Source organism: Asterias rubens, chromosome 9 (genome assembly GCF_902459465.1).
Source record: "Asterias rubens chromosome 9, eAstRub1.3, whole genome shotgun sequence".
Classification (NCBI taxonomy): domain Eukaryota; kingdom Metazoa; phylum Echinodermata; class Asteroidea; order Forcipulatida; family Asteriidae; genus Asterias; species Asterias rubens.
The window spans coordinates 11,196,817-11,268,905 of record NC_047070.1 but is presented as its reverse complement, the minus strand read 5'-3'; the positions used below and the strand labels follow the sequence as shown (position 1 = coordinate 11,268,905).

General features: G+C 39.5%; 2 protein-coding genes and 1 long non-coding RNA gene across 3 annotated transcripts; 2 read left to right on the top strand and 1 right to left on the bottom strand.

Moving 5' to 3' along the window:
- Positions 1 to 12,360: 12,360 nt before the first annotated feature.
- Positions 12,361 to 16,275, top strand: LOC117295173. The gene is made up of 3 exons (XR_004519647.1): positions 12,361 to 12,447; positions 13,480 to 13,804; positions 15,408 to 16,275. It is a non-coding gene; the product is annotated as an uncharacterized LOC117295173 (long non-coding RNA).
- A 24,056-nt stretch (positions 16,276 to 40,331) lies between these two features.
- Positions 40,332 to 44,878, bottom strand: LOC117294853. The gene is made up of 2 exons (XM_033777395.1): positions 44,005 to 44,878; positions 40,332 to 43,531 (listed from the first exon to the last, which is right to left on the bottom strand). The coding sequence occupies exons 1-2, from the start codon at positions 44,393 to 44,395 to the stop codon at positions 41,052 to 41,054; spliced, it is 2,871 nt and encodes a 956-aa protein (XP_033633286.1). The 5' UTR covers positions 44,396 to 44,878; the 3' UTR covers positions 40,332 to 41,051.
- A 63-nt stretch (positions 44,879 to 44,941) lies between these two features.
- On the top strand, positions 44,942 to 50,119 carry LOC117294854. Its single transcript, XM_033777396.1, has 5 exons — positions 44,942 to 45,489; positions 46,259 to 46,581; positions 47,205 to 47,388; positions 48,983 to 49,214; positions 50,036 to 50,119. Exons 1-4 carry the CDS (start codon positions 45,237 to 45,239, stop codon positions 49,153 to 49,155), a joined length of 933 nt encoding a protein of 310 aa, XP_033633287.1. The 5' UTR covers positions 44,942 to 45,236; the 3' UTR covers positions 49,156 to 49,214; positions 50,036 to 50,119.
- The last annotated feature ends 21,970 nt before the right edge of the window (positions 50,120 to 72,089 follow it).

Genomic DNA, 72,089 nt, shown 5'->3' with positions numbered 1-72,089 from the left:
AAGCTTCTCGAACGTTGTATGCAAGGGTGTTGAAGGACATGAAATTAAAGTTCCACAAGCCCAAAAAGGATCAGTGTGGAATTTGCGAGACGTATCACAAAGGGGATGATAAAGAAAAAGAAAGAATCAGTGTGCAATACATGAATCACACCAATGAAAAAAACAAAGTACGAGAAATAAAAGCGGACAAGAAAAAACAAGCAGGCAGTCTTAATCAGCTACATCTAGCTGAATTAGAACTACCACTACAATACAGCATTATTGGGGCAGGTATAAATGGTCATTAGAGGAATTTGGTATCTTACTTCTGGTAAACTCAAATGTCTACATCTATTTGCACCGCTGTGGGCGTTGAGGGCGACTGACTCTTTGTCAGTCGCGATTCTGGTGTCCACCGGATGGACGTTTTGGGCGGAAGGTCCCAAAGTTTTAAAAAGATTTATTCCTCGTGCCCGAATTACCATGGGGAAATCTGGAGTGGACGGCAATGGTGAAACCACTGGGTGGGTGTCGATGGCTTAGGACCAAGGTAGTATCTATAGTATATGCTTTCGGGAAGGAAAGGTAAATTTTCTTATTTTCGACTATTTAGACCCATGTGAGGGAACATGTGTTTCACTTGCCGGGCACAATGGCGGCCAGTCCTTTTGCGCTTGGGTGCATTTGTATGGGACATAATGGCACCCTTTGTAAAATCGTTGAGAGGTTAACAATGGCACGTTTCTTGGTGGTATCAAGGGTCCATGGTGGTCGGTGGATTGCTTGTGGGCCCATGGGTGTCGCATGAGTGGGTACATGAGTGTAAGTGCAAGTGCCAGCGCGCACACAGACATACAAGATTGAATTTATCGGGGTAGAGAGGACCATCGAGGATGGTGGTGTGTTGAGATAACTTTATGCACCATTGAGGGTCGTGCTAGTTAGTTAAAAAATTCCGTGCTTGGCGCCAGGTTTTGTTCTTTGCCGTAGCTTGTTGGGGTTAAACTGCAGAGCTTTTGAGATCCGAAATATTCGGCGCTTCGGATCGGTACCCTAGATAATGGTCCGGAGTTCAGTGCTCCAATGGGGAGAGCCCCCCTTTTATTTGGTTAGCTTTGCATCCATGTTTTAGATAAACCCGGAAAAATTTGTAATTTAAATGGGAGTGCCTATCCTTGGTGAGCCTTGCATAAGGCATGGGTAGTGCCCCATAGTAATGAACATGGTAAGTGGGTGTTTTAAATTGGTAGTGCCCATTTTGTTTAGCTTTACATCGGGGAGTGCCCCAAGTAATGAACCCGAAACAATGGCCATTTTAAAAGGGGGGTGCCCATCTTTGGTTAGCTTTCCTTCGGGGAGTGCACCAAGTATAATTAACCCGGAAAAATCGGGTGTAAATATGGGGAGTGCCCATTTTTGTTTGCTTTATGCATGTATCGGGAAGTGCCCCAAGTATAAACCCAGAAAATGGGTGTTTTAAACGGGGAGTGCCCATCGTTGGTTAGCTTTACATCGGGGAGTGCCCCAAAGTTACGAACCCGAAAGAAAATAAAAAATGGGTAGGGCCCATCTCTGGTTAGCTTTAGATCCGGAAATACCCCGAGTATGAACCCAAAATGTGTGTGTTTTAAATGGGGAGTGACCATCTTTGGTTTAGCTTTCCTTCGGGGAACGCCACAAGTAATGAACCCGAAAAATCGGGTGTTTTAAATGGGGAGTGTAGTGTTCACGTGATCACACTCGGTTATGCAAATGAGTTGACCTCGTGTAAGGTCACACGGAGGCAGAATGGAAAACTGAGGAACAGAGAATAAAGCACATGTTGATGCAAAGAATGAATTCGTATATTATTGCTTTTAATAGTGTTGATTTAATTTGTTAGTCTATTAAGACATTACAGGAGTGCCTATATTTGTTTAGTTTTATGTTCGGAAATGCCCCAAGTATGAACCCGGAAAATGGGTGTTTGAAATGGGGAGTGCCCATCTTCTTCGGGGAGTGCCCCAAGTATTGAACCCTGAAAATTGTGTGTTTTAAATGGGGAGTGCCCATCTTTGGTTAGCTTTCCTTTTGAGAGTGCCCCAAGGATTGAACCCGGAAAATTGGGTGTTTAAGATGGGAAGTGCCCATCCTTGGTTTTCCTTCGGGGAGTGCCCCAAGTATGAACACGGAAAATGGGTGTTTGAAACGGGGAGTGCCCATCTTCTTCGGGGAGTGCCCCAAGTTTTGAACCCGGAAAATCGTGTGTTTTAAATGGGGAGTGTCCATCTTTGATATGTAAATTTTTGGTTTTTACCCATATACACCGATGTGTGTAGCACTGTATACTCAGTACTTTCCCCGAGTCCTGTGAAAAAGAAAAAAAAAAAAAAAAAAAAATCACAGGCATTTTTACTCGGGTGGGATTCGAACCCACGACCCTTGCAATTCTAGAGCAATAAAAACAAAAAATTAATATTCTTTATCCCGATGCAAATTTAACATATTTGATATGCTTTCCTTCTGGGAGTGCCCCAAGGATTGAACCCGACAAATCGGTTATGTAATGGGGAGTGCCCATCTTTGGTTAGTTTTATTTCCGGAAGTGCCCCAAGTATACACCCGAAAAATGGGTGTTTTAAATGGGGAGTTCCCATCTTTGGTTAGCTCCTTCGGGGAGTGCCCCAAGTATTGAACCCGAAAAATCGGGTGTTTTTAATTGGGAGTGTCCATCTTTGTTTAGCTTTCTTTCGGGGAGTGCCCCAGTAATGAACCCAGAAAAATTTGTGTTTTAATTGGGGACGGAATAGCCCATCTTCTTGTTTTGCTTTTCATCGGGGAGAGCCCCAAGTAATAAATCCGGAAAAAAAAAAAAAAAATAAAAAAAAATGGGGAGTGACCATCTTTGGTTTTTCGTCGGGGAGTGATCCCATTAATAATACTATAAAATAACAAAAAAAAAAAAAAAAAAAAAAAAAAAAAAAAAAAAAAAAAACCTTTGGATGGCGAGTGCCTCACTTGGGTAGGCCTTGCGTAATGAGGGATTGCCCTGAGTAATGAGCCCTGAAAATGGCTGTTTCTAAACGGGGAGTGCCCCTCTCTTTTGGTCTTGGCCGGCACTGGGGCGTCCCCCTTGCTTGGGCCTTGGAAGTTAGGGAAAAACGGGGAGTGCCCCCTTAGGTTTAGGCGTATTTTGGTTTAATCGGCCAATGGACGCTGGAAAATCTCTACAGGCAAAATGAGGTCTAGTATTTGGAGAGTGCCTACATCCAGAGATCATGATTTGAAGCTTTTAGACGTACAAAATAAGTTTATATACTTGTGTAGAGCCAGTAGGGGAGATGACCTTAGCTTTTATCCACACCGGGTCTTCGTCAGATGTATAAGCAAACACAAGCAACATAGCAGAAGGAGGGCAAAGAACTATGGGAAGGCTCCGAAAAAGCGGAAATTATACCCATTCAAAGTTGTTATCTACAGACATGGGGTGGCTACGATCCCTTAAGAGTAACGCAGTGAGGACAGAATGATGGTCAATGGAAGGGTGGATTACCGGCCAAAAAGGCTAGCTAGTAGGGGAGTAGGACTTTCGTATCTTATAAAGTTAGAAATAAAAGGAAAGGCAACGGGGAATGCCACACTTCCGGTTTTGGCGGGCAGCAGGGGAAGGCCCTAGGAAATGGACTTGGAGGTGTGCACTCTGAAAGTTTGGTGCCTCTGTTGGTTTGGCCTTTGGCCTTAGTTAGCCTTGGTAAGAGGGCGGTATTTATAGGTACGGCTCAGGGGGAGTACCCCCTCAGTTACCCCTTAGTATGAATGGCGTTGCGTTTATGCATTGAGTATGGTCTGAGAGAGTTCTAAATGGGGAGTGCCTTTATAGCGGTTTTGGCACCATAATATACGAAACTGGCCCGGTTAATGGGGTTCCTATAAGACTAGAGCTCAATAAAAGAAGCTTCTTAAAGGAGGTTTGGCAGATTGTTTGCACTGGTATCACGGTTGTAACGTAGCTTATGTCATGGCTCTACGATCGTAACGTTGCTTATGTTATGGCTCTACGATCGTAACGTAGCTTATGTTATGGCTCTCCTTCGTAAGTACGTCTCCGAGTTCGCTCCTCTATCACCCGAGGACATCAAAGAGAAGCAGTTGTATGTGCCGAGAGACACGGATGTCTGTTTCCGTTGCCGAAAAAGGGGTAAATTTTTATCGAGACTGCAAGGAAATACTCTAAGTTTTCTTGAGCCGGTTTTGCATGGTGGACTTTTAGTCAACGTACATCGGGGGAAGGGAGCCTCGGGATGATATTTGGGTTTTCTATGTGCATGTTCTAAAGTGGGGAATTATTAGATATTCAGGTTTGTTCGAGGAATGCCTCGCCCCCCCCCCCACTTACTAAAAAAAAAAAAAAAAAAAAAAAAAAAAAAAGAAAAAAAAAAAAAAAAGTAAAATTGCACGTAGAACACTGAGTCGCTTGTAGTGTTGTGGTTTAGTGTGTCAAATAAAACAATTTGAGCGGTTGGCAGTTGGCGCTAAGAATGGCATTTCTATGTGAAATGTATTCATTATTTATTGTCTGAGTTTTGTTTCCTTTTTATATATTTTATAGATCGGTCGTTGGCCGTTGGAAATGTTTTACAAGCTGTGCTTTGAACGGTTTCTCTCTTGATTAAACCTAGGAGTATAGGCGGTTCTTGAAGATATTGGGAACCCATGTGTGGGAGCGCTCATCTTGCTACCCCTTTGACCATGTTGCAGCTCAGGCTGCAAGGCGGCGCAGAGGTTCGTGTTTCTGGGTAGATATATCATGAGTTGTTGCAGGGCCCCCCGATGGATCAGAGCCAAGTCCTGCTAAAGTTCTTTCAGGTGTTTGCCGGCCTAATTTTCAAGCCCTGCGGTTTCGAGACCCAGATTTATCTTGTAGCTGGAAGGTCTGCACGATCATCCCCAGGCGTGGAATGACATATTGACTGAGCGCCCTCACGCCGGCCAGCAGATAGGGCGATGGTTGCGTCAGGGCGTAGACCTGTTTGAGTTTTCCCAACCCTTTAGAGGGAAATACCGGGGTAGAACCTTTGACTCGGCTATCCTTCCACCCAGGTACTTTTCTAACGCCCCTGTTTGCAAGGAATTCACCCCTTTCATTAATGAGATAATTTTGAAGCGCCTTGTAGAAGGGTCAGTGGAGCTTTTGGGGCGGTAAAAAGCACGAAACCGCCGAGGTGTGTCAATGCGCTCACCATCGAACCACCCCAAAACAGACTAGTTTTGTCGATGAAGGGACCGAACATCTGGTGTAAGGATACACCTTTCAAATTAGTTCAATTGGGGGATACTGTGGAATCGATTAGTCGAGGTGGAAAGTTCTCGGGAATCGACGACGCTCAGGGATACAAACAAATCCTTCTAAATGAGAGGTCTAGGACCTTCTGTGGCTTCGAGTGGGCGGGATTCTATTTTGTTGACACTACTCTCCCGTTCGGTTTCAAAAACAGTGCCTACATATATTCGTCACTTGGGTTTTGTCTCTCAACCTGGTTAAAAAACAGGGGCATTCACACAGAAGTTTGGATCGTCGAACGGTTCATTGGAGAGTGTGCTGGAGAGGGGAAGTCTTGTTCCTAAAGGCAGAATGTTTGTTTTTGTTTGTTTGCAGGGCTCGATAAGCGACTCGAGTCAAAAGGCTGCTAGAGCGTTGTATGTAGTCTGTTACATGCAGTCACTTGGATACTTCATCAACCTGAAGAAGAGCCAATTGCAGCCGGTTTCATGGATGATGCATTTGGGTCTAGGTTTTTTTTTCTTCAGACTCCCTATCTTTCTGGATCACGGATAAGAAGAAGTGCTCATTCGCCCATGTTAGGGAGGACATGTTGAAAGCAGGTTCGGTGCTTCTGAAAAAGATGCAGCACTTTGTCGGAAAATGCCAAGCTTCATTTTAGTGTTCATTGCTACTTCCCTTTTGTCCAGGAGTGTTGCTCCTTTATGGTCGAGTTGGATGAGGTCACACCTGTTCATTTAACTCAACCGGTGCGCGATGAAGTGCTCTTTTGGCGTTTTGTCGGCACCAGCGAGAGTAAGGTTGGCGTCGGATGCCTCTGATCATAAAAGGGGTGGGTATTTGTCGCTTCCCGGTCAAACGCCATCACCTTCGGCGTTTATTGGTCATCTAATGTGCAATTTATAACAGAAATCTGCTACAAAGAGGCACTGGCTTTGTATTTTGTTTTGCTGTCAGAAATATATACACTCTTGGACAGAAGAGTCGATGTGCAGGTAGATTCACAAAGTCTCTCCTTGAAGCTAATTTCGGCCTAAAGTTGGAGTGGGTCCCAAGTGGGGAGAACCAGGCAGATTTTCCATACAGGGAGCTTTCTAGAGCAGGCGCTCGTCTTACAGCGTCGATGTGGCACTTCCTGCAAAGGGAGCTCGGTGGAAGTTCGGGGTTTTCTGTGGGTCTCACGACACTGCTCTCCAATGTTCCGAAAGGAAGATTCCCAGTTCCAGGCTCGTCAGGGGTAAACGTGTTTGCACAGTCATGCCCTCAGGGTGAGCAGCTGTATGTTTTCCCTCCCTTTGTGCTCATTCCAGCTCTGATCAAGCTTTTCATCGAATGGGGAGTGTGTCGGTGACAATAGTAGTGCCGAAGCACCACCATCCAAGGTCCTGTTGGCCGCGTTTAGTGTATTGTGCGACACGGTCTTTGCGCCTAGAGCGGAACTCGGTCAGACGGGCGTCCTGGTATTTCCGTCAAGGCGAGGATATGGAAAAACTCAGAGGGCCTTCGATTCGAGCTTTGGGCATGCGAGTGTCGTTTTCCTGCGGATGGTCGGATTTCGAGGGAGGTTCGTTTGCCGCTCAACACCCAGTGCTTCTAGTATCTGATTTGATGTTCAAGGGTATGAGGGGATTTGGTTGGCCAGCGTCGCTGGTTGCCAGGTTGAGGGTAAATGGCGGAGCAAGATTGGGAGTCTTGTGCAGCGTTTTGGCAGAGCCCTGTCGAGCAAAGAAGCCGGAGTTGGCGGTTCTAGACGGAGGTGTAAACGACATCAGCAAGGCTGGCGGTGCATGAGTAGAGGAGTTGCTGAGAGTTCTTGCCTCAGCGGGTAAACGTTTGTAAACCAAGTGTCAGGAGATAAAGTTTGTATTTTCTCTCCAATGATTGTATAACTCAGTCAGACCTAGTAGGTCAGGTTCATTTAACGGTTTGTGGGAGAATGAAATCACAGAGACGACTGCAAAGATGACTCAGGTCAGTTTTGGTCTTGCGACCGGAGTGCACGTGGATTTAGATATTTAGCTCAGGTTCCTTTTACCCCAAACAGGTTTTGGTAACCGTACTGTTTTCTTTCCTTTCCTTGTCTCTCAAGCTCGACGTGTCAAGGAGAGTCTTAAAGAGTTGGACGATCGTTTTGACAAGTTTGACATTCAATACGCAGAAAAGGAGTTTGATAAGCAGTTTGTCGACCTTTCTTTGGAGCAATCATAGCTCAGGCTATTTCACTGACGGCGAGGGCTCGATTCAGCGACCCTAGAGGGTGTGGCTAAGTTTTTAGCGGATCGAGACTCAAAGGGTCGAACACAGGTTCATGCCTTGGGTTGCGAAAATTTTGGAAAAAGTGGACCTTTTGGCTGTGGGTGTGAGCGACATCTTTCAGCCGGAACAGTCGATTCATACATTGGTCAGCTCAGGGCCTATTTCAACACAGGTGGAAAGACACTTCCTTGGCGGCAGAATTCACAATGGGGCAACCCTTGTATTTCCTTTCGAGTGCGGAAATATTTAAAGGCAACGAGGCTTGAGCAAGCCCGGGTGACGCCCAGACAAGCAGTCCCCATTTTCTCGGACAGGATCAGGTGGCTCGCAAACGAAATCAGGAAGTGAATAACAAAGCTTCAGGAGACCGACCATGTACACTTCGTGGGGCAGTTCATTTTGTACAAGGACTTGGCTTTCTTCTTGTGTCTATGGTTGGCAGGAGGTAGGTCGGAAGACCTAGGGTGAACGAAGACCAGTGAAATCACTAAGATTTATGGCAGAGATCTTCTTCTCAGCCACACTATTGGCCAAACTGTGCGGCAAGGTGGCTCATCTCTCGTTGTAATCCCCAATTAGATAGTGAAATGGACCCGGCAGGGGCTTTGGAAGGCGTGGTCAGGTTTGCACGGGATACGGACATCTACACCGGATCACAGGTCGTTGACTAACAAGCCGTTCACTGGAAACGGCCCCACGAATCGCCTCAAACTATACTTCTCAGCTTCGTCAGATCCGGGTGACCGCGTCTTAAGACCCTACGGTGGAAGGGTGGGAGTAGCAGCCACTCTGCGGTTGCAGGGAGCCACGGACCAGGAAGTGACGGATCACTGCGGATGGGTGACACAGTGAGCGTACAGACACCACACTTGGATAGATGGATAGAGTAACCAGACGCCGCACCACGGTTCTTTTAATAAGGAAGGCCATTGAGGATGAAGGAAAGGAGCGGCCATCGCCAGCAGACCAGGCTGGGGAGTTCTATCAGCCCTAAACTCCGGCTTCAAGGCTGAGAAGGCTTTTAAATCTCCAGCAGGGCAAGCAGCGACGGTGTGAGAGTTGGATGAGAGATGGGGGGAAAGTGGGGGACAGTGGCGTGCGGATCCTGGGTGCGGGTGAGGAACCTTTTCTACCCAGTCCTCAATCCATGTAGAGACCGGAGCCCAGGACGAACACAGCGGTGCAAATAATTTACTATTTGCACCGCTGTGGGCGTTGAGGGCGACTGACTCTTTGTCAGTCGCGATTCTGGCTGGGCTAAGGTGAGGGCGTCAATAGCGGTGGGACTGTCCGGCGGACCCCTTTTTGTATTTGGGTTTTGGGTTTTGGGGAATTCTTTTTACCCCACCCACCCTACCCCTTTTCGCTCCCGGTTCTGGTTTCTACGTTTAGAACCTTTTCTACCCAGTCCTCAATCCATGTAGAGACCGGAGCCCAGGACGAACACAGCGGTGCAAATAATTTACTAGCCAAAATAGATTACCGGGGATGTGCCCCTTTTGCACTGATGAACATTCTTTCAGTCATGATAAATGTTTAACTGCTTGCTGGATTGGTTACCTCTCTACATGGAGGAAGGAAGAGAAGGAGTTCAAAATGAGCTTAATATCAAAGACGCAGACTTTTCTTGCTGCGATCGTGGAACAGCTGTGGGTAAAGTGCAACATTTCACAAAGGGCATAAGCCAGACACAAGCCGCTTTGCATGGTGGGAAGATGGGGAACAATGACCCTGTGATCAAAGACTGTTTTGTGAATACCCTGGCAGGCGGTTCAAACTCCTTTTTTTCCAAGCTAAACAAAGCCAAGCTAACATAATTTAATGACAGAAACATTTAAAGGAAGTGGACACTATTGGTAATTACTCAAAATAATTATGACCATAAAACCTTTCTTGGTAAAGAATAATGGGGAAAGGTTGATAGTATAAAACATTGTGAGAAACAGCTCCCTCTGAAATGACGTAGTTTTAGAGAAAGAAGTTATTTTCAAGGAATTTGATTTCTTGTAGAAACCTCAGATTTAGAATTTGAGGTCTCGAAATCAAGCATCTGAATGCACACAACTTTGTGTGACAAGGGTGTTTTTTTCTTTCATTGGTTTCCCGCAACTTCAACGACTGATTGAGCTAAAGTTTTCACTGAGGTTTGTTATGTTATGCATGTTAAAATAAACCAAGTGTGAAGAATGGTCTTTGACAATTACCAATAGTGTCCAGTGTCTTTAAAGAAATTAGAGGGTGCTTATCTGTTTACAAGTATAGCTAATAAATTAAACCTTTTTGTCAGTTTGGTGGGAGCCAAATTAGAATTCCCACTATATTCTCAATGACAGGTACAGGTGCCTTCAGTAAGTGGGATTTGGTGTCCAACAAATAGTTATGGCACACTCAGTTGACTACTACTAGCTAGCCAAATTAGCATACCACTCACCTACATAAACGGGCACGATATTTGGCCCTTTCAAGGGTCTATGTACTTTTTGTTGAACAACAAACACAATGTTCACAGATTTATGCTAAACTTACACAGTTAAAAGATAATGATAGTAGAAAGCTTCCCTGAGAATACTACTTGCTGAGGTGCTATAGTTTTGAGAAATTAGTAAAACAAAAGTTTTAACAAAATTTCATTTGGTCCGAAATATGTTTTGTTTTAAGTGACAATTGTGTTTTTGCACCTGTACCTGCTTATAGTCTTAAATGGTTCTGCAAATTAACAAGAATTAGTGTCCTTACATGTATCTTTGATGACACACTCATTCAACTACATCTAGCCAAACTAGCTTGTCATTTATTGATACTTCACTAGTCTAACATCAAAATAATCGAGCAAGCAATTTCTTTTCATGTATGTTTAGCATTCTCATTCAGCCACACCTGACCAAACTAGTAAACCGCTACATTGCAATGAACTACACATCCTTATGCCTAGAGCTGCTGAAATTAGCATGGCAGTCTTAATCAGCTACATCTAGCTGAATTAGAACTAATGTACCACTACAACACAGCATTATTGGGGCAGGTATAAATGGTCGTTAGTGGAATTTGGTATCTTACTTCTGGTAAACTCAAATGGCTACATCTACATGTAGCCAAAATAGATTACCGGGGATGTGCCCCTTTTGCATTGATGAACATTCTTTCAGTCATGATATATTTTTAACTGCTTGCTGGATTGGTTACCTCTATACATGGAGGAAGGAAGAGAAGGAGTTCAAAATGAGCTTAATATCAAAGACACAGACTTTTCTTGCTGCGATCGTGGAACAGCTGTGGGTAAAGTGCAACATTTCACAAAGGGCATAAGCCAGACACAAGCCGCTTTGCATGGTGGGAAGATGGGGAACAATGACCCTGTGATCAAAGACTGTTTTGTGAATACCCTGGCAGGCGGTTCAAACTCCTTTTCTTCATTCTTCCAAGCTCTAAGCAAAGCCAAGCTAACATAATTTAATGACAGAAACAAAGGCAGTGGACACTATTGGTAATTACTCAAAATAATTATGAGCTTAAAACCTTTCTTGGTAAAGAGTAATGGGGAAAGGTTGATAGTATAAAACATTGTGAGAAACGGCTCCCTCTGAAATGACGTAGTTTTAGAGAAAGAAGTAATTTTCCAGGAATTTGATTTTTTATAGAGACCTCAGATTTAGAATTTGAGGTCTCGAAATCAAGCATCTGAAAGCACACAACTTTGTGTGACAAGGGTGTTTTTTCTTTCATTAATTTCCCGCAACTTCAACGACTGATTGAGCTCAAATTTTCACTGAGGTTTGTTGTTAATGCATATGTTAAAATACACCAAGTGAGAAGAATGGTCATTGACAATTACCAATAGTGTCTAGTGTCTTTAAAGGAACTAGAGGGTGCTTTTCCGTTTGCAAGTAACTAATAAATTAAACCTTTTTGTCAGTTGGTAGGGGCCAAATTAGAATTCTCACTATATTCTCAATGACAGGTACAGGTGCCTTCAGTAAGTGGGATTTGGTGTCCAACAAATAAATATGGCACACTCGGTTGGCTACATCTAGCCACATAAGCATACCATTCGATCACCTACATAAACGGGCATGATTTTTGGCCCTTTAAAGGGTCTATGTACTTTTTGTTGGACAACAAACACAATGTTCACAGATGTATGCTAAACCTACACATGTAAAAGATAATGGTAGTAAAAAGCTTCCCTGAAAATACTACTTGCTGAGGTGCTGTAGTTTTTGAGAAATTAGTAAAACAATGTCATGAAAATAATTTTTGTCTCACTGATCATGAGACGAAAATTATTTTGGCATGTAGAAACGTATTTTCAAGACATTGTTTTACTCATTTCTTAAAAAAATACTGTACAGCACCTCAGCATCTATTATCATTACATGTATCTTTAAACGGTGTTAGTAATGTAAATCTGTGGACATTGTGTTTTGTGTTACAAAAAGTACCTAAATCCTTTCAAGAAAGTAGGGCAGAGCAATTCTGAAATTAGAGTAATGGGAAGAATATCATGCCTGCATACATTTAGATACATTTTAGGACACAAATCAACTTTCTTTTAATTAACACTTAGTCAAATGATAACGACAAACAATTGACGAAGATTTATTTTACGGGATTGTTCATAAACTTATCTTCAGGGCTTACATTTTTTGAAGTTCTGGAAGATTTTTACATGAACAGTGAGAGCCAAACCAAGATTTCCACCTGTTTCAATAAATCCAGGCAAATTCCTGCGGGGTCATTCTGTGTCAAATCACCCAATGGGTTAAACCCTTCCCTCTTCAAATTTGATTCCAACTTTTTTGTAGAAGAGGACTGGCATTCATCAACATTCTTACTTGTATTAACTTTCATTGTACAATGTTGGAAGAGTGACTTTGGTGTGAGGAAAACCACCCGCCCGAGGTTCAAGTCTAATAGGGGCAAAAGGATACTTGAACACTGCCCATATCTGTCAGGTACGGTATGAATCACAAAATTGGTTTTTACCCATATACACCAATGTGTGTTATATAAGCACTGTATACTCAGTACTTACCTTAGTTTTGTGGAAACAAAAATCACAGGCAAATTACTCAGGTGGGATTCGAACCCACAACCTTTGCAATTCTAGAGCAGTTTCATGCTAAACTAGACCACCGAGTTTGCCCAGTGGCTGAGGCAGTTTGAATCCTAAATTTTAGCAGCCGGAACTGCAAATGATATTAAAATTGCACCAGGTTACGAGTATTCAGTTTGGTTTTTACTCCGGTAAGTATGGAGTATATAGTGCAAACACCACATCGGTGTTTATGGGTTAAAACCAAAATGAATACTATAAATATCAAGGCTGTGGTATTATTCACTCAGAAAAAGACGACGGTCTAAACCCACCCGTATACACTGTGCGTAGTGTGAAATCACACCAAACGACCCACCCGTATACACTGTCACATTGCTGAAGTAATCCGCACTCGTACCACTAACCGCATGCGGAGGCTGTGTACGGGGGCGTCGTGTGATGTGCCGGATGTGGTTAATTTTACGCTCAGTGTACAATGTATACGGTAGTTGCGTTTTTTCGGAGTGACAATTTGACTGCCTTAGCAAGGCTTAGCAAGGCTAACCCGACATCCTTTTGAGATGTTTCCGATAATCAGTGGTGATCTGGAGTTCGAGAGACTTCCAAGTCAATCCCCTCTTGAATGTTAACCTTTGTTTTTTATATCTAAGGGGGGGGGGGGGTAATAGAAAGAAAACTCTCTAAACCAACATTAAATCCCAAGAGCTAAAAATCAATTTTGTTTATATACATTGTACAATGATCACCCAAATGGTATGATAATGCTATAATTTTGCAATTTATAATGTTGAGGGCTGCATTGATTATTTGATCATACATGTACTCAAGCATTGATTATTTGATTATACTCAAGCATTGATTATTTGATCCTACTCAAGCATTGACTATTTGATCATACTCATAAGATTGTATCTTCTTCTCATTTCAGTTACAAGGATCTGCAGAAAAGCATCAATGTGAGAAGCGTAACATGTGCTAGCCAGTTCCGCATCAAAGCGAAAGACCTGCTAGTTCATTTCAGAACAATATAAGATGTCACCAGTAGGCCTGGGCAACAAGTGAAGTTTACTACTCGTCTAGTGTCAAAAACATTGTAGTCACGACTTTGACACTAGTTGTGACTATTTTAAACTCCTAAGATACATTGCGGCAAGTTGTTTGCCGCAGGCCCAATCAAGTAAAATTTGTGCTAAAAGGATTGAAGTTGTAGGGAATAGGCAAGAGCGACACAATGGGAGACTTTCCAACGCTAGGTGGCAGCAGACTTACCGGGTAAACTTCCATTGTCAAATCACCCAATGGGTTAAACCCTTCCCTCTTCAAATTTGATTCCAACTTTTTTGTGGAAGAGGACTGGCATTCATCAACATTCTTACTTGTATTAACTTTCATTGTACAATGTAGAGTTGGAAGAGTGACTTTGGTGTGAGGAAAACCACCCGGCCGAGGTTCAAGTCTAATAGGGGCAAAAGGATACTTGAATACTGCCCATATCTGTCAGGTACGGTATGAATCACAAAATTGGTTTTTACCCATATACACCAATGTGTGTTATATAAGCACTGTATACTCAGTACTTACCTGAGTTTTGTGAAAACAAAAATCACAGGCAAATTACTCAGGTGGGATTCGAACCCACAACCTTTGCAATTCTAGAGCAGTTTCATGCTAAACTAGACCACCGAGTTTGCCCAGTAGCTGAGGCAGTTTGAATCCTAAATTTTAGCAGCCGGAACTGCAAATGATATTAAAATTGCACCAGGTTACGAGTATTCAGTTTGGTTTTTACTCCGGTAAGTATTGAGTATATAGTGCAAACACCACATCGGTGTTTATGGGTTAAAACGAAAATGAATACTATAAATATCAAGGCTGTGGTATTATTCACTCAGAAAAAGACGACGGTCTAAACCCACCCGTATACACTGTGCGTAGTGTGTAATCACACCGCACGACCCACCCGTATACACTGTCACATTGCTGAAGTAATCCGCACTCGTACCACTAACCGCATGCGGAGGCTGTGTACGGGGGCGTCGTGTGATGTGCCGGATGTGGTTAATTTTACGCTCAGTGTACAATGTATACGGTAGTTGCGTTTTTTCGGAGTGACAATTTGACTGCCTTAGCAAGGCTTAGCAAGGCTAACCCGACATCCTTTTGAGATGTTTCCGATAATCAGTGGTGATCTGGAGTTCGAGAGACTTCCAAGTCAATCCCCTCTTGAATGTTAACCTTTGTTTTTTATATCTAAGGGGGGGGGGGTAATAGAAAGAAAACTCTCTAAACCAACATTAAATCCCAAGAGCTAAAAATCAATTTTGTTTATATACATTGTACAATGATCACCCAAATGGTATGATAATGCTATAATTTTGCAATTTATAATGTTGAGGGCTGCATTGATTATTTGATCATACATGTACTCAAGCATTGATTATTTGATTATACTCAAGCATTGATTATTTGATCCTACTCAAGCATTGACTATTTGATCATACTCATAAGATTGTATCTTCTTCTCATTTCAGTTACAAGGATCTGCAGAAAAGCATCAATGTGAGAAGCGTAACATGTGCTAGCCAGTTCCGCATCAAAGCGAAAGACCTGCTAGTTCATTTCAGAACAATATAAGATGTCACCAGTAGGCCTGGGCAACAAGTGAAGTTTACTACTCGTCTAGTGTCAAAAACATTGTAGTCACGACTTTGACACTAGTTGTGACTATTTTAAACTCCTAAGATACATTGCGGCAAGTTGTTTGCCGCAGGCCCAATCAAGTAAAATTTGTGCTAAAAGGATTGAAGTTGTAGGGAATAGGCAAGAGCGACACAATGGGAGACTTTCCAACGCTAGGTGGCAGCAGACTTACCGGGTAAACTTCCATTGTTTACGTAGTTATGAGCTTGCACATAATTCTGCGAACATGGCTTTACCCGGTAAGTCTGCTGCCACCTATCGTCCTAGAAAGTTTCCTAGTCATGACTGTTTTTTAGTAGTCATGGTAGCACGTCGAGTAATGTGAGTAGTTGAAAAATGGTATTTGTAACTCGACAAGGCAATCAATAGTCTCCACTTCGACACTTGTCTGTCACACTAGTCGCTCAGGCTTAGTCATCAGTAGAGGAAATATCACTGGTGATTAAGCAGAAGAAACTTCACCAGTGTCGATAAAGATATACATTTGTAAAGCTCAATTCTAACTCTGTAAAGTAACATAAAGCAAACTGACCTGTCCTTATTTGCAATTTTTTGCTAGCAACTATTCTACAGCTGAAAAATACAATTAGAAAAAAATTGACAATTCCGAAATACTAACCTAACAGTTGACGAAATAATCATGTTTCTTGACTTTAAAGTGGAGATCATCATAATTGCAATGAACTTAAAAGTTGTTAAGTAACCTAACATTTTCCCAGCCTAATGGGAGAACACAAACAATTATTTATTAGCACCGTCTTTGTAATCTTAAAAAAAGTTATTTAAACAATCAATTGCTGTAAATTGATACTTCTTTTGTTTAAAAATAAAGTTTTCATTGTAGTGCAGTATAGCTTGTATGCAGTTTTTACTTGATAGTCAGAGTAATGTTATTTTTATTCTAAAAGAATACTATAGTTTTCAAATAACAGAACATACCTTTCGAAATTTCCCTGCTTTCCAGTTTCAATGCAAGGCATGTTGTTGACATATATTACAACAAAATAAAGCTATGTTTTCAGAACATTTTTGGTCCGTTTCGTTGTTGATGAAAACAACCATCTTTTGTTGGCTTTCACTAAAATAAGTCATTTTACAATCAAGTGAAGCTAAAAAGTGGGCTGCTCTAAGTTATTGAGGTATTTTTACAATATTAAACCATAAGAAAGCAAATATGCGTTTGTTACAATACAAATGGTATGATTATGTGTTTTGTGGTGGTGTTATTTTTTGTTTTGTTTTACAATCATTAAATAAATGCCTCACACACAAAAAGCAGACGACGCACGTTTGTTCTCGTGCATTATTATTTCCCCCATGATCCACCACGAGGGCCACATGAAGCCTAATCCCGTGAAGCCGAAGTGTTCAAAACAATTTCGTCGCCATATTGTTTATTGTGAAGCCTGAGCCTCACTGAGCCGGAGCCTGAAAATCCCAAGCCTGAAGCCTCAAGCCTGAGCCTTCGATTCGAAAACGCTCTATGTCTGTGTGCACAACGTGTGTACGCTGAGTTGTTGCTGGACATTGATGGTGATTCTTGTCATCACATCCATAATGCTTGTAAAAGGGTGTGTAAACCTTTTGACTACCATGTTGAAGGACTTGTTCGTGATATGTTTAACGATTTCAAGTGGTCAAGTGACCTGCGTGAATTCTTGAGTAAGATCTGCACATGTCTAAGAATTAAGTTCACATCGCCAGAATGCTATGTTGCTACACGGTGGTTGTCAGTTCTGGATGTTACCATTGACACACTGCGTCTTTTGGATGCCTACACCATATTCTATCATGCATTTCTCAATAGAGCTGATAGGGATTTGTACCTACACCTGTGTATGGAGATCTACCGTAGGAAAAACGTAAGCCAGGAGTCAAGAAAATCTATCTTGGACATCAAGCAGAAACTTCAGAAGAAGAATATGACACCAGAGGGGAAGCAGCGCAAAGCTAGAATCGTACAGAAACTTTTCATCAGCAGAAAGTACACAATGCTTGTACTCAATTTCTATGCTAGTGTTCTTCCACTGTTGAAGAACTATGTGCTACTCTTTCAGCAAAATGTACCATTGATACATAAGCTGAATGATGAGCAGATGAAGCTTATCAAGCAGTTCTTGGTATGTTTCATGAAACCAGAAGTGATCAACCGTGCAAACACCAGCAAGAAGATGACAGAGTTGCCAGTCAAAGATGTGAAAAGCATGCTTCCGATTCAGGAAATGTTTGTTGGTGATCAGGCAAAGAACATGCTGAAGAAGTTAAATAAAGACCCAGTGAAAATTCCAGGAACAAATGAAGTCTGCATATTCTGACACTGCAGATTGTATGTTAAAGAAGCTGCCTATCAATAACAAGTTACTGAGGTACCTTTCTTCACTTGATCCTCTGACTATTGGCCACAGTGTTACCATGAGGTACATGGAGGCACTGCCAGAATTTGCCAGCAATGTACTTACACCAGATGAACAAGAGGCCTATGACCTTGAAGTAAGACAGCTTCACATTGATACAAATTTGCCAGACGTGGAAAGTGAAACCAGACTGGATTCATGGTGGACTGCAGAGCACAAGCTTGGCAAGTACGATAGACGTATTTCGAATAAGTGCCTTCTGCGCACATCCGCGTCGAAACCGAGGCTCACTGTGCTACATTCTCAACAGGGCTGCACAAACTACTCGTCGTATGTCAACAACAACGGAGGTAAGTCGGTCCCTGCATGGAAGATGTACGTTTCATACCTTGTTTTTGTGGCTGAAGTTGCATGGAATAAATCAGATGTTGAATTGTTATGAATTCGTTATCGTGTCACTTATAATGAAAGGATAATTTGACCATTTTCTGTCGTGGTTTTTACGCACCGTTTGTGTTTGTGTTTCTGATCCTTGACGCGACGTGGAACCTGACGAATACGTACAGTTACTGCTTGTTGAAGTTTAAAAACTCGACCACTTAATGTGGAGCACCTTGTCTTTGACACTTTCCTCCGCTTTTCGAGGTTAGTGTTGCCACATTTCGTCGTTGACAAATTCCAATTTTATTCAGTGAATTACTGGTACCTTTACCTTCAAAACCCTTGCCTTTTATCTCTGCTAACGATTTCCGTGCCATGAAACATTCCCCGAAATTAAAAAACATTGATGTCCGGAAATTGGGCACAAAATGGGAGTACCGAAAACTTGGGCATGTCGGGTAGCCTTGCTCTAAGACTAAGAGCCCCTACCCCAATGAAGCCCAAGAGGAAGAGCATAAGTATTAACCATGGATGAATGGAGGAATGAAATAAAGTTATTTTATTTCTCTTTGTATTAACCACAATTTCACAGTAAAAATAAAATTCTCATACAATCAATGATTTCAACATTGAATTAATGACAAAGTCCAAAGAGAAATAGCTAGGTCTGACTTAAGTTGGCATGATTTGTAAATTTTATTTCAAAGTGAATTTGATCCATTTAGATTGTTCTTCCACAAATATGACATACCTTTTGTGATTGTAAATATGGATAATAAGGGTTTATCATAAATCAATTATAAAATGTTCACTTGGACTATGTTGGAATTTTTAATGCTCTATTCAAGTGTCATTATTAGGGAACACTTCAAACATTCCCTTTTTTGTTTTGTTTTTGGTTAGACTGACAAGTTTCACACTTTTGTTGTGTGTTTAAGTGTAAACAATGTTGTTGATAGACTAGCTACTTCAAAATATCAAAGTAGGCCATTTTATATCCAGGTTTTCATTATATTTCCGGTTGGTTACAAACGTGACCGACATATTTTTGACAGTTGTTGAGTTTGTTTGTTGTTTTAGAAAATTTATATCAGAACATACCTTGGCATTATTGTATAAATTATAGAACAAATTTTGAAAATTGTAGACATATTTATTTTATCCTTCATCAGGCAGTGTCCACTGGTCTCACAGAAGAGGACATCCCAGGAGCAAAACGGGATGTATCTGTACCTGCCCTGCAAAAACTTAAATGTCATGAGTTATAGTTTTGGCTTCAACGCCGTGGAGATTCCTGCAAAGGCGTGAAAACCAAGGCACAGCTGATACAGAGGTATGTATGCAGAAAAAATACACCACATTTGATGCTGATTAAAACTAGTGAATGCCATGTGTTTGTGGGAAAATGAGGTTTGGGGTATACATGTAATATTAGTCACTGGCCAAGGTTAGAGTAACTGCCTAGATGGGATACAAGGGAGAAAGACTTTGGGCTGTCATGAGGGGGTAATCTGTTATTAAGAGGGGTTGAGGGAAAGGGCTCTTACAGCTACCCCCCCCCCCCCCCCCCCAATGATATGCTTGCAGCTAGCAGCATGTATTTCTTTGAGAAAGTATTGGGAAAAATATCAGATGACAAGTGCAATCTTGTTTACATGAATTAAAGTCTGTATTTGATATGTTTTTTTTCATCTTTTCTCATTTGCTATTTTAGAATTCAACAGACTGTTTCAAATGGCAAGCATTCTACAGTCATTGATCCCACCCCAGATAAGCATTGGGAGAGTCTCAAGGCACAAAGGGTACCAAGTGGGCCTATACCTTGTTCATTGTTAAGATGTAAACTAACTAAAATGACTCTCTTTTAATGTCATCGGTCTCATCACAGTCACTGTCGCCATACTAGTACAATGTCAATGGCGACTGTGTCACTGTGATGATTGAGACCGATAATAAAGCCATTGGACATTTTCGGTAAAACAAAAATTAAAGTTCACAGATTAACTTACAGGGTTATCAATTCTGGGCCTTGGACAATACTGTTTACCGAAAGTGTCCAACTAACCATACAATGGTTTTTTAAAACTACATATATAAAGAGAGCTTTAAAAAATAACAAATAACAGCTCAACGAACAAGGTCAGGTGGGGAAAAGTTTCCGTATGGCGCCACCACTTTTTCATTCGATATGAAATAATATAGTATCTAATTTACCTCAATGAGATATCCTTTTTTGTAAAAATTAGTGAAAAAGTGGTGGCGCCATACGGAATGTTATCCATTCAGACAGTACTGTGTGATGGTGCACTACATTATTTCTACCTCCATGATAAACACACACTCCCATACAATTATACATGTACTACATCATGTACGCGGGACGGGACGGGGACGTGTTTAAGAAGAGCACACACACCTGACTAAATTCCTTATATTATAAACAAAAAACCAAGAGCACATTCCTAATTCAGATTTAACCAACGACAGCAACCAATTTTAAAACAGATACGACACAAACAAATACCAAAACATCTCACTAAAACAAGTAAATTCTAAATTCTTTCACATAAAAACATTTCCCAAAACATTACCCACCGTTCATCAGAATGTCAAATCTGACTCCCAAAAGATGCTGAACGTTAACTCATAAAGTTCTTGCAAACCTTGCACGGGGACCAGACTGTCCCCCCTCGCGTCTTCCTCGCTGTGGGCCGAGCAAAATGGGAGTGCTGCCGTATTTTTTTCCCAGGACAGATGGGGCCACTTAGAAATGTACGTTTACTGTATTACTATACACGTTTCTGAACATGTACACGCAAACGTTGAGTGTACTATGTACATGTTAGTGTGTATATGTACATGTACATGCGTGTACACATGTACATGAATGTAATGTAGATGTAGGCTAGTGTACACACGTTCATGTATGTAAGGTACATGTACATTGCAGCCCACTGCAGAATTTGGGGAAACCCATCCTCAAATAAAAATTCATAGTAATAAAGCAGTAAAACAACAATAAAAAATAAACCAACATTATTAAAACAGAAAGAACACCCCCAACGAACCAACAAAATAAAATATATAAACAATATAATAACATTCTTAAACAAGTAAACTCCAAAAAATAAATTAAACATTGATGAGGAAACTTTATTTAATTTTTTTTCACGCGACCATCATAGTCAATGACCCAGGTTATCACCATATCTCAAGAACTATACAGCAGATTTTCAAAATATTTTCAGTTATAAACTCCTTAGGCATAAAATATTAACTTTAAAAACCGTGACCTCAAGTTGACCCCTACTTCCTGGTCAACCGGAAGTAGGACCATATCTCAAGAACTGTACAACAGATTATCAATTTTGGTTCAGTTATAGACTCCTTGGGCATTCAAGGTTAGTTTGAAACAACTTTGACCCAATGTTGACCTTTACTTCCGGGTCAACCGGAAGTGAACCCATATCTAAAAAAGTACAAAGCTAATGTTCAAACTTCAGTTGTAGACTCTTATGCAATAAATATTAGCTTTGGAACCGGAAGTGGGACTATATATCAAGATCTACACAACCGATTTTATAGACTCCTTGGCATTGCAGATTAATCTTTGGTAGCTGTGGGCCCATGTTGACCTTTACATACGGGTCAACCGGGAAGTAAAACCTTATAAGAGCTACACAACTTTTTTGAAACCTTTTTTTTTTCAGTTATATATTCCTTGGGCAATGAAGCACATAATCCAAGCAAAACAACAAGGAACAGCTTCGTGTTTGTTCACAAACACTTAATGTCTAGTTATTATTATTATTATTCTTTGTTTCTCCCTAAATCCCATAGTGTTTGTACATGTTTTTGCGGCAGCCTAATCTCCTAAACCATAATACGAAAGAGTGAGTTTATTATACCAAATTGAAGCTTAGAACATAAGCTTAATTTTTATCGTAAAAAATGTAAAAATTGTTAATTAATAAGCCTTAATTAAGCTTGTGAATATTTAATTAGCAAACCAAGTTAACACCATATCTCAAAAATTAGACCGCCGATCCTGAAACTTTTTTCAGCTATACACTAGTCAGGTCCTGTTAATGTGATTTCCGACATAAAATTCTGGACGACGTCACCATGACGTCATGTAATGCACGTTTTGTCTCTGTGCACAAACACAATGTCTCTTGAAGTGTAAACAAACCCAGCTTTCCAAAACATAATTTATTTGATTAAAATTAAATTACATGTTGTACACTTCCCAAAATTGTTTTAGATTAAGATATATTTTATTGATGGTCATTTTAAAAGCATCAGAACTTATAGAAACAGTGTAATTATTTTAAAAAACCTGTATTTCCGGGGAAGTTTTTTAAAAGATCATGGGTACGGCGTAAAACTTGATTTGAATAGTCAAAATTGTAAAACAGTTAACTTGACCAAGTCCTTATACCATTTTCGACCGGTGTTATTGCGTTTTTTTGTTCAATATACATAGATTTCTTACGGTAACCGACTAGCACAAGTCTAAACTTGTTCCCAAAATTTGACAAGCCTGGGCATGGTGCGTCGTGGACCGGGTTCATTTCAGCCGACGAGCGTGGACGACGAAAACAGACCGCCCGGGATTTGGAATTATTTACGGGTAAAGTCACCTTGTTCGCGCCGGGGACCATTTGCCTAAACTAATTCCAGTATTTCGCGTTACGTTCGGAAATTAGACCATGACAAACAAAAACTCTTTGACAGGAATACAAAAGCAGAGATTTTATTATGCTGACGTTTCTCTGGTGGTTGAGTGGCTCAGTTTTATAGAGCTGCTTATAATAAACAGGCAAAACATTTTGCTTTACAAAATTGCAGAAATTGAGCAGAACACCTGGATTCACAACTTGAACATGAGGCATGGTTAAGCTGCTTTTTGTGTTTAAAAAGCTATTATGTAGTTTGGTCCTTGGTCAATGGCTTTTAAAGGAAAGAATCGCAGCGCTTACGTAATCAGGGAAATGTGCTTACGCAAAGCGTATTTTACAGCTTAGCCGGGAATGTGTTCTTCACGTCACAATTCGCATCAACAAATTTGCTACAGTTGACTAATTGTGCTCAACTCCTGCGCAACTTTCACTGCAAAAACAGTGACTTAAAAATTTGATTTGCATTCGCAGGCAAAACCGTGCTTTACTTGTGACAAAAGTAGGCAGGGGAGACTAGTGTGCTTTAGTGTTAAAGTCGCGACTACGAATTATTATTTGAGTCGCGACTACTGTTTTTCTTTACTACAAAATTTGTCCCGACTACCTGTTTGGTGAACCAGTTGTGTTGCTTACTACTATTCGCAACATAATTAATATTGCCCTTGCGGCATAGCGGCACAAATCTAGAGAATCTGTACTTTATCTCGACAAGTGTCATAGTTAGGTTTGAAGTGCGACTAGTCGAGTAACAAATTTCACTAGTCACACCCATTCGCAACATAATTAAAAATTTGTCCCGACTACCTGTTTGGTGAACCAGTTGTGTTGCTTATATTCGCAACATAATTTATATTGCCCTTGCGGCATAGCGGCACAAATCTTGAGAATCCGTACTTTATCTCGACAAGTGTCGTAGTTAGGTTTGAAGTGCGACTAGTCGAGTAGTAAATTTCACTAGTCACACCCATTCGCAACATAATTAATATTGCCCTTGCGGCACATAGCGGTACAAATCTTGAGAAACCGTATTTTATCTCGACAAGTGTCGTAGGCAGGTTTGAGGTGCGACTAGTCGAGTAGTAAAATTCACTAGTCACCCATTCGCAACATAATTAATATTGCCTTTGCGGCACATAGCGGCACAAATCTTGAGAATCTGTATTTTATCTCCACAAGTGTCGTAGTTAGGTTTGAGGTTCGACTAGTCGAGTCATGATGGGAACTTGCTTAATGAAAAAGATTCAGTGCTCTGCAGAAGCATTGAATTATGCGCTTACGTCAAGCAAAATAGACTGCTTATAGCAGGGATTTCTTTTGTTTGTGTGCTTCCAAGTTCGCACATTATTTTCCAAGCTTGCACATCACAGTAAAGCGGAAAATGGTGATCGTAAGCGCAGACTTTGGTGGTCATGAGAACCACGTAATTTTGCCCTGTAAGTAGGTTTGGTAAGGCCTACACTTCAAACATGTAAAGTCGAAAAAGATTGTTAGTACATGAGGGGAAATCTTGTGAAACTGGTCCAATTTGACTCTGCTTCACTGCGTAAGCAAAGAATTGACACATCAGAAGCGCGGATATTATCGCTTACTTAAAGCATATTTCACAGCTTAGCAGGGATATTTTTGCTTGTGCGCGGGGAAACTTATCATATGTAATATTTGCTTTGAACTAATTGTACAGATATTTCAGCGCCTGCACAGTAAGCGGAGAATGGTGGTTGTATAATAAATGGGCAGAGTTTGGTTGAAGCAGACAGAGCCATAAAACTGGGCCGTGTTCTATAGGGGAAATTATAGCTTGACATTTTGTGACAGTTTTGGTCTCTGCGACGTACACATACAAATACAGAGTCAGATACAGACATTACGGTGCAGAAATCGTGCAATTGAAATGTCTCATAAGAGCGCAGGAAAATAAAGGAGTATCCTACAAATTAATTATGTGTTTTTAAACACGTAAAATAATATCAAATGGAAGCTTTAGGATGTTTAGCTTAATTCCTATCATAAAACATATTAAAATTATTTATTAATTAACCACCAGTGACCCTCATATGCATATTAATTAGGAAATCTTTGCAGCATCATATCTCAAGAACTTCACGGCCGACGTTTCAACTGTTTGTTTTTAAAGACTCCTTGGGGGTTGGAGATTAATTTTAAAAAACTGTGACCTTAAGTTGACCTCTACTTCCGCGTCAACCGGAAGTGTCACCATATCTCAAGAACTATACAGCAGATTTTCAAAATATTTTCAGTTATAAACTCCTTAGGCATAAAATATTAACTTTAAAAAACCGTGACCTCAAGTTGACCCCTACTTCCTGGTCAACCGGAAGTGGGACCATATCTCAAGAACTATACAACAGATTATCAATTTTGGTTCAGTTATAGACTCCTTGGGCATTCAAGATTAGTTTGAAACAACTTTGACCCAATGTTGACCTTTACTTCCGGGTCAACCGGAAGTGAACCCATATCTAAAAAAGTACAAAGCTAATGTTCAAACTTCAGTTGTAGACTCTTAGGCAATAAATATTAGCTTTAGAAAACTGTGACCCCAAGTTGACCTCTACTTCTGGGTCAACCGGAAGTGGGACTATATATCAAGATCTACACAACCGATTTTGTAGACTCCTTGGCATTGCAGATTAATCTTTGGTAGCTGTGGGCCCATGTTGACCTTTACTTACGGGTCAACCGGGAAGTAAAACCTTATAACAAGAGCTACACAACTTTTTTGAAACCTTTTTTTCAGTTATATATTCCTTGGGCAATGAAGCACATAATCCAAGCAAAACAACAAGGAACAGCTTCGTGTTTGTTCACAAACACTTAATGTCTAGTTTTGTGGTGTTTTAGTCATTTGTGTTTGACGGTGGTGTCAAGTATTTGGTAATTTTTAAACTGTTGTTGTGCCTCCATTTTTTTGGAAAAAAAAGCTATGTGTGTATGTTTTTTTTTAAATATTAATTAGAACATAGCAGAGTAAGAACATTTAAATAAGAGAGGATAATTTGTGTAGCTTATATAATAAGAAGAGTTTGTAAATAAGCGTATTATAAATGTTATTTGTAGTAGATAGTAGAAGTAATTCAAAACGGACGGTGCTTCAACAAAATTGAAAATAGCTTGGTGGCAATCTTAAATAAACAGTTCAAGGGTGTAGCAGGTTTCGCCAGTTTCACCAGTAAGCATTCATGTTAATGGTACAAGTGCTCCAAAGAACAACGCCATGACATGGTCAATGACAAATCCTGAACATGGTGCAAGAACAATTTTAGGTATAATCAACGGTTAAAAGAAAAGATTTTTGATCCTACCAAGTTCCGGAGGCTATGCGACTGACTACATGTAAACATATCTATGGTGGCCCCGAAGGGACATCGCACATCGCATACATTGTACGTGTGCGCACACGTATGCAATGTAATTGCTTAATACTAAAATTTGTTATAAAAAGAACTGTAAAATCACCCAAGTTGTTACACCACAGAGAAAAATATGTATATAGTTAAAAACTTCCATCTTGTGTTGTATTTGAAGTGGATTGTACCTAGGTCTGAGGAGTTGTGACCGATGACCGATGAGCATCTGATACAGCTAGGGGTCTCCCTCATCGGCCAGAGATATCAGTTAAAAACTAGATGCAAGAAGATTGTGGGTAATAAATTTTGGCCTTAACTACACTTTTTGTCTACACTTAAAATCTTAAAAAGTACAATGCCAATGAAGTCTGTCATTTATTCTTTGTTTTTGAAAGTTCTAAACAATTTTTTTATTTTGTGTTCCCAAGACTTGACTAACATTGTTATAGCCTTTTGGCTAGACCTCTTCCAGCTCATATTAATATACTCTTAAGGGGCACATGGAAAAAAATACCCAATAACATCGGACTGAACACATTTTGTATTGATCTTAAGTGTTATTTGTCTATGTTGTATTTTTAAACTGCAGGTAATAATACTGCGACACCTAAAGGGATATTAAAGCTGATACAGCATATTGGAGATAATAAAAAGAAAAGACGAGCGTATACAACGCATCAAACACTTGGGCGACCTACATGTAGGAATGCAGTGTGTTGAGACGGATACATTATTTTCCAGGGCATAGTCAATATGACGTCATCTTGAAAGAAAAAGCGGGCATAGCTATTTACATGACTCCTGTTTTAACCAATCAGATTAGAGGATTCTATACATGAGGTATATAATACAAAATTTATCTGTCATCTGTTTATGTTTATCTTTCATAGACGTTCTGTGTGTATTTGTTTAAATATTTTTTAACCAATTTCCTTTAAACATTTAATATTTGTATTTCTTAAACTTTAACTTTTGATGGTACAATTATGTCATTTTAAACACAAGAGCCAAGGCAATTTATATTCTATACTTATATATTGTTATATGTGAGCTCGTTATTACGGAAGTGACTGTATTGTTCTTTTTTTTGCCCCCACCCCTTTTTTGACAGGATGACACAAACAGTCAGTTTATGACAACATTGCTGTTCTTGGGAAGAGCAAGAAAAGACTGTAACAAGTTAGCTAGGGAGGTGTTGTCCAAATTTTAGAGAGAAGAAGTTAAAGGGCAAAGCTTGAAGAAAAGGGCATTGAAGACGGGACTTCCAGAAGTAAAGCCTAACGCCTTCTGGCTCATAGCCTGCCAGAAATGGCCTTTGCACCTATTCAAAAAGCTGTATCCAGTGGAACTATTTATGACCTTGCCGAGTTTAAGCAAGGAGGAGAAAACTTATTGAAGCTGGCTGCTATCCAGAGAACTGTTATAAGCCTGACAAATTCAGAATCATGGGAAGAAGTGGAGCAACGCTTCCCAAACCACACATTGAGAAGGGTGCTCTTTTGGTTCATTAAGCTCAAACTATCAAACAAATTCCCAGTGAGCTCAAGAAATTCTGCGAGACGATGATAAAGATAGAGGGATAGGGAGAGGCCACCGAGGAGTCCTTGTTTAAACAGGTTGTACACAATGGATGCCACAACTCCCGGGGTTATCATATTAAGGGGAAGGTGGAAGGAGTAGACTTCACGATGCTGCTAGAACTGGATAAGCACAGTGTGGGTTCGAATCCCCAGCCGTGACACTTGTGTCCTTAAGCAACCACACATAACCATTGCTTCGTCCTTCAGATGGGACGTAAAGCCATTGGTCCCATGTGTTGTGTAAACGCATGTAAAAGAACCCAGTGCACTTATCGAAAAAGAGAAGGGGTTCGCCCCGGTGTTCCTGGCTAGCTTGGCAGCATATTGCGCCATAGCACCTTGTTTAACCATTACATGTTTAATTCACAGGTTATGAAGGGAGCCAAGTGGCAACCCTTATACAGTAGAATTGTGCAGACAGTGTTTGAATACTTGTAAATATGGCTCAACAGGGGTGCTAACAGGTTGACAAGTCTATATTTGTACAAGGTTATCTTAAAGATAATAATTTCAACATATTAGCATGGTGCGATTGAGGGACTGACCAAACCATAGAACTTGCACCCGGTTGTCACAAATGTTTCGCTTTTATAATCTGTTGTAAATTATTGACTTGCTTACCTGTTGGCTTCTCAGAAACTTCATGGCCTTTTTGATTTATAAATATTCTTTTATTAAATGGTTGCAGGTAAATCACAGATCACTCCTGTGGCAACAGTTATGGCAAGGCAGTGTTGTAGCAAGAAATGTGTGAGTCGATTCGCTATTGCAGCAGGAACTACAGCACGTTCATCATTTGACGCCCGTTCAGGACAGGCACAGAGACAGTGGCTTCTCAGTTACTTACTGGATCATCACCAGCAGAGAGATGGGTACACCAATACATATACCTTATTGGTACTGAGCGGGTTTGCTGTACAGCATGGAGAGACTAAGTTTTGTGCAGTGTTCTTTAGGTATTGGAGGAAAGATTTACGATACATCGCCATCCCAAAGGTAAAAAAAAATCATGTCCCAAGAAAGCTGTGCTACACACCCACTGCATAAAATGGTTGAGTCCCACAAGTTACACAAAATACCATCACACGAGCTCTCTTAGTCTTACATTGTGACATGGCGATCACAGAAATCCATGGACAAGACGCCGCTTATCAATGGTTAATAGTTGTTTGGGGGGAAAAGGTGACTAGCTGAGCCCACTTGTTTTACTAATTTCTCAAAAACTAGAGCACTTACAATTTGTGGACATTGTGCTTTTTGTCCCACAACAATTCCCAGAACCTTTTACATCACTGTATTTATACAGCTGTTTCGTAAAAAGTTTGGTTATTCAAAGTAATTTTTTGGCACTTTCAGGAAAATCAATTTCCTAAGTGCGACAAGTGCACCTTGCTTCGCTCATCCATTGAGAAGACATTGGACAAGACGAAGAGGCAGGCATTGTACGAGAGAAGGGACCGCCACCTTAAACTACAAAAGTAAGACAATAAACAAAAGGGATTTGTGTACGTGTATGTTTCATATTTTGAACTTTATTGTTGAAAGATAAGCACTTTGCGATATCATTGAAAATCACATTACTTCAAAGAAAATCAATCCTTAAAATAAATGTTTTATCTTACTAAGTAATTTTGTTATTACTATTCATTTTTTTCTCGTAATTACCAAACTTACACTGTCCCGTTAAAGGCGCTTGGACACCTTTGGTAATTGTCAATAACAAGTCTTCTTCCTTGGTTCTCTAACCATGACATCTTGAACTTAATTTGGTTGAAGTTGCAAGAGAATAATGGAAGGAAAAAAACACCTTGTCGTACGAAGTAGTGTGCTTTCAGATCCATGAATTCGAGACCTTTTACTGAGTAGTTACTTCTTTGCTGTTTAGCTATCATGTAATTGATACCTAAACTGTTTTGGGATCTGGTTTTCTAATCAGATTGTACAGAACCATTAAACAAACAGTTGAAATTTTATTTTATTTTATTTTCCCGCATTGAGAGACAAAAATATTATAAACACATTCAAAAATCAAAACAGCACCACAGCGATACATGTCCATAATAATTGATGGAATGGACCAAAAGTCCACAAGTCTACCAAAGTTTTTGGTTATTCCCAAATCACTTTCGCCGATGTATGGAAGTTGCAAACACACGTATCGGGCGTCATCGTGCATTGACGAGGTCACCACGTGTTCCTTGATTTTAAAGAGGTTCCCCACGATAGTAACCTTACCATCAACATGCTGCTCCCAACCCTCTACCTACAATTGGACAATTGCGGGAGAGAGAACAAGAACAAGTTTGTTTTGGCCCTGTGTGTCCCCGCGCTGAGCTTGGCATATTTAAGAAGGTTGGTGATTTCTGTAACTATACACTCTGTTTTTCTTTAACTTTGATTTAATCCATACTTATTTGTTAAATATGTACTACTCTGATCTAAAACCTGTTAGTACTGCAGCAAGGCTAACCCTTGTTGCATTTTTGTGATTGGCAGGAACTTTGGTAAAAGTAAAAAATGTACATTATACATTTATGGCACGACAGCTTAAATTGCCACCATCCTTGATTGAATTAAGTCTGGTAAACGTACAACCACTTGGTTTATCACAATGATTCCACCATGTCAGCATCCATCCTTTTCAAAAAATAAAAAATCTGTTTGGCCGTGCGGGTTGTGTGTACGCGTGTTTGGAAATTGATTACGTGCTGTTACTAAAAGCTATGAATTTCGATCCACATAACAAAATTGGCATACATGAGCTTGCGCGTCCGACACATAGAAGCCAGCCGATCTTTAACAGCTCCAGCTCCATAAACCATTTAAACTCTCCCATGTGTCGCTCTCTCCACCAATAGGGACAGTGAAACTGTCTAGGGTGATTATAAACAATTGTTTAATTTTTTTTTTTGGTGTTTCATGTTAGCTTGCAAAGGCCTTTCAAATGTTTGTTTTCTGCTGCAGGGAAAAAAATCATGCTTACAAAGAACTGGAGCAGTACTGGAGAGTCTTGGCTTCAATGCTCTTATGCAGAGGACGTTCAAACGTACCTGCTCCTCAAACACCCACCACAACATTCTAAACCAATTCATCCCGACTTTGAGCCCCTCCAAATACACAAACTGCAGCGAGACCTCATCAAAGCAAGGCACTACTTTAGTGAGGATGAGACGACTGAGTGGCACGAACTTCTCTCTGGCTTTGGGAGAGAACGTCAGTCAAGTAAGACAATAATTTGAGCATTCAAGTGCAATGATAATGACATCTCTATTCTCTAGTGACAAAAGAAACGTTCATGTATAATAGTTTTTCATAATGAAGGCCTAATTCAAAACTATTGGTTTTTGTTTCCATTTTTCAAGTTTAACTGAATCTACAATTGATGGGTATATACAGTTGTACATCGATCAATTTCAATTGAGTCACTAAACATGTAGGTAACCTTTTTGGTAACCATGGTAACAAATCTCTGAAGTTCCTCACTGGCTATACATATGAAACTTTATCTGGTACACTTTTTTAGTACATGTACATGTACAGTATATTGATATTGGCCTGTTTAAATTTTAACTGATTCAAACCAAACATGTTAATCTGAAACTTTACAGGAAACCTTGCACCCCTACCCCATCCTCCCATCGCAGCAATTCTTGGTGCAAAGATTGCTGCTGCAGGAACACCATCGGCCGATACAGTGGCTCTATCGGCTCTATCGGAGGACAACTTCTCACCTGATGATTGTCTCCAGCCACATTAGGTATGTTTCCTTCCCAGAGTTTCTTCTTTGTTGCTTTACAACAAATTTCAGATAAAGAGGTTTATCAGATAAGAGAGACAGTTTGAAAAATGTGAACCTTCCAGCAAGTAGAACGAATACAAATGTTAATTTCTACATGGTCTTCACTTTGAAGTTGTGGGACAAATATTTTTTACTATTGCTCAACAGATTTTTTATGTGCGAAAAAAACATTGTCGGAATTAATCAATCCAAATGAAAACTTGATAGATTGGTTGGATAACTGGTGTGCTCGAGCGGTTAAGCGCACCGAATTCAAACTCTGGTGTTTGTGATCAGCAGAGTGTGGGTTCGAAGCAAGACACTTAACCATTGCTTCGTCCTTCGGATGGGACGTAAAGCTGCTGGTCCCATGTGTTGTGTAACGCATGTAAAACAACCCAGTGCAATTTATATCAAAAAGAGAAGGGGTTCGCCCGGTACTCCTGGCTGTGGCTGCTGTATGCGTCGTAGCACCTTGTAAACCCTTAATAGGTGTGAAAAAACATTGTCGGAACAGAGGGGTGTCGGAAGAAATAGGGGTGTCGGAAGAAATAGGGGTGTCGGAACATAGGGGTGTCGGAATATAGGTTCAGTTGACCCTGCGAGAAAAGGTGTTTTGAAAAGTAACATTGAAGTAACAATGAAGTTCGATTAACAATATCAAACATACAAATTTTATTGATTTGTAATGTTCGTCTTGGGGAGAAGGTAGCATCCAGGAAACCATCGGAGCTGGTTGTGGGGAAGATGGTTGCTACTCATCTGGAAGAGTACTCAAATGAATGGCCCCAAGTAGGGGAGGTAACCTCTATAGATGGGGACAGTGTTGAACTGAGATGGTTCACTGGCACATACACCAGCAAGTGGACTCAAATTAAAGTAAGGGCACCTGGTTAGAAGAGTTCTGATTCATTCAAAGCCACCTTAAGTAGATCAAACACAATTGGAGAACTCTTTGACCTTACCAGGTGCAAAAAACTACCCAGTGAAGTGCTTCTTAGTAGGTGTCTCAAATCAAAATATGAGGAAATATATGAATAGAATTGACTACTTTTTGACTCCCATAAATGGTCGACCATGTTTTAGTTCGCAAAGTAAAAGGAAAACCACGCAATTTTGAGGCAAATTTGTGTGTATCATTGTATTCTACTTTTAATTTACAACATCTCTCAAACCATATGCATTTTATGACAAACGGCTACAAATGCTTTTTATAGACCAACTCTTCCGATCCATCGGAGGCAACATGTTCCTTTTAAGGCAGTGGACACTATTGGTAATTACTCAAAATAATTATTAGCATGATGGTTGTTGATGGTATAAAACATTATGAGAAATGGCTCCCTCTGAAGTGGAGTAGTTTTCGAGAACGAAGTAATTTTCCACGAATTTGATGTCTCAAAATCAAGCTTCAGAAAGCACACAACTTCGTGTGACAAGGGTATTTCTTCTTCCATTATTACCTCGCAACTTCAATGACCGATTGAGCTCAAATTTTCACAGGTTTGTTATTTTATGCATTTGTTGAGATACACCACGTGAGAAGACTGGTCTTAGACAATTAGAGTCCACTGTCTTTATTATTTCCACTAAGTTTATAGACTGATTTGTACTTGACACCCAAGGCATCAAATGTTGTGGGCTTTGTACTCTGGATGTTATAGCTTTGTAAAAAGCGGTCAGTCGTATACACAAAAAGGACATGGTAAAAAATACACTTGTCTCAATTCAAAAGTTTCCTCAAACTAAAAAACTTGACCATTGTTGACAATGAAGTAACATGAAACCAAATTAAATTGGAAATTTTAGCTTTTTGTGATGGTGGTCAAAAGTGTTATGTCCATAACGCTCCAAATGTAACGTCCGTAAGACCATTTTTGTAGTCTGTAGACCAATTGTGTTACAAATTCTGCCAAATCTGCTTCTTTCCCTTTTACAAATTATCCAACTGACTACTTGGTACCAAAATTTCATTGATGGAAACCCTAACCTCACAGACTTTTGTACAAATGTTAAGGGTCCTCAAATGTAATGTCCATAACAGGAGCAACAACATATCCTTAATGGTTAATATTTACTAAAATTCACAGTGTATGCTCTCCATACAGAACACTATATTGTGGTAAAAAAAAAATTAAATAAACATTTGGCTGTAGTATTAACTGATTAACTGTAGTCATTAAGTAGTAAAATCTGTATAAAATGTAATGTCCGTAACGTAGAATTGTCTATAATTAATACCAGGGTTTTGCACAACACAAGGTTGTCTGATAGAGGGTGTTAAGCATTTGTCATGAGACAAAAGATGTTTTAGCATTTGATGTGTCTTAGCAGGATTGAACAACACTTATTCCTTGAATTTAATAATATGTTGCTACTGGATCAACAATCATATCCGACTGCTGGAAGGCATATAATAATTGTTGATCATGGTTCCACTTTGGAAAACACAACACAGGTACCACAGGCTGCTCCGACCTCTCATAACACATCCAGTAATGCTACCCATTGAACGGCACATACATGTACAATACCAACATTTTGCACCTTAAACATGAGGTAGTCTGATATAGGTTGAAATTGAATTGTCCTGCAAGCCATGTTTTAGGTTAAGGAGTTCTAAGCCAATTTCATTTGTTCCCATAATTTATTTTTAGCGATAATTGTTTTTTGAACCTGTATCTGCTTAAAATATTACAAATTAGTTCTGCAAACTAATGAAAATTGGTGTCCTTATCTTTAATGACACACTCATTTAGCTATATCTAGCAAAACTAGCGTACCATTTATAGATACTTCACTAGTCTAACATCTAAATGTTCCAGCAAGCAATTTCTTTGCATGTATGTTTGGCATTCTCATTCAGCCACACCTGGCCAAACTAGTACACCACTACATTGCAGCAGGGAACCGGTGGTGTCCACCAATTGTGATGGTATGTTTACATATCCTGCCACAATACGGGCACATCTAAGTTGATGGCTGTGGCTTTGTTGTGGCTTAAGGCATTGCTATGGGCAACCAACACTTCAACCCTTGTTTAAATGATGATTAAGCTAAAGCCATAGCCACTGATTCAGACCTTGGGTAGAACTGGGAAGATTGATCTTAACTGCAAATCAATCGTAGTTGCATAGTACAATACAAATCACAATTGGTGATACTGACAATTTGTCTTGCGATGAATTGAATTGCTTTGTGAAATCAGCCCCAGGCCTGCCATTTCAGGATGTTACGTATTACAACTACACATCCTTATGACTAGAGTGGCTGAAATAAGCATGGCAGTCTCAATCAGCTACATCTAGCTGAACTAGAACTACCACTACAACACAGCAATATTGGGGCAGGTACAATGTATACTGGGTCTTAAGTGGAGTGTTGTACCTTTCTTCTGGTTAACTCGATTGGCTACATCTAGCCAAAATAGCTTACCAGGAAAGTGTCCCTTTTGCATTGTTGAACAATCTCATTCATTCCTGATATTTTTAATTCCTTGCTGGAATGGTTCACTCAATGCAAAGCCAAGGTTACATGATTTAATAACAGATATATTTGAAGGACCTAGGGTGCTAATGTACATGCATCTAACATATTAAACCATTTTGACAGTGTTTTAAATAGTAGTTAATATATTCATTTCACACTCGTAAAAGAAATGAGATTCAGGCCAGTTTAAGTTTAACAGCAGATGAAATCTTTTAATTGAGGACACAAAGAATGTAGATGAGATAATCGGTTGGGTGCGTTAGAAACTTTGTGATGCAGTTCCAAGAAAGCGGAAAGTAAATTTGTTCGAAAATACATGTATGAAGATGAATTCAAATCTCTCTTAAAGCCTACCCTCATATCATCAGGAGTGAAAATTGACCTGAGTGCGCTAAACGAATCTCTCCAGTTTGTGTGCCATAAGCTTCCTAATGAGCAATGGTGGAGGCTATACAGGGATGCAAAACAACTGACTTTGGCATTACTAACATCAACAACTGTCAAGGTCTTAAAGGGAATATATTTCCCAGTCTACTGGACTTCTGGCCTATCACACTCTTCTACTTTGGGGATGACATACCCAATGTAGAAGCAAATATTGACCCCAAAAAGGACGGTTACTGGAATAAATGGGTGGAGAGGATGTTTGGGCATGGACATCAAATATTTTCTATCTTCCACTCAAAATTTCCACTGTCAAATTGTACCACTTACAAGTGCAGGGTTCAACATGTTATCCATCACAAATCAGGAAAATGGTGCTTAAGATCCAAGGACTGGTGTATGCTCTACACTGCAATTGCCATTTGGAAGGATGCAATTCTTCTTGATGTGCCGCTTCCCAACTATGTTGTTTGCATATATCACACAATTCAAGAATAATGGAACACTTACTGTGACTGAAAATCAGCGATATTCACTCACAAGTACAAGCTCTTTGCATGCAATACAATGACAAATGAAACCCCGTTTTCCTGTCTCTTATTCTCACCCATGTATTGAGTCAATGACCTTATGGATCTAAAAAAAAAAAAACTGTCAGGGAACTGATGTGTTTAAGCACTGTCAAATTGAAGTTAGAGTCATTTCATAAACCAAATGATGCAATACATATTTTTACAGTCTAGTTCCAGGTTTGTACATATTTTTAATGACTCAAAACCCTGGTTGTATCAAAAAGTGCTGTATCATCATCGCTTTATTTAAATTTCTTTATTGATAATTTTGACCTTTTCGTTTTACTATTTTTAATTGTGTTGAATTTCATTTCAGAATAACATCATTAGTACCTGGTAGCGAAGGAATCAGATTACGCACAGTGAGACTACCAAACATTAGTCAACAACATCCATGCTCATGGATTCCACAGAGATAAGGATGGGGATTTTCGCATTCTGTCGAAAACAACGAGCTCAAACAACTTGCCCTGAACAAATCATCTTCCCAGCTTATGCTGTGTCCAGCATCGTTTGAATACTTTGCATACATAGACAATGGAGTGTTGCTTCCCGAGTTGCTTGAGAATGTTCTCCCTGATACACCATGATAACCTGATAAATGATCTGAAGGAACTTTTAGGCTTGCCATCCAGTGTTGTCACCACAAGGTGTATACAGGAGCTCATTCTGTTAGAGCTTGCCAACTTTTCTTTGAATGATAAAAAGCACATAAAACCTGGAAAAGATCCAGAATTTCAAGTTTTCGTTGATAAAATGTTGAAGCAAGTAGAAGAACAATTTGAAGAGAGGATGGAAATCGATAATGCGCAAGAACAACTAGCTAAACCGGCTGAACAACCATTGGCAAAATTTACATTCATGTTTGTGGGTCGACTCAGGAAAACCCATGAACAAAACGAACAGATAGTCACCACTCATTGGGCTGTTTCTTTCAGGAAAAAAACATGTGAAATTTCAGTACAGCCCAATTTACACATGTCAAAACTTGGTTTGAGGTACTCTCAGAGAGCGTAACATGTGTTACCAAAAAACTCTTTATGAAATATAAGTACTTAATAACCTGGTTTCAATTGCTGCGACTTAAAAACTTTTCTCCTACTAGTAAGGGCTCATGTAAAAATAGTAAAAAACTTTCTTAACCACCACTTCGCAATACCGCATTAGTACTGTGTGTTGTAATGGCCCATTACTGATCTGTACTGGCATGATACGACACCTGGAACCCCGACCTCGACAGGAACACGACAAGGACAGCGTCACCTGAAACCTTGCCCGCCACACTGACAAGGACAGCGACACCTGAAACCTCTACTGCCACACTGACAAGGACAATGACACCTGAAGCCTGGCCTCCACATGGATAACAACATCGACACCTGACACCTCTACCAGGCACTGACTGACTGATTAGGACAACGACACCTGAAACCTCGACCCCCACACTGATAAGGACATCGACGCGTGAAACCTCTACCACCACACCTGGAATCTTGGCCACCACCAGTGACAAGGACAACGACACCTGAAGCATCGACCGCCACACTGACAAGGACAACGACACCTGAAACCTCGGCCTCGACACTAACAACGTGACTTCACCCTCGACACATTTTGCAGTATCTCATCGTATGGATGCCCGGCGCAAAAGCACACTCCTAATGCACACCCATATAGATTTAAAGAAGGCTTTGCATCAAGCTCATGCAAAAATTCGTTTGCTGAGGTTAAAGCAAAAAGATTCAAGTGATTCCTCTCCACCACTTGCAACTGATGCAAGCACCAATTTTAATTTGTCACTGGAGCACACCATCCCAGAGATAGCAAGGAGATTGAAACTTCAGTCAAGATTAGTGACTGAATACTATAAGCAAAATCCTTTGGCAGTTGTTGATTTTAATTACGAAAAATTGCTTGAAATAATAGACCCTGTCATATTCAACTTTATATCTTTCATTACCATGAGTGACAAAGAGCAGAGGCATGCACATTTTTCTTATTTCCAAACATATGCACTTCCCTCTGCTGTAAGTGATCAAGCAAAACTTCAGCGGTACAGGCGTTTGAATGTTACTTTGATCTTGCACTTCATTTTGAATGAGTGCAATAATTACCCTTTTCACATTGTGACTGCAAACTGCATACGTCGCTTATCAAATTCAAGTAAACTTATGCAGATGTTTAACAAGGCTGCACTTTGTGTCTCCAGAGATACATTGGAAAGATTTCTTGAAGAGATTAAGGAAAGTAGATCTGCAAATAATAAACTTTCTACTTTGCATAAATCTTCCTTTACTATCCTCTCAGTAGATAATGTAGATGTACTTGCATCATATGCAGCAGTTACTTCTAAAGGTTTTGCTAGAAGCTGGCATGGAACATCCATTATGGCTCAGCAAACAAAGCCTTCAGAATTATTGTCTGATGTGGAACTATTATCAGGTAATAAGACATCTGACTTCTCAAGCATTAATATCTTTGGTGATGGAGCTTGTTTCTATCGGTGTCTTGCAGTTTTTTGGAAATTCAAATTTACTGAAATGTCCAAGAAACTCGGTTGGACTTCCAATTGTAGGTTTGTTACGTGAGCGAGAGGATCACATTTCTTTATTAATTAGGCAAGGAGTGTGTACTGTTTTAGAAAACCATGTAGGTATTTTTGAACTATTACCAGATGCGGAGAGACGGCACCTTTTAGAAGTAGATTCAAATAAGTCGTATCCAGATTTCATTTCTCGAATTAAGGATGACATAAATGCTGGTACTTACGCAGGTCACCTTGAGATTTGTGCTGCGTCTTATGCTACCCAGACTGCAATTAGAGTATACCAAAAAATCGGCACAGAGTTGAAAGAAGTTGCAAGGTACCCTGTTGATAAATCTGTTTTGCATAACGATTATCATATATGTATCTTGTACACACCTAGTTCAGTTACACTGTGTGGTCATTTCAATCTTCTGTTCAAAGATTGTTGCAGACCTGTCGGTATTGGATCACTTGTCACTGATGAGGCAATTGCATCTGGTAATATTTTTGCTGATTGGCAACTGCCAAAGCATACAAACATTGGCTTTCAGTTGAGTCTTCTTCATTATTTCAACAGTAGCACTGACATTCTTTCAGAATTGTTTGATGATATCAGCGATACCAGTGACATGAACGAAGAGACTCAATTACATAGCACTCAGGTAAATTTTGATGGTGCAGCAGTTACATAACAAGCCAAAGCAAGTAGTAAAAACTTCCAAACCAAGTGCTCGATAGAGAATCAATGAAGAATTCTCACAAATGATTGTTCCTCAACCATCTGATCTTGATTCTCCTTTTTATAAAACCTACATTTTTCAACAGTTATCCTTTGATGCATTTTCCCCTTCAAGCAATGAAGTGGACGAAACGCACAAGCAGGGTACTCTGTTACGTCTCCAAACTTGTAGCAGCTTCAAAATGACACATAGATTTTTAATGCAGGTTTATGAGTCAATGTATGCTTGCCAGCTTAAATTTTTCCTTGATTACACTGAAAACATTCAGCGCGCGTGTTCTCGTCATGATGACAAGAATCGTCCTTGTCATTGGTAAGTTACGAGTCTTCTGTGTCACACTGACGAGATAAGACAAGACTCACTACGTGCGCGCGGTGTCGAGGGTAGTTGGCACACGCTTGCGCATGCGTAGTAATATACAATTTCCCGCGCTCCAGTGCAGATGCAGAAACTTTCAAGTGCACAGTTCATTGGCCGCTTTACAATATTTGGTTGACACCTTTTATATGAATTTGTGTACAGTTTCATCAAAAGGATAAACGTTAATTTTTATGTTTGATGATCATAGCCCACTTTAGTCTTTTGTTTGAAGCATTAATTTAATTATTATAGGTAAACTCTTCGATCAGCAGACGAACCTTTCACTATCCATCGTTACATAATGCCTGTACATGTAAATGTACATGTACATGTATGTTGTGCTGCCGTGTGTGTACTGTCTTGCGTGTAATGTATGTACATGTATGTATATGTATTGTACACAGGGAGTTTAATGTCATGGTTGTGTGGTGGGTGAACTGTATGCGTTTGCGTGCAAACAGGAATGTGTAAATTTAGAACGAAAGAAGTGAAGCTTCGCATATCTTACCGTACATGTTATTGTTAGTATACACGGTGTCCCTTACAGAAAAATTAGCTTGCAGCAAGCTTGCAGCAAGCTTGTAACTAGCTTGATGCAGGCTTAATAAGCTTGCTGCAAGCTTAAGTAAGCTTGCACTATTGCCTGCAATCTTGTTACTATCTTACTGCAAGCTTGCAAGCTTGCAGCAAGCTTGCCATTATCATGGGAAGCTTGCTTGCAAGCTTGCAGCAAGCTTGCCATTATCATGGGAAGCTTGCCAAGATCTTTTGCAAGCTTGCGAAGGTATTGACAAGCTTGCCAAGCTATTTGCAAAGTTGTCGCAAGTTTGCCAAAATTTTTGCAAGCTTGCCAAGGTATTGGCAAGCAATTTGCAAGGTTTTCGCAAGCTTGCCAAGCTAAAAGCATGTCGCCGCAAGCATGCAAAGCTATTGGCAAGGTTGCCGCAAGCTTGCCAAGCAGTCGCTACCAAGCATCATGCAAGCTATTATCAATTGGTTGGCAAGCTTGTCAAAATATATATGATATGTCAGTATGTGTAGAACTTGTCCCCCATCAGTATGAGAGCATGCATCTACATGTATGCATGTTCAATTTGTCAAACAATTATAGGCAGTGTGACAAATGGACTAATAACAAAACATCTCCTGGTGAAAATTTTTCAGAATAAGTTATTTTTTATTTCAGTTTTTACATGACATAAAGAACACAGTCCAAAACTTGTACTGACTGCAGGAAGTTTAAAAACATTTCTGTTTTACAATACAGATTGATCTATTAAGCCCCGCCCACTCAATCAACAGCATCTACATGAATGTGGGTAATGTACGTCACATGCAGCTTGATGAACACAGCAATTAAAGCGGCGCCTTGTAAAATGATTTTAATGAGCCAGACTTCTGGGGCCTGCATTTGCATTCGGTTAATTTATTAAGAGGTAGAGCTTAATTGACCAGTCTTCTGTATAATTTGTCATTCAAACATTCCAATACATGTATATGCTGGTGGTGGTAGTGAAAATTCCACAAAAGTATTACACTTTTCAACAATATACTCCACTTGCACACTTTGCAGAAGTAGACAAAGTTAATCACCTTCAATAGTATTAGGACATTTCGATAGGTATAATGTATCATTATTTTCAAAGTCCATAAAAACACACAAGCTACAAATGGCTTCAACTGGTACTGCTACAAGTATTGTCCCATTCCTTTCACATGGGACGATGTGCTCTACAGCAGCAGAAGTAATATCATCCGTAGACATTTTGTAAGATAATACTTTGAACATTTCGATAAAAGCAATATACATAGTACATGTACATGAGCAGATATTGTCACATGTGCAATCTGAAGGAAATTTAACATATTTTATCACTTGGCCATAATGCTCTTCACCATTGTGCGTAAAACACACTGTAAAGGAATTCCTACAGCGTGGTAGAGTGAACTGTTTTGAACATATGACTGTGCTATGTTTTAAAATTCGAGATAATACAAAACCTTTATGTAGAATTCTGAAATTGAAAGAACCCAACAATAGTCTTAATGAATCCTTCTCTTTTCGGTTCAAACAGTGCTGTTTAAATGTTCCGAGTGTGTGAAAACCATCACATATTCTTTCACCTGTATTCCAATGTGATGCCTTGTTTTTCATGGACTTATAAAATTTTTCAACAGGTGTCCCAACCACGAGTTGTTGTGCTAAAAACGGCAATTTCAACAATGTACAGATGTTATTTGCTATTTGTACATCAACTTTTTGAGTACCATGAAAAAGTGGCAGTAACTCACCATTCAGTGATTCAAAGGTAAAACATGAATAAACCCACAAAGGTCCTAGGTCCCGAACGACATCACATAAATGTAATAATTGATGTATATTTGATGTCATCTGTTTAGGTGAGTAAAGAGTCCCATGCATCATACAAAAATGTCTAAGCACTTGTTCACAGTGATTGATAGTATCCAATGAGATTGAATCTCCATTCAATAAGTAAATAGCTTCAACTAACAGTAAATAATGTTGGAAATAGATATCTGCCAATAAACCATGCAACACTGGCAATGAATAATACAATAACCAGGACCTACATTCCGATGCTTTCCAATATTTACTGTGCTCTTTTATACTTCTTGGCACTCTTGAAATAAAATTTGGTGGTTTAATTTTGCTTAGTCGAGAATCAACTGTATCAACAAGATTGGAAATAGAATATGGTTCAGTTGATTGACTTCGATCAAGCCACAAAAATAAAAATCTTCTAACTATTCCTAATAAAACCTGATGCATCCAGTCTATTGCAGTCCCACGTATTATGTCAGGCATTTGATTTAAAAACCATGAGGGTCCTTTAATGCCTACAACTTTTTTTTTACTTTGAAAAGCTTCTTTTGCTGCATTCACCGTCTGTTTATGTGTTCTTTTGGGGCCATCAAAATCATTAACATCAACAGGAAATACTCTAGCATGCCCCCTACCCACATTTATAACCTCCCCCGGTTGTGTACATCTGGGACAACCATGTAAACCATTAAACTGGGTCATATTTAGAACTATACACTTTGCAGGCATATCACATGTACCACATAAGAGAATACCATGAACGTTAATTTGTTCATTGTCGTAAGTATCTACAACAATTCCATCATAAATTTGCTTCAGAGAAGAATGAAATGGTTTCAGGAAAGTGCCCATGCATGGTTTTGACTCACCATACCAAATACCTGCTATCAACATATTTTCTTTCAGCATTCGTTTTTTGGGCGGTAATTCATTAATTGCAAAATATAGAGGCCATATACCAAAACGAGAAGATTTAAAAAGCGGAATGCCATCAGTGTACCACATAAATGATATATTATGTTTATCATCAAGGAAACTACCTGGAGATGAGAATCCTTTGTAAATATTACCATCATAAATATCCTCTATATTACCATGAACTTTCTTCTTTCTGTTAAATCTGTGCTTAATCCCTTCACAAAAACCTTGTTGTTTAAAAAGAGCTTCAAGCTGTGTTAACAGTGGAATTTCAATAAAATGACATATTGATTTTGTATCATTAGAAAGTATAGTGCTGCAGTTCGGACATTTATCTGAGAACTTTTCAATAACAAAATAACAATTACCACAAAACTTGTGAAATTTAAGTTGCATAGACAAGTTTGAAAAATACTTGTGAAAGAGATGGAGTGAGGTTTTACATAAGTTTGGCTGCTGACAGTGGACAGATACAAGGGTTAATATATCAACTAGGCAGCTGCCAGTCAAACTGTGTCTTAGAACAAGGGCAAGTATGAGCAGCATGCTTTCTGCCACTGTGATCGGTGCACCTGGATACAATAAACAATCATCATCTGAACCTGTACTTTCATCCCCAGTAGTCTGAGTAGAGGCACCATGTTCTGAAGAATTATCAACCAAATTGTCAGTGTCATTGTTCCATTCATCAGGTCCAATACTATTGATAGCATCATACCATTCATCTTGTTCATCAGCCGTATCGTCAGACTCATACCGTGTGTCCTGATCTTCTCCACTTTGTTTTGGTGCATACTGCCAACCTGTAATCCAGAAAATCAGAGGAGGAAAAAGGGGAGGAAATTAATTTTAGAGCCTATATAGTAATATTATTTATCATTCCCCCCCCCCCCCCCCCCCGAATAAAATATTTAAACTTAAATTTATTTGCACAAAAAGTAAATAGGCCTAGGCCGACCAATTATTTTGTTGGAGGAAAAGACAATTTGTTTGCTTAGGGCCAATTACAACAGAGGTTGCACTATTTTATTTGCCGGGTCAAAAGAGTCAGACATGGGATGCGTCATTCAGTTGGCTGCTGCTGCACTTGCAGAGTGCAGGCTCAAGTCTATACTTTTTAAAGTTTTAGTTTTTATAAAAATATAGGTACAGCAATTTCATAATTTATATTTAGGCCCATTTTAGGCTACTAGTACAACAGTACTACTACTAGTACTAAAATAAAAACTTCAAATATTATCATAATTTAATAGGCTTATTTAATAATAAATCTTACCACTGTCATTGTCAGTCTCAGACTCCGTAGTCATGTCCCTGCTGGTGCTGGCCGAGGAGGGAGGATGTGGTTCCAGATGTCCTGCTGGTCGTGGTACTGCTGGTGGGGCACTGTCATTTCTTGATTGATGATCTGGCCCTAACGTGAGCCCTATTGCTCCAACATTTTGAGGATGTAACGTTGTAGATCCACTGCCACTCGACGAGTTATCCATGTTGTTTTCTGACCATGGAGGTAGGCTTGTTAGCTCCCTGCCGCATCGGGAGTTCATACGCCATTTTGTTACTCTTGGCGTTGACCTGTCATCTCCAGACATGTTCCCTTTCAAAAGAGAAAACGCATAAGGTCCTCTCCTTTTCCTTGACGTATTATCCTGAGAATTGTCGCTCATTTTGATAGTACTAATTTAGGCCAATTACTTTCGGCCTAGAGAATTAGAATTGGCAGTGTAATTCTGGATTAGGACTTATTTTGTACATGTACGACGTATTAAGTCACCACCACACAACAACCAGCAGTAAATGGCCGACATGCATGCGCACATAGTACGTGTACAGTACATGTACACACACCGACCGCATCGTGTTATCGTCACACGTGTCCGGACCAACTCGTCATGGGCAAGCTGACTACGATCGACGAGTCGACACATGTGTACGAGTTGGCTCGCTCGTGTACGAGTTTATCATTAGCACGCATTGAGCACGAAGGCATCACATGATCGGATCACGATCATCGCATGATGAATGGGCCTGGGATTTCGCGGGGCGGATGTCACGTGTCACACGTTGAGAGGTAGTGAAACTGTTCTGGGAGCGACCACTTCTTGGAGGGTGTATTAAAAGTGTGATCTTTAAAAAAAAATATTAACGGGATGCATTCCTTCATTGTTTATCACTTTACATATTGCATCAATAAATATATTACAAATAAACAAGTAACACACAGTTTGGCTTTTGGTATACAAAAAACGTCAATGCATTTTTTATCGGTATCGTTTTATTTCCCCTATCTATATTAATGGTCATGCGGCTAACACGTCATCGTCGTCACACCGGTCGGTCGGCCGTGGGCGGGGGAAAAGGGCGCGTTGTTCAATTGGCAAATTTGCAGTTTACTACTCCTTTCGTATTGTAAATTGTAACCCAGTTCTATTGACCTTTGTAATCTGTTTCTTTCATAAAATTGAAACCTATGTCTATAGACCTTTGTAAGCAGGTCAATAGGTTAAAATGGCACACGCTAGTCGCTCTAGCATTGTTGTGAAAGAGTTGTTTGGGCTGGAGCCTCGGTCTAATCCCTTCGAAGCAAAAGCACCATCGTCAAAATCCAAAACGTGGTGTTTGGTTTACTGGATCAACGATAAGCAAGTTAGCATAGAAAACATCGTCAGCGTTCGCACAGACCTAAGAAAGGAGGGTACCGTCTCTGAAATACGGTTTAAAGACGGCAAGAAATATCCCGGGAAACTCATCAAAATCAGTGGTAAGTCATGAGTGGATATTCAGTCATGTCAGTCGGTTGTTTGGTTTATATAGGGGGGGGGGGGGGCTCATCAAATAATAAACCAAAAGTCACAACATGGAGGTACAACAAGCATGACAGGGTACAATGAAATTTTAAATGATTTTGGGTTGAACAAAGACAAATTTCAGGCCTCAAATTTCGTCACTAGAGGGGCAAGGCCATTTTGTCTTGGGTAAAAAGGGCATTTGTATGTTTCAAATCAAAGGGCACTTCCATGGCATTAGAATAACAGATTTGAATGGCAACATTTGTGTTAGAAATTTTACGGATGGGACAAAATTAGGGGGAAAAAACGCCTGTTTTTTTTTCGTTCAATGTCGAAACATGTCACCGTGTATAGGTCCGTGGCCAAATGACGGAGGAACGGAGTATGTTTGGCCACGTTTACGGGTCTATAGCATGACTAGCGCCCCAGTCGGACGCAGTCGCTCCTCACGATGCCTTCCTTTTTTCGTGACACCCAGCCACAAAAAATGCCTCAAAATGACAAAAAGACCAAACATAATCTCAAAAATCACCTACTGTATTCTTGATATGTCAAACTCTAAGACGCATTATCATTATTGGGTTTGGTTTCTTCAACAACTTAAGAACATAAACTATCAACTGTTACGATTGACTATGGGAACCAGACTGATTTACTCGAGCATATTCCTCCTTTGTTATAGATTTTGTTGTAATAATAGTCATCCCTACATCCATACGTTTGTTGAATTAAACTTCACAGAGAGTAAGAAAGAGCTCCAGGATGAGCAAGCGAGACTGCTGCTCTCGATGGAAGAGTTTGCTGGGCCTGGGGATAGGCATGACACCACAGATGTTCAATCAACCAGCAGCACCAAACGCAGCCGCAAACAATCTTTGATGCCAGATTTCGTCACTAGTCAAGACAGTCAAGAGCAACAACCAAAGTCAAAGACCAGCAAGATTGCTAAACCAAAGTCAGCAGTGGGTGTAAAGACTAGCATCAGCAAAGGCGAGAAGCTCAAGGCCACTGCAGACAAATTAAACGTGCAGCAAGCTTTGTGTAGAGAAATGTTCACTGTAAAGGTAGGCATCAACATTTAACTGAGCATTTGTTTCTGGACAATAAACAAAAATCCAACAATTTGCTTTGTTGTCAAGATGGTTAAGTACAAAGTAGGCCCTATACAACACCCCACACAAAGATTCTATGTTCATACTGGTCAAATATATGTTGTGTATTAAATTATTAAATTACTGAAGCAGTTGGCAACACACAAAAAACATTTACGATGTTCTCTAGTGTAAAGATTTGGTGAATTTACATTTAGAGATAACAACTCCCTCTGATAAAATGGACCCGTCCAGGCAGCTAACAGCCGCCAGCGTGCAGCGGGTAGCAACTGTGTATTCAAATCTTTACCATACTGTACATAGGAAATGTACGTGTATTATGCTCGGCGTTTGCACAATAGGTATTGTACGTAAAGCTTCGACCGGTCCAAGTCACGAGAGCCGAATGAGATTATTTTCAACGTAGGTGGCGCGTTGGTGGCGGGACCCCTTCCGCCCCCCTCTCTCCCCCCCCCCCCCCCACCCCCCGGACCATCCTTGATCCCAGGCAATTGTTTGTCTCTGTTGAAGTACAACATATCGATATCAAGAAAACCTATATTCATACTGTTGATGTTTTTTCTCTCTGTATGAAGCCACCAGATGCTGAAGTTAAACATGGTCATCAGAGCATGGAGGACAGAGTCATTTCAAAACTGAAAGAGCAGCTGGCAGAAAGGGACAACCAAATCAGACAGCTGCATGATGAGGTGAAGAAGAAAAATGAAGAAATCATGCAGCTGAGTCAAAAGTCTGCAACAGGCCTTCCCTTCAGTGTTGGTAAGATAGACATTTCCTTGAAATAAAACTGAAAGTCTGCTTTATAGGCCTGTGATTAAAGATGCTATGTCAAATTTTTGGCCGATTTGACCCAAAAATTTTGATTTAAAATTCAATATGTAATTTGATGGGGGTCGGGAAAGTTACAAGCTTGAGCCATTGCTCGTAAAAGTCCGCCAATTATTAGTAGCAGTGAAATAAAGTGCTCAAAATTAGTTTTTGTCGGGATCCCGACAATATATCACGTGACCAATTCTTATGTGTTTTAAAAGAAACGTTTTAAATTTTTGTCATGGTTCCTGACCATTAAAAGTAAAAGTTAAACTTTTTTGTTAGAGCGGGTGATACATCTTGAAATACCATTCACTCAAAAAAAACTATTTTTTAATGTTTGGGGCAAAAATCTGACATAGCATCTTTAAGGATTTAAACCTTAACCCCCTCACCATTGTTAAATTAGAACATCCGGTAGGTTCACTTTGTACCAAAAATAATAACCAAATCCACAGCCCGTCAGGATTTTTTAAAGGTTTGACTTAATAAACTTGCTCATCTCCTCAAGGGAGGAAAAACATAAGGAGAAAATACATCACCAAATATGTAATGTGCCAAAATTAAGGCAATGTCGTTTCCATTTAGTTACATTTTTACAGTGGTAATTCTATGGTTGTAAAATGAGTAATATCGTTAGTGGTTTTTTTTATTAGCTATCACCCCCAAAAAGATTAAACTCATGCAAGAGTTTACATCAGTGCTACAGTCCTGCCATTCCACAAGCCAGCTGCCAAAACCAAACCCACCTCCACCTGCCAAAGTCACCATCCTGCCAAAACCAAATCCACCTCCACCTGCCAAAGTCACCTATGAAGCCATCCTGCCAAACCCACCTCCACCTGCCAAAGTCACCATCCTGCCAAAACCAAATCCACCTCCACCTGCCAAAGTCACCTATGAAGCCATCCTGCCAAACCCACCTCCACCTGCCAAAGTTACCTATGAAGCCATCCTGCCAAACCCACCTCCACCTGCCAAAGTCACCTATGAAGCCATCCTGCCAAAACCAATCCGCCAAGACATCCCTAATGAAGAGTCTTCCATGACCCCAACATCAGATGAGGTAATTGACTATAGCGGACTCTTGTTAGTAGTACAAGCTCGAAAATTACAAGGTCCCGATTAAAACATGTTTTTTTCCCTGGTCCCAAACCAGCCTGTGCTGTATTACTATGTGCAAACATCCCTTGTGTACAATCTCTATCCCAAATAGCCTATGAAGATCACAATTCTACACACTTGCTTACAGTGCCTTTATTGAAAAGGAAATTTTGCAAAAAGTTTTCCTCACTAGAATTGTTTTAATGTTAAGAGATTGAGAAACAGTGTCTTGTTTAGGATTGACAAAGTGTCTATCCACATTTTCCTTGCGAAAGTAAATACAATAATGATAAGATGGTTTTGGGGCCAAAGAGGCACCCATACAAGTCTGGCCAAAATTTTGCTTTACCCATCCACTGTGAACAGGTGGCTTCTGGACAAGACACTGTCAATAAACACATCCTTGCTAACATAGAGACTTTATTATTTTATTTCACAGATCTTAATCCCACTGTATTCTGGAGGATTACCACTATTGAAGGAGCAGGACAAAAGGGTTGCTTTCTCAAAAGGCACCTCCAAGGAGTCATTGCTATCTGCTTTGCTACTAGCTGTCTTTGGAGAGAGTTGCCTTGCCCGAGGCAATGCCTGTGGCTCCAGGCAGGCGGTTAATCGCAAGAGTGAATCTGCTAACGTGCCCCTGGATGCACAGAAATTACAAGAAATTAAAGGTAATTTTTGTTTCTTTTTTTATTTGTTGGAGTTCACAGAGAATGAAATGAAATTATTCCAAGATATGCCTGCAACTTTATTTTTTAAGTCATACTTTACAGGTATGATAAAAAAAAATTGTTTAAAGAATGTGTTCTTTCAATCTGATAGTTTTCAGATTACACAGAAACATTTCTTCAAGGTTTTGAGAAAAAAAACACAGAACAAACTGTTTATATTTTATCAGTTGCTTTGTGCCAATTCATATTCATGCATTGCTTCAACGTTGCATATTAAAATCAGTATATTTATTTTGAGGTCTTCAGTTACATTCTTATTGAAGATGACAGATTTCATATCACCTTAAAAACAAAGCTTTCAGATGTTTGTTATCATTACCAATCCTGTATCATATCTGTAACTATTTCCTGGAAGGTTCCATTCAACATTTGAATGTATTTGAGAACGGTTTATGTTTTGAAGAATACAAGCACAGTTTTTTAATTAAGTGAATGCATCATTTCTTTACAAGAGTAATGGTGAAGCCAAACTTGAAATTTTCAGCTTACTATGAAAGTTATTTACAATAAAATAAAGAACTGCATTTACCTTTTTGTATCCAAAGTAATGACGAAAAATTTACATCAGCGTTATGATATAAGACATCTGTTCTTAATGGAGAATGTCTTGGATTTGAGTACCTTTTGAATGTTGTCTTCTGCAGCCCCATAGAGCACCGAGTACACTTTAACCGTTATGGGGCCATGATGATAGCTGTACCATAACCTTTTATATTTACACATTGACTAAACACAAACTTCTCTTGCCAATTGTTTTCTAGAGTGTGTACTTCGCAAGTTCAAGTTACCTAATGGACAACCGTGCATGACGTCCAAGGAATTCAATGATAAGATTAATCAGAAATGTGCAACAACCCGAAGATCCCTTCACAGGAAAAACTCCTCACTTTAGGCCCCCATCTGTTTTTCTGTTTTGTGCTTTACCAGTAGTATAGAGACCCTTCCAACTGTCAATTCTGCTTTTGTGACCTCATGCGTGAGGTCTTGAAATTAATTCATATATTTTAGTGGAAAATTACTTCTTTCTCGAAAACTATCTTACTTCAGAGGGAGCCGTTTCTCACAATGATTTTTATTATCAACCTCTCCCCATTACTCATTACCAAGTAAGGTTTTATGCTAATAATTATTTTGAGTATTTACCAATAGTGTCCACTGCCTTTAAGTAAGTTTTTATGCTAACAGTGATTACCAATAGTGTACAGTGCCTTTAAAAATGCAACAGCTGATTTTGGTTGTCACAACTGCATTTCACCATCCCAATTCCTTCATGCAAGTCTTGCAGAGGTAAATAATTGTTTTATTAATTTATTTGACTTTACTTCATTATTTTCTGAAAAGGCAAACACCTCTGTCTCAGGATTTATATACGTCAAGGGTTTATAAATATCGTAAACACTGTACATGCGCATAAGAGGCTCCTGCATTGTGTGCACCATAAAATATCTCATATTTGTTATTTTTATTTACATGTACAGGGAAAGAAACAACCAAAAATAATAAAACTACTCATTTGTTGCTGTTAACAAGCTAGTGCAGTGTGAATTATTTGACTATAACATTCTCCTTAATTTTGGCCTGAACTATACTTAAGTAAATACAAGTTAACTACTAAATTTATCGATGGTGAAATGTTTGCAATCTTTCAACTTTTCCAATTTCTTTGAGTTCAATTGAATTTACAAGCGTCTGTATATGCAATGCCTTTGCATGATTTAAAAGTTGCCGGCTAAAAAAAAACGTCTGCAGCGCATGCTTTCTTCAATCATGGCGTAGCTTGTATTCTAAATATTTAAATTTATGGCAAGCTTGCTGCAAACTGGTCACTAGTCGCAAGCTTGCTGCAAACTGGTCACTAGTCGCAAGCTTGCAGCAAGCTGGTAACTAGCTTATATTGTTCCAAATGTTGGAATTAGAGCAAGCTTGTCGGCGAGCTTACCGCAAGCTTGCAGCAAGCTCGTAACTGGCTTGTACGATGTAAACCATCTCAAATTTTGGCAAGCTTGTAACAAGCTTGCCGCAAGCTTGTTGCAAGCTTGCCCTAATTTAAATATTTGGAACAATACAAGCTAGTTACTAGCTTGCTGGCAAGCTTGTGGTAAGCTTGCTGCAAGCTTGCCGGTAAGCTTATTACAAGCTTGCCAGCAAGCTTGTGCAAATTTGTGTAAGGGTATCATGGAAGAGGATTACAACAACAGAGTTTTTGTCTGTGTTCACTGTGAATATGAAACACCTCATTTCAAAAGAGTCTTAAACCATTATCGGTTCGTACATGAAATTGGCAATGGCAGATTTAAGATAAATTGTGATATAAATGGGTGTCATAAGAATCTTTCTACAGTCTGATGCTTCATCAAACATATAAAAATTGTTCACAAGGATTTTTACCGCATGCATTTCTTAAATGCAATTGAACTTGGGCTAGATCTGAATGATATAGAAGCACCTGAGGAGGCTGAGCAGCAGGTGGGTTTGCAGGGTCCAGAACTTGTGAACATCGAAGCTGCAGTAGAAAACGTACCAATTGGAATAATAGATGTAAAGAAGAAGGCAGCTCTGTTTTTTCTGAATTTAAGAGAAATACACAAAGTACCAGGAACTGTTTGTAGTTTTGTTGCGTCCGAGCTTGTAAATATTTTGCAGATGTTTAAAGCAAAGGAATTGTCTGAGTTGAAATCAGCTCTACTTGAAGATGCTGTAAACCAGGATGAGATTGCAACTGCCATGACTGTTATTCGGTCAACAGAATTGGAAGACATATTTCACAGCTTGGAAGATAACAGACAATTGAGTCGTTACATTCAGTCTGAGTTTCCTTACAATGAACCAGTAGAATTTGTTCTTGGAGTAGACGCTCAAGGCAAATGTGCGTCTACACAGTACATACCCATATTGAAAACACTTGAGTTGCTTTTGCAACATGAGGATGTATTAGCAGAGGTAATGCAGGGACACAAGTCTGAGGATGGTAAATTGAGAGACTTTTGTGATGGTGCTGTATACAGTGGAAATGTATTATTTTCTTCTGAATGCCCAAGTTTACAGGTCCAATTATATTATGATGATTTCAATATTGTAAATCCACTTGGAAACAAGGTTAAGAATTACAAACTTGCAGCATTTTATTTTGTGCTTGGAAACTTGTCACCACAATACAGATCAAAGTTGTATGTCATACAGCTTGCTCTTCTGTGCAAATCAAAACACTTGAAAAAGTATGGTTTAAAGAAAGTCCTGGAACCTTTACTTGGAGATCTTTCACTTTTAGAAAGAGAAGGTGTTAGTGTGAACAGGAATGGTCATCAGTATCAGTTTAGAGGCTCAGTGTCATTTGTTTCAGCAGACAATCTTGGTGCTCATTCAGTAGGAGGATTCAACGAAAGTTTCAGTGGCTTAAGGGTCAGTCGTTTCTGTATGGTCACAAGAACAGACCCTAATGATTGTCTGACGACCAGCAGCTGTGAAATGAGAACAATGGAAAGTTACAATGCACAAGTTACAATGGTTGCTGAAGATGAAGGATTGAAGACAACATATGGCGTGAAAAATGATTCTCCTCTTAATAAGCTAGAGTATTTTCATGTTACCAGAGGCCTTCCTTCAGACATTGCCCATGATCTGTTTGAAGGGCTTGTGCCTGAAGTGCTTAAGAATCTGGTTTTGCACTGTGTGTCTGAAGGTTACTTCACTCTCCAGTTTTTGAACACCAGGATTGACAGCTTTCCTTATGGTAAATTTGACAGGTCAAATAAGCCAACTAGGATGGCATCAACAGTGGCTGACTTTCGGGTGAAGCAAACAGCAATGCAGTGTTGGTGCTTATTGAGGCTGTTCCCACTTTTGGTTGGTGACACAATTCCTGAGGCCGACAATAAGTGGGATGTTTTGTTGGCCCTCCTGTTCATGGTGGAAGCATCATGTGCACCAGTTTGTTCACAAAGTGATGTGAGCTTTCTTTCAGATCTTATAGAGGATTTCATGTACATGTACAAAAGGGAATTTCCTGATGTAAATATGAAACCCAAAGGCCACTACACATTGCATTATCCTTGGCAAATTCTGCAATTTGGCCCACTTATCCACTGTTGGACACTCAGGTTTGAAGGCAAACACAACTACTTCAAAGAAATAACTCATGGATTGAAAAACAGAAAGAACATCTGTAAAAGTATGGCCTTCAGACACCAGTTCATGCAAACAATATTTTTAGCATCAGATAAATACTTGGAAGCACAGCATATCGACACACTTTGTGGAAAACTCAGTCTAGTCAGGCTGTTGTTGAAGGAAGTTCAAGAACTATTGCGACCACATTTAGGTGGTCAAGAGCGAGTTTTTGAGAGTAACTGCATTAAGGTCAATGGGGTCAAATACTGCTGTGGCTCATGTGTGATTTTGAAATACAGTCACAGTTTTCCCGTGTTTCTCATGATTGAGGACTGCTTTCTCATTGGCAACATTCCATACCTTTTGTGTACATACCTTTAACCTTACACTTTAGTATCCATTACCATGCATATGTAGTGACACCACTACATAGGTATATCTTGATTAAACCTACGGATGATATTGACTACCATCCACTTGATGTGTATGACTTTCCCACCAACAGTGATAACAAATTAGTAATTCTTAGACACAAGATATCTGTATAAATGCATCCACCAAAGTCAATACCTGTATTAACTGGAAAAAGTAGCTGTGGTATATGATCATCATTACATAGTATTGATAGTATTGTAAAAACTTATGTTTTCAGAAAACGCGTCTTAAATTCCATGTCACACATACGAGTTCGAAGCAGATCATTGAGTTCTGCAACTGAAAAGGGAAATATGGATGAGGTAATTGAGGCCATACATAACAAATCCAACATACCAAGGGATAGGAAGCCAATGCTACTTCAGTACTTTGATAAAGACTTTGCTGATTGGGTTAATGTTGATCCAACATCAATTCTGGAAAGCATGATGAGATTACAAGTTTTGACTGAAGCTGATGATTCTGACAAAGATGACTCGCCTGCTGCACTGTCTTCACCTTCCAGCAGCATTGAAACAGACAAAGATGATGAAGGGTGAGTTGTCTTTTGATGCTTAAAAACAATGCTAGTTATACCATGAGTTATAATGTGAAATTTTATTGAACATGAGAACTGATGATCACTTGACATCACACTGTGGACCAAGTTTCAGCAGACAATTGTATATTAATGGGCGCAACTTAGCAACAGTGCCGTAACTAAGGGGGGCACAGGGGGGGGCATGCCCCCTCTCAACTGATGCCCGTCCAACCTTGAACATTTTATGAGGGAGGGGTGGTTTTTAAATGCCCAAATTGCTAAATTTATGGCATTGTGCTTAAGTCAGAATTTAAAAGTGATTTTGACAACCTTACAATTTATTCACTTGAATTTTCCAACACTTGGTAATCCACCCCTAGCAAATGGAATAACAAAAACCGTCTGTGGATTAATATTTGAAAGGACAAATCGGGAAAGCACTTAACACATGATATATTTCTGTACTCCTCAAAACAAATAATCAAGTAAATGAAGTTGAATTGCCTAATTTAAAATTTGTGTTTTCTTTTAAAAGATCTACTTTATGCACGGCAACAACAACCAGGGATTTCCGTGTTTGGCCAATCAAGTTTAAATTCCCAGTATATGCTCTGCGGGCTGGAGTACTGCAGAAGCTGCAAAGTGGTGAACAGCTCAACAGAGGAGACAGGTCACAGATGCCATCTACCAAGAAGTCACGAAGTATACATAGTAAGTTCAGAGTTTGTTTTGCTAGCAAGTTAAGCTTCTCTCAAGAACATACGCAGCCCTTGAAGACGGAAGAATCTTTGTTCCATAGTCATACTGATCCAACCTCACTCAGTACCCTGATCTACAGTTTACTGTTGTTCAAAAATACCTAAAAATTATTAGCTTTATGCCTATATATCTCATTCTCTCATCAAAACTGCAAGAGATGTTGTAAAACTGCTGTTGTTGAAATATTCCAAGCTTAGGGGTACAAACTGTAACCACTCTATAGTGGATGTGTTATTTTTCAAACTAGAAAGCTCAAACTTTGGTTTTGCTTAATGAAATTTAAAAACAAAAAGCTAATCTGTACATGACTCTCCTGCCCACACCCAGAAAAGAGATATGGGGGGAATTTCTCAAATGTTTTGTGTCAGAGGTTCCAAATTGTTTGTTTTTGCAACTATTCTACACACAAAAGGGAATGTGGCAGGTGTAAGCAGAGGGGAGTTGGAGGGAAAGAGAACACAGCAATTGATTGGTGAATAATCTATCCATAGTGTAATAACTTATTGACATTGTGTTTTCCTGTTACCCAGTTATCCGAAAGAATGGCAGTACACAGAAGTAGTCTCAGCATTCCTGGAGAAGTTTCCCAAAGTTGTGTCAAATGGCAATTTGTCAATGGTAAGAAATTGCAGGGTTTTGAAAGGGGATATTCAGGGGTCAGATGGCTCAACCCTATCAGGTCCGGGCTATTTTTGGTCGTACAGGGACCGGGGTCAGCACATAGTGCCCCCTCGGTATTTTCCAAAGTTTATGATCGATTTTCATGAAACTTGCCACAAATGTTTATTTTACCTTGAGATAAGTAAGACTTATTTAAATGTTGCTTGTTCACAGAATCTGTGGCGTCAAAGAATTCAATATCGATTTCAAAATGACAGAAGACGAAGGGATACAAATTGTGTGCCAGGAAAGCGCCGACTTTCAGATCCAACTACAGGCGGACCACCTCCAAAGATGAGCGGCAAGCTGATGTGGGGTCTTAAAAACTATCTCAGTCAACGACCAGAGGGTGAAGACGATATATCAATTAAAAGGCATCAAGCTGCAATGAGGGATGAACTGTCCAAGAGGAAACCTGACCAAAACCGACTTGATCGTTTCATGGATCTGACATTTGCTGATCACAGAGAGTTTATTGTGAAACAGAGTCCTTTGGTGGCAGATATCAAAGAAGTTTTCCCGGTACTTCTAGCAAGTGGAAACGAGGTATGTTTCTTTGAAAACACATTGAAATTGCGATTCATATTATCACTTGTACAATGCATACTGTATTGACTAATTACAAAATCGATTAACTCAAACCCATTTTTGTATTCCTGGAAAAATGCATGCAACCTATTATTTGCTAGTGGATAGATGGCTGCTGCTTGATTCATTTTTGTATGTCAGGCAAGCTCTCTTTTTGTATGTGTGTATGGTGGCCGATCGAGGGACAAATTTGAAAGTGTTTGTCAAGGCCAAACAATGATGCTCTTTCGGTTGGTGCTTCATAGCTATCTGAAACATGTACAATAATATGACAGCCAACTTTCAATCTTTATTGCTTATATGTGCAACTGGTATTCATGTTTATCTGGTATAGGGCCTACAGGTCTTGAAAGAGTTCAAACGCATAGCAACAGAAGACCTGGGGAGGAAGCTGGAAACTGGTTTGGAAAAGTACCATGAACAGCTCTATACTCTGGCCAAGAAGCAAGATCATGTTGCCATGAAGAAGCTGGTGGAATTGGCATCACTAGCGGAAACAGCGGAAGAAAACCGTCAGGGTAAATAATTATTTTATGTTTTTGTGCAGCATGGGTCTTCTATCAAATTGAACCACAAGGCCTTATGGAATCACTGTGCTTTCATGATCACCCCCATTGCCTTGCTGTCGGTTCCAGTGAGTGCTATCAATAAATCTGGATTGACATGTTTTTTGTTCAAAATTAGTTCAGTTTCTTTAAAACAAGGCAGTCCCACTTTCAAATTTGCATTCCTTGCACAAAGAATATAATGTTAAATTTGTTTCCTTTTAAGACTTTTCTTGGGCAGCCACAATAATGTGAATAAATTGCAATATTAATAACCATAAAAATAGTTTACCAGGGAACTGTTCTTTCAAAAGATTGGTACCCCTTTTTGATCTAATGTATAATAAAAACATGTCTAATATTGAAAAATGTACCTCGGTTTAGTATGTTTCAGCTATAGTCAAAGAAGTTCAGAAATATTGAACTATAACAATAGTATCACTCTATTGCAGGCAAAGCATATTGCGCTTCAATCGCTGTGGTACTGATACTACTCAAGGAGAAGCTAGATCAGCTACTGACTGAACAGGTAAGATGATTTAAAAGTTCTCAGCCATGGTGCCATTGTGCCTTTTATATTTCAGGCATGTCACTTTTCCGGATTTCAGGATTTTCTCCTTAAATCCTTGATCATTCAAATGTTCTTGAAAGAAATAAAACAGTCATCAAAAGTAAAAACAAAAATAGTCCATATTGTGTCCATCCCGTAGTTTTGTATTTCTGGTAATGCACAGAGTCTGTAAACCTCCTGAATTGTATCATTTGGGAGGTTCCAGGTCTAGAATGAGGGGAAACCCATGCCAACAGGATTTGTTTACGTCCATCAAATCTCATCCACAATTATTTCATTCTTTTATCTCCCGTATTTATATTCCTTTTTTTCCTTCCATTTTCAGGGTAACTCACAAATGAACCTCTTCATTCACCAACGTGAAGAGGATGACATCGTATACACAGTCATGCTGGAAGAGGAGTCTATATTGGAAACCAAGCACTTGCTCTCTGCTTTTGAAGTTTATTTTGCCTGTTTTTATGTTTTCAATTTATCTTATCCCAAATCCTTGAAGAAAACTATGCAGTTCTTCCAGAGACCTGTCCTGAACATACAAGACAAGGAAAAGGTTCATCCAAGTGTTTGTGCACTGCTTGACAAACTAACCAAGTGAAACAATTTAGCCTGTATGTGATCCCTGGTAATCACTTATCAGTAATGCTCTTACCGAGTTTTAAGCATTATGTGTTCTTGTCTTTTGAATAAGTAAAAGTTGTATTAACTTGAAAAAAAGGGTTGGTCTTGAGATTTGTATGGATCAAATTGATGCGATGAACCACTAAAGGTACGTGTTCACTTAAAAAAAAAAAAATACTCTAACAATACATTAACAACACACATTTTTCAGTGGATTGTGAATATTTAAAAAAGAAATTACACAGGAAACCTTTTTCAAAAAGTACTATGATACTCATTAACAATAATCAAAATCTATGTTGTTGTTTTTTATAGCTTATTTAGTCAAGACTGCTGATGATTAAGATGTGAGTCCATCCACTCCACACAGAGGCTCCTTTCACATGTCTTACAGCCCTCACCCAGATGATTCGCTGATGGACAACATAGCTCTTGACTCCAGGGGCTCACAGCAAGTGAAGGCTACCACCAGTGATCTTGAAGATGACACCCTGCGGAAACCACATGCCTTTCCCAGTACCTCCCAGCACCCAAGAACTATTGATCCAGGCACAAGCGTTGTCTCCAAAGGTATTTTGAGTTTGTGTTTTTTCTCTACCTAATTTTTGAAGGCTTTAACTTAAGATTGTCTTGGCTGTCCAAATTTAGCTGTCCACTTGGCTGTCCTCTGAATAGTGCTTTATTCTTTATTTATCTCAATAGAAATGGACCCTATGCTTCAGATGTTGAGCTGACTACAGACCACTTCGAAGTTCCCATCAGAGAGGCAGTTTTCCCCCAGACTTCAACAGTCAAAAATGGACTCGTGCTTGAACTGTACAAGTATTTAGTTGTAAAACAAGGTTACCAAAATGTATCCCTAGTACATGTTCTAATGAAACTAACATCACAGGAGAATGTAAATGAGAGCGTACTGAGTTTGGCTGTAAAAAGGCTAGTGAAAAAAGAAGTCCAGATTAAAAGAAACATAAAGAAAGTTAAAGACCAAATTTTGACAGAGTTACACGAAAGTGAATTTAAGTTAGTGAGACAAAGAGCTGGAAAAAAAAATCCAGACACTCCTAGGAAGAGGAAACTGAGGTTACAACTACACTCAGAGAAGAGGAAACATCGGAAATCCAAGAAAAGATTGTCTGATGCAGAAGGAAGTATGGCTGAAATGAGCCAACAGATCACACAACAAGAAGGATTAGAGGAGGAATTGCATAGAGAGAAGGCAACAAGATTAGCAGTGGAGGATGCCAAGTTGATAGTAGAGGAGGAAAAGGTAGCATTAGAAGATGACAAGCTACAAATGGAGATTGAGCTGGTAGCCTTACAGGAAAAGTATGAAGAAGCAACGATAGAGTTGAATGAGGTCAATAGGAAGTTTAACCCACTCCAAGATAACTTGGACGTATACAAAAGGCAGTATGATGAACAATCAAAAAAATTGCAGACATTGACAAAACAATTCGAGAAGGCAGAAACAAAAATTAGCACTTACAGTGTGAGGAATGTGAACAAGCGGTTGAAAACCCGTCAAAAAAACATAAGAGCAGCTGAAGAGAAAAATGAACAACTTGAGAAAGCAAAGTCTAGGATGACAGAGGCAATTGAAGAAGTAAAAAATGAATTAGATGATGCTTTGTCCAAATTGAGAAACACTGAAAGAGAAAAGAAGAGGTTGGAAGAAAGGCTAGCAAGTAAGGTGGTTTTCAATACAAAAGTAAAAAAGAAGGCGTGGAAAATAAAGCAGAAAATGATGCAAAAAGACAGCGCTGAGTTATACACGGCAGAGGATGTCGGCAAATTGAATAACAGACTACAGATGATGACACAGAGGGTAGACGAACTGGAGGAATTGTTGGCACTGATGAACGATGATGACATCGTAAGTTTTAAGGATGGAAAGTACACAGACGAAATTAGAGAAACCATTATGGCACTTTTGTCATTTAATGTGGCGACTAGTAAAGTGAATGAAGTTATTCGTGTTGTACTAAAAACACTTGGAAAAAAAAACATCGGGAGACTACCATGCGTAGGCACCATTTCAGAAATTCGTTTAGAGGCGAGCCACTTAGCCGATTTGGAAGTGGCACTGGCAATGCGGGAAAATCGCCTTGAGGATGCCCTTGGTAATTGTATACATGGAGACGGCACCACGAAATATCACAAGAAGTACCAGAACTGGCAAGTGTCCCTCCAAGATGGATCATCACGTTCAATGGGGCTGACACAAATGGCTGCAGGAGACACGGGGGCAGTGGTGCAAGCTTACCAGGATAGGATCCGTGAGCTTGCAGATGCTGTCTCTTGTGTTGAGAAGTCAGATGCAACAAACACATACAAAGAATTACTTTGCACGGTAAAAAGTGCCATGACGGACCAAGGACCCACCATGCCCCAGTATGGCGACCGTCTGCAAATTATCAGGGAAGAGCTGCTTCCAAAGGTCGCACCCAACTGGGAAAACCTACCAGATGATGTAAAGTTAAGCATGGGACAATTCGGGCAATTTTATTGCAAGATGCATCCCCTGATTAATTTTGCTGCGGAAGCAAACCGGGTCCTCAAGTCACTTGAGGACATTTCTACAAGTGGGAAGAATGCTCATACTCTTCTCACATCAGAAGCAGGGGCAACACGGCTCGTAAGAACTGCAAGTAAGGCGTTTCACCATCGAGGCTCAGGATCAGTGTGGAGTAGAAGATGCCTTTACAACTCACTTGCAGTTTGTATTTGGAACCACAAATCACCTGGTAAACTACGTTGGGAATAGAGCCAACATCTTGTTCGAGGGTGCTGCTGCGGCGTTTTATCATCTAGACCATATGGTTCACTTTGTGACTCATCTCCCAGAGCCCAATCAGCTTCTACTCGCTGTCACGGAAGATGCTCAAGAGAAGATTCACCGAGCTGAATTGAGGGCATTGGGCATCTTACATAAATGTGTTACGGAGCCGCTATGGGAGACAACTAAGAAGACAAAGAGTGTACTTGCACTAAATGGCCCTCTCCATCACCTCCAATTGAAGCTCATCGAGTGGAAAGAAGATGCTTCTCCCTTAATGATGGGTGAGATGGGAGTAGACGGAGCTGTATGCCATGCCGATGATATTTCTGAAGCTCTTTTTAGGGACTGTCAGGATGGAGAGCTAAACTGTATGACTCAACAAGCATTGGAATTGCTGTGTTGTGCGCTCCTCCTCATTTTGGAGCGCCAATGCAAAGACCAGCTCCCGGGGGGAAGGTACTGGGACCCTGCTCCAGAAGTGCTGCAGCGTTATTCAAATGTCCCCACAACCAATGTAGTTGGAGAGAGGGATTTTGCTTGGCTTGATTTACTTGTGAGACAGAAGCCATCAGCCAGAATCACAACATTGGAAACGATCATCATGTGGGCCAACAATGGTACAAGGTTGTGGCTAGATGGACTGGACCCCACGACAAAAGCTCTCTATATGGAGCAGGCCAGGGCCCATGCTCCAGAAATCCTCCAGCGGTACAAATCTAAAATGCGCACCATCAAAATACAGCTATGGGAAAAACTTCAAAATAAACACAAAGAAAAGGCAGCAAAAGAGGCCAAACAAATGGCAGCTCAGGTCAAGTTGACCAATGAAATTGCAGTACAGGGTGGTGTGTGGTGCACTGAGGACTCGATCAATAACAAATGTGACCATCTGTTTGAGGTATCCACAGACGAAGAAGCTCGCCGGGCCATCTACACACAGCTATCCTTCCATCAAAAGGTACTAAAATCCAAAGTTGACAGAAAAGAGTACTTCCAATTTTCTACATCTACCGAAGGCAAAACCACCAAGTTCACAAAAGAACAAATGAAACGACATCTCATCAGAGTTGTACAGGCCAACAACTTGTCGTCAGAGCCAGATGACATAACGCAGCCTCCAACACCACCACGACCTGTGACTTACATAGAGCCTCATGTACAACAAAAGAAATATGATGAGGTCAAGAAAAAATTGTTCTCCAAACTGGCAGGAGAAAGAACAAAACGTGCAACACAGCAATCAAAGAGGAGCCTTGAGATTCTTGTAAAAAATCCTAGACTCCTCCTAAACAAAAAAGTTAAACATCAATGCATAGACACGACAGGCATACCTCGCTGGTTTGATGGGGAAATAATCAACGTAATACCTTTCAACAGTGATGAAACGAAACTTATAATTTCGAAATCATTATTCACAATAAGATATGTTGACAGTCAACTGGAAGATGAAGAAGAAGAAGAGTTGACATTTAATCTGCTTGCAGACCTGAAAAAAAATGACCTCATTATTGTAAATCCCATACCTTAGGGAAATGAATGAGATGAAGTTAGTTCTTAACAGATGGCATGTTTTCCGGGTAAACTTATTTACCTTCATCATGGTGCGGCCATCTTGATTTTTTCCCATTCACATCAGTGTAACCCAACCGAGGCTGGTAAGAAAAATAGTCTGTCCTTTTTCATACAATAAAGATTAGCAGTAATTACTGTTATTGTGTACAGGGAACAATGGCCAAGATGGAGGCAGCATGATAAAGGTCTTTACATTGTACTTTGACTTACTCAGCAGCGTAAGTGCTTTAGCCATAAATACACCTAAATTGCTCACAAACCAATCTTGCAAAGAGTTTATTATTAACTATGTATGCAAATTATGCAAATTAAATGAAAGACAACATAACATGCAATTTATTTCTGTTTATTTTCAGCCAAACATGTAAGTGACAAGTTGTACAACTAAAAAAGTAAACGGTCTATTATTTATTTGTTGCTCGCAGGATAAAATTTGATACACCACAACGAATACTAGAAATGTAATAATTTAGCTAATTAATTATGCAAATCAGTCCAGCACAACTTTGAAATGATTTTTAGCAATACTTATTGAAAGAGGTGTTTATGTAAACCATTTCCTGCAGGTTTGAAGTGAAAATAACAATTAAGTTGTGAATAATAGACTATTGTTTTGTTCCGATACACTAAAAAAGGAATAATTATGCCCGAATTTGATCATTAATTATGCTAATTAGGTACACAAATGTTGAAAAATACTAATTTCTTCTCAAATTAAAGTTGAATACCCCAACAACATATCCTGTAAATATCAAATGTATATTACAAAAACTATTGAAGTTACAGGCTAAAATGTGTAATTTACTGTGTTTTTTGTGGTGCCGTTGTAAATACATTAAAACAATGGAATGACCTTTGACCTTTTTGTCCCTTTTTTAGCCTGTTTTTACATACAAAACCGACTGTAACTCGATAATAAAAAAAGGTATTTTAAAAATTCAAACAGATTTGTAATGCTGAGACTATGCTCTTTCATTGTAGGAACATTTTAAAACAGTTTGGGCAAGATTTATTTTCCACCTGAAGTGCCTAGTACAGGCTAATTTGAGTCCATCACCAAGCATGAGGAAGGAGATCATTAGAGTCATAGCAGACGATTTACACAAGCCAAACACACCACTCCCTCGCACAAAGACATTACAGTAAATTGCCAAAGAAGTCGTCCGTAAATACCCTCAAAATCCTTCATCAACGAAGTCGCAGTGAACAAATTGGTAGTGGATACGATAGTATCCTCTCGCAACCCGTCAACAGGGTTGACAATTTTCCTCTGAGTCAGTCTACAAAAAGGAAATCATCACCAGACAATGCGAGTACAACACTTGTCAGTAAGAGAAAGCGTGATTCATTTGAATGTGTTAACTGGAAACCCAGTTCTTTTCCTCAAGGTCAGACACAAGAATCACATAATGAACTCAAAGAACAGTTAAACCAATTACACAAATCAGAACCTCACACCAAACAGTCCGAATTCATGGGCCTAATGGGTTTGACTTACACGAGTCAGGGGCAGGCAATAAATAAACCGACATGTGTGTTCCTCGACTTAACAGAACAATGGCCCTACCTCTGTGACGAAAGATTCATGTTGGAACACTTCAAAGAACTTGTTGGTATAGATGTGAAGGTGAAACTGACCAATTTCTTTGAATACAAGGTACCAAAGCTGCTACATTTTTGAAGAAAGGTGTAAACATCAAACAGGTACGAACTGTCCTCACTGATATAGAGAAAGCCATGGATGAAGTAGGTGACAAAACACCACAGGTGATTTGGCTGATTCTGCTACTGTACAGTTACTTTGGAGAGGATGAAGCTTGCCTTGTCATACCAAGAGAGGTAAGGGTCACCCTACTTAATTAATTGTTTGCATTTCAATGACTGAATGTGGAACTCACTCCCACCACAAATGACATCAGCTGCTGCCACCAGTACTTTAATATGAGGCGCCAAGTGTAAATTTATTATTTAATGCTATTATTTACAAATAATTCATTATATAATATATAATGAATTATTTAACCATTATTTACAAATAATCAATGTTGCACCACACAATTATTTATATATAATTGTTGGAATGTTTCCATTATATATATATAATTGTACACACCATTTTATTATATACATGTACATATAATTTCGACTGGAACTTATTATATGTAAATAATTATTTTTGCACATACAATTGTATATATATAATTTATTTGCACATGCAATTATATATGTAATTGTTGGAAACTTTCATTATTTATATATAATTCTATGAGTCATTATACTTATATATAAATAATGTCGACGGGAAATTATTATATGTAAATAATAAATTTTGCACATACAATTATATATATATAAATTATTTGCACATGCAATTATATATATATAATTGTTGGAAAACTTTAATTATTTATATATAATTCTATGGATCATCATACTTATATATAAATAATGTCGACTGACAGGTTTTACAGTATATGTAAATAAGTAATTTTGCACCATGCAATTATATATATATAAATTATTTGCACATGCAATTTTATATATATAATTGTTGGAAAACTTTAATTATTTATATATAATTCTATGGATCACCATACTTATATATAAATAATGTCGACTGACAGGTTTTATATGTAAATAAGTAATTTTGCACCATGCAATTATATATATATAATTGTTGTACAACCTTAATTATATATATATAATTTTACGGTTCATTATACTTATATATAAATAATATCGACGGACATATTTTATTTGTAAATAATGAATTTTGCACAAGACAATTATATGTAAACAATGCAATTTACTTTTTGTACAAAGAAGTGAACGAGGCTATGATATATATATAATGACTTTGCGTCGCTTTCATTATATATAAATAAAGTGCAGTATGTAAATTTAGCCACGCCCATAGTCTATGTTCAAGTCATAACATCCGTCGCGATCTACACGCTCTCCAGCAGCTAGCTCAGTCGAGTCTAGTCTGGTCCTTTCTATGATCTGCACATAACATGTCAAATCTTGTGCGAAATCCAAACGCTGCTGAGGGACACCAGACCGCGGTCTTTTTGTATTAAACCACTGTACACTTAGTACATACTTCTTGTAGTAGTTGTACTTGTAAAGTTGTATATCATCGCGGTTTTCGCCGTATGCTTGTCTGTGATCAGCCATGGCTGATGGTGATAGCATCCAAAATATTATCCAGTCAGCTGTAAGCCAAATCACCAGTCAAATTAGACGAGGTGGGACCGGGAGTAACAACGTTACTGTACAACAACTCAACTGTAGCACTAGCACTAGCAGTAGCAACACAGCAAGCAGCGACAGCAACAGCACTAGGGTGGTCCAGTCGAAATCAACAACTCCCAGGGTAGGTATCAATATCATTTTGTAACATGCCAGCTGTTTTCCTACAGTAAACTAAGGCTGTTTTGACCTCAATGAGGGCGCTGTTGTACATATCTCTATGGGACTCATGACGTCCGACTAATTGCACTTTAATTGTACTAATTATGGGCTATTAATGATTATTATTAATAGAACTCATACTTTTTAAATAAAAATGGAACATTCATGTGGGTGGTTCCATTGCATTCATCATGTTCATTTATGTGGCATTTTTTTTTTTTTTTCCTATTGCTGTCAACGATTTTACTAATTTCTTCATCATGTTGGTACACTGCATGTACATGTCATGTATACAAAAAACAATAGCGTCCCTATAGTAAAGATATAATAGGCCTATTGTTTGTGTTCCTTTTCGTTCCTTTTTTGTGGGGAGGGGGGGGGGTTAATGAGTTTTGTGTCTTGGCTTTACTTGCAATGTTTGACCATGAGAAGCAACACTTTAGACTTCAAAAAACTCCACAACCAAATGTACTTGTGTTTTCTTTGTGTGTCAGACACATCAATGGCCCGCTCCATCCGTCAGACCAAGGCCAAGGAGGACTCAAGAGAGAGCTTCAAAGGCCAAGGCGCGAAATGTGTCAAAGGACATATTTTGTCTACCTTACGACACTTCTAGTATTTTGGCAATACCACGCGGAAAACAGAGAGAGTTCCTGGCAAAAAAGGAAATGTCAGGGAAGATTTGTGTCCACAGAGATATGTCTCCCACAGAAGTAGAGGAGGAAATAAGTTCTGTCTTTAGAGGGACATTTCGACTTGTTGACAGTGATCAATTCTACGTACACAGTACACAGTACACTGTACACATGGTGCAAACACGTGCATTGTTTTTTCAGTAGACTTTCAAAAGTCTCCACACCAGCAAGCGCATTACACGCAAACATTATTGAACCGTACCACTATAAACGAAGCAAGGAATGAGCCAAGTTTATACATCTGTCACTGCTGCTGCATATGCATGCGCGATGCCAGGAAGACAACAAGCCGTAAATTGGGCCAGCTGCTGGACGGCAATTTATTGTTTAGGGGCCGGTATTTCATGAACGACGTGTGGGGATCCGCGATAATAACAATTACAAAGGTAAACTTACAATGTCTGACTAGAGAAGAGGGATTAGAGAAATCCAAATGTATACCCCCAAAAACCTACCCCCGAATTTTATAGCAAATTCACATCGAACTCGGAGACCACAATTTTGAAAGGAAAAAAAACGGAATTCCGGTTTAAACCGGAAGATTCTCATGCCTGTTTATAACTTTTCTGCACGAAAATATGGAAATATTCCAAGGCATTCATGGATAAGGTCTTTTAACCGTTTTATATTAGTTCATTTGAACTTTCAAGTTATATTTTTGGAAAAGTTGTATTTATGTTTTTCAAATAAAAGACATTCTACTTTTTGTATGCCATTCTTGTGCCTTTATTGTGCCTTTATTGCTTTTTTTAACAATGCTAGATGTAATAAGTTTAGTTGGATGGAATGGACTGGCAATGAGGTCAATAGTGGATGTCTATGCAACCATGAGGGAGGCCTGAGGGGTGCATAGACGTCCACTAGTGACCGAATTATGCCAGTCCATATGTGTTTTAAGTTAATAAGTGAACTGTTTCAAACCAACAATTAACTCGTAAGCAATTAATGAGCCTTTAAACGGAACATGATAAATTTCCAAAGATTCCAAAGTTGCCATTTCCTGCTCACATCATGAGTACTATTGCCCCATTAAAACGCTGTCACATGGGGCTCACTTACATGTACAGTATATAGGCTAGTGCATAAAATTGACGCGAGCATGAAATAGAAGCGCGTTAAGTGCGCGCTACCTGGAGTATAGTGCCCAGTCGGGCACTATAATCGACAATTTTTGACTGGTTGCAGCACCCTAAAATGTGAAAACGTCTCTTTTCTTGTGGTTTGACCGTGATGTGTAATAAAACACATAATGGACTGTCATAATTCGGGCACTAGATCACGTCTATGCCCCCCTCTGGACTGTGAGTGACCATACGAGGGTCCTATTTCCCTAGTCCTTCGGCCTTGTGAGGTCACTCACAGTCCCTCGGGGTGCATAGATGTGATCTAGTTCCCTCATTGCCAGTCCATATGTGTATAATAGAACACTCCAAAGAGGAATAATAGCATAAATATGGTCGCTATTCAATTAATTTGTCTGCCACAAAATTACCCACAAACTTGTACGTATTTCTTTAGCATTATAGTTAGGCCTACTGTCAAGCATTTCACCAAGTTCATTCTGCTCCTGTTCAGATAATTATGCATATCATTATAATATGCAGAAGAGAGCTCTCAGTTGTTGCCAAGTAATAGGTCACCCGGTCATACGCCGGTATGTGGCCACGTGACTAAAGCGTTGACCTTTTTCGTGCTTTCTGGTGAACGTTGCGCTGCCCAAGCTGAACATCATCTGCTGATTTCTACCCTCTTTTTACCACCATATCGACCGTGATTGCTTCTCTGGTATCTTGTGTTCATTTGGAATAATGTAAACGCGACCTTAGTGATTTTGACAAAGGAGAAGAATCTATTTGAGAGTTTTTTAGATCGTCATCGCCTGAGTTCTGAGACATCGCGGGATTTTGGACTGTTCCACTAGCAACCAGGTATGTGAGTAAGTAGTACTAGCACACTGTATATGCCAATGCTGATTGTGCTGCCAACGCATGAGAATGTGCATGCACAGAATTCAGGTTTTTGTTGTCAAAATGAACTCGGATATTAAAAAACCATGGCGTTTTAATTTACATACAGTCAACTGTCATGAAGTACATATGTGTAAAGAGCCCTGTACAAATGTTTAATTAGACCCGAGCCGGTTTAGTTTAGCATGTTTAGACTTAATTGAAATTGAGAATTTTGGCAAATAAATTTTAATTTGGGCAGTCATGACAGTCCAGTCCAGTTGAATTTAAAAATAAAAATGCTATTTATTAAATTAGGCCTACAGCCTAGCCACTCGCCATCTGTGACTAGGTGAGAACATTTGTGTGTACATTTTGTTGAACACAGTGCTCCATTTCAGATTTATGTAAAGTCATGTAGGCTACATGTAGGCCCCAAGTCATTTTCACAAGTGAAGTCTAAACAGTTAGGTCGCATTTTTTTCTCGAGTCGCAAGTAATTTGTTGTTCAAAGTAGACGTCATGTTTGCAGAATTGTGTTGATAACTAGTATATGATTTACAGAGTGCACGCATCTGTGCATATATGATATGGCGGTGTTTTCCATATTTTGTTTCCACAAGTTATTTTAGTGTAACCAACATGTTTTCACTGAGTCAAGTCGAGTAGAGTGACCCAAGTCTTCATTTCCATACAAGCCCATGCAAGTCAAGACCAGTCGCATATCAATTTAAATAAAATCGGATTCAAGATTAGTTTAGTCTAAAGTCACCGATTTGAGTCAACACTGATAAATTTCCTACAGGTGTGATGATTTTGTTCATGATTTTTTCCCATCTTTGTCTTTTTGTTTCAAGGTACCTGTACTTTGCAGTTGTATGGCAGACCGGCCAAAAAGGTGCCCACATAGAGTTGACTACAAAGCATTGGCAGAGGGACCAGCATTCCACCAGGAGCGACAAACGGCCACAAACTGGTCAACAAGCAAGCTGTACCCTCTGAACATCACATCGTGTATGGCTTAGTACACTACATTGGCTGGGACAAGCGTTACAATGAATGGCGGCCAGTGAATGAAATCGTTGATATTCCCAAAGAATTCATAGAAACAACAGAAGAAGCCACATCCTTCTTTTATTTGCAACTTGCAAGAATCAAGGAGGCGCTTCCCATACAGCGGAAAACAGACAGCTCTGTGGAGGTGCGTCTTCCAATGCCAAGGGATGCCTTCGAGCCATTGAAGTTGTATGGACAATTAAACAGCAGTGGTAAAATAATATTCCCTATCCAAACTAACTGATTTAAATGAACTGTTGGGACAAAATTGGCACTTCAAGATCGACAGGAACAAAGATTTTGCTTTCATCATTGAAGGTACACTTAGCTTTCACATGAAAGAGAGACCCCGCTTGTAGAATTCAACGCCGATGGTGGAATAGTCAGCACTCATCGAGGGTTTGTGGTGGTTGTCAAATTTGTGAGAGACAGGGGTAACGCTGGGGATTTGCAGGTCTTTTTACAGGATTTGAACTAATGTACATCTGCTGCATTATTTTCTAAATGGTAAACAAAATATGAAAATTGGTTTCTCAGCCTGAAGTGACTGTTTTGGCTAGTCAATGCTCTGCTGACACAACCAACTTCCAGTTAATCAGAAAAGCTTACATCACAAAATACTTCATGTAGAAAAAACAATATAGTAAATTTTGAATACGGAGAACATAATGCAGCGATGATCATCTGAACTGAAATCTGTTTTATCTTGTTTTGATACAATATGAAGCACGTGTACATAAAAAAGTACATGTTGCCGGCACTGGATGCATTGTTTAGGTTAACTATTACTTTACATTGCCCTCTATAAACCAATCCAGGCCCACAATGGCAGTCAATGCAATGATGGTGAATTTGTTTTTTACCTGTATCTTGTTTTGTTTAATGATCCAGTACTGTAGTGCCTTGCCTGAAGAACCTGTGAATCATGAGTTCAAACATGTTGTGTATTTACAGCTGAACGATTTAGTTCTGTACAAGTTGGCAGCTGCCATGACAACCTGTTCACTATTGAGTTCTGAAAGTTTAGAACATGTCTTGCAATATCTTCTGACACAATATCATTTATCGATCAGGCTTTAAACTACAAGCCTTAATGACAAAGTGGGAAAACACCACACTTTTACTTTGAAAGTACCACATCGCACTGGATCATCAACAAAACGAAAGCTTGAAAACACTGAAGAAGAATTGTCCAGGGTTGCAGATGAGCTAACTACAACTAGGCGAGTACTGGCAGACATTAATGGGAAAAACATAGAACTCGAACGGACTATTGATAGATTGAGGAATCTCAAAAAACGCAAAAGTGGAGAAAGGGAGAAAGAAAAAGGAAAGGTAACATACAGTAACTCACAGAAACGTCGAATAAAACGACAGAAGTTGCAAACCGTTCAAACAGTTCTGCAGGATTTTTCTGCTGGGTCGTGGACACCCGTCACTGTATCGTTTAGAGACGATTTTGATGACGAGATTGTAGTTTGCTTTGAGAATGGGAGGAAAATATGTACCGAATATTCCGAAGACGATCTCGATGAAATTATATTTGTCCTAGACCAGTACAACATTCCGAATAGGGGCTATCATGAACGAGCTCAGAGTCAGAGTAAATCTTCGTCGCTTCCAAAAGCATGCAAAATAATAGACAGGCGACACAATCTCAATAAAGGTATAACGATAAAAAAAAAACGACTGCCGATTTCCCAGGGGTATACACCTCACTTTCAGTCACACTAACTGAAAAACTATCTGACCCCAAAAGGACAAATCTGATAAAGAATGGAATAGTTCGAATTAAAATCAGTGGGGATGGGACAAGGATTACATGTAAGCAATCGTTTGTTAACATGTCATACACACTTGTAGATGAAGAGAACTGCATGTCTGAACATGGAAATTATCTGTTGGCTATAGTCAAATGTGATGACAAAAACTCGACTTTGAAAGCTGCACTAAGGGATCTTATTCAGGAGTGTGAAGATTTATCATCTGTGTCTGACAATTAGTCAGAGTAGAACAATTCCATGGTGGTGACCTCAAATACTTGAATCAAATTATGGGCATAGCTGGATTCGCAAGTAAGCATTCATGCTTGTGGTGTCCCTGCCCAAAGGAAGAACGCTTTGATATGACGAAAACATGGTCAATGACAAACGTGGAACAGGGGGCAAGAACTGTTGACGAAATAGTAGCCTGTGCTCACAAAAAAGCAAAAGATGTAACAAAATTTAATTGCAATGAAGAACCAGTTTTTCTCTCAGTACCGGTCCATAGAGTTGTTCCCGACACTCTTCACCTTTGCCTATGCATGTGATCAAATGGTGGGTCATCTTGTTGCTTTTCTGTTGAAGATGGACAATGTCTCTAAAAGCAGCGTAACTGCCAAGAAATTGGAAAATGCAAATAACATCAAGACATTCCAAAATTTCATACACAAGACAGCTGGCATATGCGACTGGAAATTTTGAGAAATTTTGTGCTTTAGAGATATCGGCGAAAAAATATGGTTATTTCCATGTGAGCTGCTGAAACTGCATGGTTTTTTTCATTATG

What these genes read in the sequence shown, in the direction of transcription:
- LOC117294854 (XM_033777396.1), top strand. Translation starts at nt 45,237, where the DNA reads ATGGCACACGCTAGTCGCTCTAGCATTGTTGTGAAAGAGTTGTTTGGG. An exon ending in GAAACTCATCAAAATCAGTG is followed by an intron (nt 45,490 to 46,258) that starts GTAAGTCATGAG and finishes TAAACTTCACAG; the next exon opens with AGAGTAAGAAAGAGCTCCAG. An exon ending in AGGCCTTCCCTTCAGTGTTG is followed by an intron (nt 47,389 to 48,982) that starts GTAAGATAGACA and finishes TTTATTTCACAG; the next exon opens with ATCTTAATCCCACTGTATTC.
- LOC117294853 (XM_033777395.1), bottom strand. Translation starts at nt 44,395, where the DNA reads ATGAGCGACAATTCTCAGGATAATACGTCAAGGAAAAGGAGAGGACCT. An exon ending in TGAGACTGACAATGACAGTG is followed by an intron (nt 43,532 to 44,004) that starts GTAAGATTTATT and finishes TCTGGATTACAG; the next exon opens with GTTGGCAGTATGCACCAAAA.